Below are 72,089 nucleotides of genomic sequence, written 5' to 3'. Positions count from 1 at the left end.
TGGTAGTCGGCGTGGAGGATGGTCCGCTTTGCAGCTGGCCGTTGTACGGTACTGGGCAGAGCAATTTGTGGCTCGCTAAATGTAGAATACAACCAGTGATAATCTCCTTTACTTGCTGTCACATTGGAGAGACGTTGTGCGCTGATGGAAATTTATCTTTCTGATTGAACAGAAGTGCTTTGCTTCGGCTTGATACAGAAGTGCATTTGTCAGAGATTTAACTGTTTTCTATGTTCCTAACAGCACTGGGCTTCGTTAGCTTTATGTGAATTCGGTATGTCGATGTGCTGACTGCCTTACTAAAAATGGCTCTGAGCACTATGGGACTTAACTTCTGAGGTCATCAGCCCCTAGAACTTAGAACTACTTAAACCTAAGTAACCTAAGGACATCACACACACCCATGCGCGAGGCAGGATTTGAACCTGTGACCGTAGCGATCACGCGCTTCTAGACTGTAGCGCCGAGAACCGCTCGGCCACCACGGACGGCGGCTGCCTTACAAATAGGTATTCTGTTTTCATATGTGTGTCAAAGTTAAAGCATGGTTGTGATTTTCCGTATTACCGGTTTATTTTAAGCGAACCGAGTTTATGGAAAAACACTCTTGTTCAATAACTTGAAATTAGTAATCATTATCCCATTAGCTTATCACAGCAACCGTTCACCAATAGTTTGTTATTGGACGGCTATTGCTAGAGTGTGTTGCCTTTTTTTAAGTGAAGTAACTGCTGAGCTATTTTTGGGCGCCGTGAAATGAAGCCCTGTATATTTTATTTAAAATTGGATGTTAAAGTTTTCTCGTTATGAACTTTTTTTTTATTATAGGTACTGCCATTGTGTTTAACATACCCGAGCTCGGAGCTGGTTGTGGGATTGTGAAATCTTCACTTTTGTTCTTACATACATCCTCCTTTATTGTTTCAGATGACGGCCCCTGTTAACTGAGTGGTCAGCGCGACGGAATGTCATACCTAACGGCCCGGGTTCGATACCCGGCTGGATCGGAACTGAGTGTTGTGTTGTCCTTATCACTTCATCCCCATCGACACGCAAGTCGCCAAAGTGGCGTCAACTCGAAAGACTTGCACCAGCCGAACGGCCTACCCGACGGGAGGCCCTAGCCACACGTCATTTCCACTTCCATTTTTTTCAGATATTTCCTCTACCAGCCTGTAACCAGAGTGTTCATGATAGGACAGGCGTTCGCTTTTATCATAATGCAGCGCACGGGGCTTGTTGTGCCCGTTTGTAACGGCCTTTGTAATTAAAACTGTTTTTTGTCTGCGGCTGTTTTTTGGCGGTAAATTGCTATGGCACCATAGTGCTGAGGTCCTCGGTCCCTAGGCGTAATCTAACTTAAACTAATTTACGTTAAGCACAACACACACATACACATGCCCGAGGGAGGACTCGAACCCCCGACGGGTGAAGCCGCGCGAACCGTGGCTAGTCGCCTCAGACCACATGGCTACCCCGCATGGCTTGCGGCTGTTAATGCAGTGTAAAACATTGTAATACGGTGTTGTGAAATTAAAATTTTAGCCTCTGGGCTTTGATCCCAGGCACTCCCGAGTTTAAATGTAATTTTGTCCTTTATCTTGTGTTCATATTTGTTCTTGCACTGTACTTAATTGTTTCACATTTAATCATATATACAAGGTGAATCGCCTAACACTTGTACCGCAAATATATCGGACATGGAAGGCACTATCGATACGCGGTTTTCTTTGAAATCAGTTGTAGGCAAGGGCACGTATTTGTAGCATTTACTCAGATTTTGAGACGACAAGGAAAGTTCAGTTTTTAGAACCAGTTAAAAATTTTTAAATTGAGACGATTCCTATTGGCAGTAAAATCCTAAAATCAGCGTAAATGAGAACGACAGTGCAGTTTGTTACAGGAGGCTAGTGAATCTAGTTTACGAGATATTGTATTGTGCACATAGTAAAGAGCGTCAGCTGTTTGTTGCGTCCTATTGATTAAATGTTAGGTACACCTATGTCTAACTGACACTCGTTTTATCTACAATATCGAACAAGAGCTGCTGTGTTTACAATGTTAAAACTACGATAACTCGTAAACTACTTGCACTAGATCCTGCCTGGTTGTGGTACTGTCAATAGGCATTGTTTCATGGAAATATTTGTACTTTTTAAAATAATTACACTTCTAAACCTAATATCACGCTATGTATACGTTGCTTAGGCGGGCCCCTGCTTCGCATTCCAGCTATGGAATCCGCGTATCAATGGCGCCTTCCATCATCGATAGTTTTGCGGTGAAAACTTTATGTGATTCACCTTATGAAGGATAGGGACAGATTAATATTATTCAGAAATCCCAGTACAAGGAAGTATGCTTGGAAAAAGGCTGGAGATACAATAAGATACCACCTACATTACGTCACGGTGAAGCAATACTCCGAAAACAAATAATGTCACATTAGCAGTAATATACGCATGAGCATCTAAGATTTCCTTCTCCTTTAATGGCACATACAAATTCTTTGTGGATGGGACTATGGGTAAGATATATTAATAGTCTAACTTAAGCAGTTAGTGTTTTATACTTACGGAGTCTTCTGTGAGCGTGTAATTCTTGTTCTCCTTCCAACAGGAAGTAATTGTCACTGCTTACTGCTTCAATGGGTAACTGCAACGCTAAGGAATTATGGAAGAGTATTTAATTACTTAGCTGTCAGTGTCACGTTGACGCACAATGGAACTTACGATATTAAAAGAGATGGCACTTGCACAACTGTGCTGGTGATACATCAGTGACACAGGCTTCTTGCGTCTGTAATTAGTTAAATGAGAACGTCTCATAACAACCTCGAAGAAAAATTCCACACAGTAACGAGTTGACTAGCACAAATTTAATTGGTCAGAGAGTGGCATATGTCTTGAAATTAACGTCTAAGATGTTTGTTATTATTTACTGTAGAGTAAGTCATGTAGTGGTAGACAGGAAAACTATTAAACTTGTTAGGTATCAGTCATGAACATTTTCTTTGAACCGCTGAAACGTGACAATTTGTACCTTCGGTAGGGCTTATTATCAGTGGCATATTCAGTGAAGAGAAAGTAAGGACTGCTTACACAGCATTAAGTGGAAACAATATCCAGATAATACAAACAATAAAATTTGAAAACATTCCTTACACTGATCGACATATGTGAGTTGTATTTAAATAAAAATGAAAGTGCGCGATTCTACACGCTTAGGTATATATATACAGGGTGGTTCATTGATAGTGACCGGGCCAAATATCTCACGAAATAAACATCAAACGAAAATACTACAAAGACCGAAACTCGTCTAGCTTGAAGGGGGAAACCAGATGGCGCTATGGTTGGCCCGCTAGATGACGCTGCCATAGGTCAAACGGATATCAACTGCGTATTGTTTTCTTTTTTTTTTAAATAGGAACCACCATTTTTATTCCATATTCGTGTAGTACTTAAGGACATATGAATGTTTTAGCTGGAACACTTTTTTCGCTTTGTGATTGATGGCGCTGTAATAGTCACAAACGTATAAGTACGTGGTATCACGTAACATTCCGCCAGCGCGGACGGTATTTGCTTCGTGATACATTTCCCGTGTTAAAATGCACCGTTTACCAATTGCGGAAAAGGTCGATATCGTGTTGATGCATGGCTGTTGTGATCAAAATTCCCAACGGGCGTGTGCTATGTATGCTGTTCGGTATCCTGGACGACATCATCCAAGTGTGCGGACCGTTCGCCGGATAGTTATGTTATTTAAGGAAACAGGAAGTGTTCAGCCACATGTGAAACGTTAACCACGACCTGCAAGAAATGATGATGAACAGGTAGGTGTTTTAGCTGCTGTCGCGGCTAATCCTCACATCAGTAGCAGACAAATTGCGCGAGAATCGGTGTTGAGAATGCTACATCAACATTTCTTGCACCTCTACCATATTTCTGTGCACCAGGAATTACATGGCGACGACTTAGAACGTCGTGTGCAGTTCTGCCACTGGGCACAAGAGACATTACGGGACGATGACAGACTTTTTGCAAGCTTCCTATTTAGCGACGAAGCGTCATTTTCCAACAGCGATAACGTAAACCGGCATAATATGCACTATTGGGCAACGGAAAATCCACGATGGCTGCGACAAGCGGAACATCAGCGACCTTGGCGGGCTAATGTATGGCGCGGAATTATGGAAGGAAGGATAATTGGCCCCTATTTTATCGATGGCAATTAAATGGTGCCATGTGTGCTGATTTCCTACGTAATGTTCTATCGATGTTACTACAAGATGCTTCACTGCATGACAGAATGGCGATGTACTTCCAACATGATGGATGTCTGGCACATAGATCGTGTGCGGTTGAAGCGGTATTGAATAGCATATTTCATGACAGGTGGATTGGTCGTCGAAGCACCATACCATGGCCCGCATGTTCACCGGATCCGACGTCCCCGGATTTCTTTCTGTGGGGAAAGTTGAAGGATATTTGCCATCGTGATCCACCGATAACGCCTGACAACATGCGTAAGCGCATTGTCAACGCATGTGGGAACATTACGGAAGGCGAACTACTCGCTGTTGAGAGGAATGTCGTTACACGTGTTGCCAAATGCATTAAGGTTGGCGGACATCATTTTGAGCGTTTATTGCATTTAGGAACAAGGTTTTAAATTGTAAGACATTTCCAGTGGCAGATGTGGACTCTGATCACAATCTATTGGTTATGAGCTGTAGATTAAAACTGAAGAAACTGCAAAAAGGCGGGAATTTAAGGAGATGGGACCTGGAGAAACTGAAAGAACCGGAGGTTGTACAGAGTTTCTGGGAGAGCGTAAGGGAAAAATTGACAGGAATGAGGGAAAGAAATACAGTAGAAGAAGAACGGGTAGCTTTGAGGGATGAAGTGGTGAAGGCAGCAGAGGATCAAGTAGGTAAAAGGACGAGAGCTAGTAGAAATCCTTGAGTAACAGATGAAATATTGAATTTAATTGATGAAAGGAGAAAATATAAAAATGCAGTAAATGAAGCAGGCAAAAAGGAACACAAACATCTCAAAATGGCTAAGCTAGCATGGCTAGAGGACAAATGTAAGGATGTAGAGGCTTATCTCACTAGGGGTAAGATAGATACTGCCTACAGGAAAATTAAAGAGACCTTTGGAGAAAAGAGAACCACTTGTATGAATATCAAGAGCTCAGATGGAAACCCAGTTCTAAGCAAAGAAGGGAAAGCAGAAAGGTGGAAGGAGTGTATAGAGGGTCTATACAAGGGCGATGTTCTTGAGGACAATATTATGGAAATGATGTAGATGAAAATGAAGTGGGAGATATGATACTGCGTGAAGAGTTTGACAGAGCACTGAAAGACCTGAGTCGCAACAAAGCTCCGGGAGTAGACAACATTCCATTAGAACTACTGACAGCCTTGGGAGAGCCAGTCCTGACAAAACTCTACCATCTGGTGAGCAAGATGTATGAGACAGGCGAAATACCTTCAGACTTCAAGAAGAATATAATAATTCCAATCCCAAAGAAAGCAGGTGTTGACAGATGTGAAAATTACCGAACTATCAGTTTAATAAGTCACAGCTGCAAGATGCTAACACGAATTCTTTACAGACGAATGGAAAAACTAGTAGAAGCCGACCTCGGGGAAGATCAGTATGGATTCCGTAGAAATACTGGGACACGTGAGGCAATACTGACCCTATGACTTATCTTAGAAGCTAGATTAAGGAAAGGCAAACCTACATTCCTAGCCTTTGTAGACTTAGAGAGAGCTTTTGATATTGTTGACTGGAATACTCTCTTTCAAATTCTGAAGGTGGCAGGGGTAAAATACATGGAGCGAAAAGCTATTTAGAATGTGTACAGGAACCAGATGGAAGTTATAAGAGTCGAGGGACATCAAAGGGAAGCAGTGGTTGGGAAGGGAGTGAGACATGGTTGTAGCCTCTCCCCGATGTTGTTCAATCTGTATATTGAGCAAGCAGTAAAGGAAACAAAAGAAAAATTCGGAGTAGGTATTAAAATCCATGGAGAAGAAATAAAAACTTTAAGGTTCGCCGATGACATTGTAACTCTGTGAGAGACAGCAAAGGACTTGGAAGGGCAGTTGAACGGAATGGATAGAGTCTTGAAAGGAGGATATAAGATGAACATCAACAAAAGCAAAACAAGGATAATGGAATGTAGTCGAATTAAGTCGGGTGATGCTGAGGGAATTAGATTAGGGAATGAGACAGTTGTAGTAGTAAAGGAGTTTTGCTATTTGGGGAGCAAAATAACTGATGAATGTCGGAGTAGAGAGGATATAAAATGTAGACTGGCAATGGTAAGGAAAGCTTTTCTGAAGAAGAGAAATTTGTTAATATCGAGTATAGGTTTAAGTGTCAGGAAGTCGTTTCTGAAAGTATTTGTATGGAGTGTAGCCACGTATGGAAGTGAAACATGGACGATAAATAGTTTAGACAAGAAGAGAATAGAAGCTTTCGAAATGTGGTGCTACAGAAGAATGCTGAAGATTAGATGGGTAGATCACATAACTAATGAGGAAGTATTGAATAGGATTGGGGAGAAGAGAAGTTTGTGGCACAACGTGACTAGAAGAAGGGATCGGTTGGTAGGACATGTTCTGGGGCATCAAGGGATCACCAGTTTAGTATTGGAGGGCAGCGTCGAGGGTAAAAATCGTAGAGGCAGACCAAGAGATGAATACACTAAGCAGATTCAGAAGGATGTAGGTTGCAGTAGGTTGTGGGAGATGAAGAAACTTGCACTGGATAGAGGAGCATGGAGAGCTGCATCAAACCAGTCTCAGGACTGAAGACCACAACAACAACAACATTGCATTAATGTGGTATTTACAGGTAATCATGCTGCAACAGCATGCGTTCTCAGAAATGATAATTTCACAAAGGTATATGTATCACATTGGAACAACCGAAATAAAATGTTCAAACAAACCTGAGTTCTGTATTTTAATTTAAAAAAATCTACCTGTTACTAACTGTTGTCTAAAATTGTGAGCCATATGTTTGTGACCATTACAGCGCCATCTGTGTCACAAGGCGAAATAAGTGGTCCAACTAAAACATTCATATTTCTTTACGTACTACATGAATATGTAATAAATAATAGGGGTTCCTATTTAAAAAACGCAGTTGATATCCGTTTGACCTATGGCAGCGCCATCTAGCGGGCCAACCATAGCGCCATCTGGTGTCCCCCTTCAAGCTAGACAAGTTTCGTTCTTTGTAGTTTTTTCGTTTCATGCTTATTCCGTAGGATATTTGGACCGGTCACGATCAATGGACCAACCTGCGTATACGAAGGACTAACCATAATGGTGATAGATAGTTGTATGTTATCTCAACAATTTTAACGTTTTAAACAAACATCACATTGGTATGCTCATGTTGGCGGGAAGATAAGCAACCAGGCCTGTTGAGCGGGTATCTTACCGCTGAGCGGCGAAATTGTGGAAATCCAAGCAGGGGGGGAGTCACAGTGAATATTAGACTCTGCTGCACAACTTTCGCGTCCATAGTTTCCATAAGGCGAAGTACAAAATACATGTCTTTAGATCTACAAATGAATTGTGTACCATAATCATAAACATAGCATACAGCATTTCACTACACAATTTTGTAAGAGCCAAGCGTGGCTGTCAGCATTCCCTTATATGAGTAATATGAACAAACGCAACTGTATTAAACCCACGTATGTTCTCAGTGAATATGACGAAGAGCTTGAACATGATTTTGTACATTCTCCTGTGTTTACAGGAATTTAATGACTTGACTGCTTCTGTTTCAAACTCATTCATTAAAAAAAATAAAGGAGAGAAGTGAATAGAAATTTGTCTCGGCTGTTCTGGATTGAAGCAATTGATGCGTCCTCAGTACTTTGCTTACAGCTCTTAGTCGAGTCCATGAAATAATTTCAAGAATCATGAATATTCACACAGTTACAGTCTGAGGGACATTTGAATAGTTGGCAGTCTAGAGACTTTGGAATTGCAGTGTTCGTTCTGCGTTACCGCTCAGTGACGGAATTCATTGCTACTGCAAGATATGTCATAGATCAAAGAGTGCATAATGCTTCCCCTCAGCCGGCCGAAGTGGCCGTGCGGTTAAAGGCGCTGCAGTCCGGAACCGCAAGACCGCTACGGTCGCAGGTTCGAATCCCGCCTCGGGCATGGATGTTTGTGATGTCCTTAGGTGAGTTAGGTTTAACTAGTTCTAAGTTCTAGGGGACTAATGACCTCAGCAGTTGAGTCCCATAGTGCTCAGAGCCATTTGAACCATTTTTTTTGCTTCCCTTCATTTCAGGTCACCGATAAGAACCTCCCCACTGTCTGAGGAAGTAGAGAAACGACTGCCGAAAGCGCCTGCGACACAGTAGGGTTCAGTGTCTCTTTTGGTGAAAACCATATATAATAGTCACTTTTTCAAGAATATAGTAAATCCAGATGAATTCGACGAAGAAAAATAGCCTATTACTCACGGATCTTAAATCTCGAAACCAGGTCTCAGTGTAGATGCAGTTCTATGCACTTTTGTAGATAGTTTCCATCTCACTGACACTTTATCTGATATTTTAAACACCAGAGCATATGGCACTGGATAATGTGCTACAAAACTGATGATGTCTGAGAATCTTTGGAAACAAAACATAATGGACATGCAGTGCCAAAATGTTGATGAATCGTTAACTGAATATCCAAGGAAAAATAAATTCTGTCGAAGGAAGTATGGAAGAATTAAACGTAAATTTTACACACTCGTGTACCAATTATAGAGACTTTCTGTTATCCTTTGAATTTATACATGTAAGCTTCTTTGATCATTACAGGTAACGTTACCCTTGACATGCATCACAATCACTAGAGACATATGGGTTTTTGTTTTCTCCTGTTCAAGATGATTTGTTGAATTTTATTGTGAAATTTGCTTGATACTCATCACTCATGCGAACAACAGCTTGTCCTTTTCTCATTTGATATCTTGCGAACAGTGGATGAAGGACGAGAGGCAGATTCCTTATTCTTAGATTCCCGAGAAACTTTTGACAAATCACCGCACTACAGACTGTTGACGAAGGTACGAGCATACGGAAAGAAATCACATATATATAGGTGCCACGAAGAACACATAAGTAACAGAACCCAGTATGTCGTCCTCGATAGCGAGAGTTCGTCAGAGACAATGGTATCGCCAGGAGTGCCATAGGGAAGTGTAACAAAACTGCTTTTATTCGCTATATACATAACGATCTAGCGGACACTGTGAGCAGCAGCCTCCGGCTCTTCGATGATAATGTTGATGTCTACGGGAAATTGTCGTCGTGGAGTGACTGTAGGAGGATACAAGATGACCTAGACAAAATTATCAGTGTTGTGAATGACAGCTAGCTTTAAACGTAGAAAAATAAAAGTATAGCGTGTTGTTGTTGTCGTCTTCAGTCCTGAGACTGGTTTGATGCAGCTCTCCATGCTACTCTATCCTGTGCAAGCTTCTTTATCTCCTAGTACCTACTGCAACCTACATCCTTCTGAATCTGCTTAGTTTACTCATCTCTTGGTCTCCCTCTACGATTTTTACCCTCCACGCTGCCCTCCAGTACTAAATTGGTGATCCCTTGATGCCTCAGAACATGTCCTACCAACCGATCCCTTCTTCTAGTCAAGTTGTGCCACAAACTCCTCCACAATTCATTCAATACCTCCTCATTAGTTATGTGATCTACCCATCTAATCTTCAGCATTCTTCTGTAGCACGACATTTCGAAAACTTCTATTCTCGTCTTCTCCAAACTATTTATCGTCCATGTTTCACTTCCATACATGGCTACACTCCATACAAATACTTTCAGAAACGACTTCCTTACACTTAAATCTGTACTCGATGTTAACAAATTTCTGTTCTTCAGAAACGCTTTCCTTGCCATTGCCAGTTTACATTATATGTCCTCTCTACTTCGGCCATCATCAGTTACTTTGCTCCCCAAATAGCAAAACTCCTTTACCACCTTTCAGGATCATTCCTGAAATAGTTATTTTACCCGTGGATAAAGGAAATGCAACTGTACTGCTTCCATTATCAGAGTACAATCACAAAATATACGACCTACTCGAGGACCCAGCAATCGGAAAACTGAAGGGAGACCCGACCAACAGGGTGAAAAAGAAAACTGTTGAGCTTCTACGCCAGTGCCTGGCGAAGGAAATCGTCAAGAAGCTCCGACCTCGAGCTGCTGCAGCCCCAAGGCTCTGTGGGTTACCAGAAAAAGGAAGTTCCTTTGCGCCATATCGTCAGCAACATAGGCGCTCCAGCGTATCAGCTAGTCAAATATTTTACGGTGGAATTAGGCCCTCACGTCGGGAAATGTCAGGAATTCTGTACATTTCATTCAACGGCTGCGGGAGCTGCGCCTCCGTAAGCAGGACCCCATGGTGAGCTTCGATGTGGTCTCACTTTTCACCAGAGTGCCGCTGAACGACTGTCTTGATTAGGGAGAAAATCAACCCGACAATGACTAATCTTTTCCATTTTGTCCTCACATCAACATTCTTTCTCTTCGATGGAAACTATCACGAACAATCGGATGGTGTTGCCATGGGGTGTCCCCTGTCACCGGTAGTAGCAAACTTGTTTATGGAGGACTTCGAAGAGAAAGCACTGTAAATTGCAGCACTGAAGCCTATGTGCTTCTACAGATATGATGATGCCACATTTGTGATATGGCCACATGGAAGAGAAAAACTTCAAGAGCTTCTCCAACATCTGAATTCTCTGCATCCTAACATCAAATTCACCATGGAGGTGGAAGAGAATGGTGAACTCCCGTTTCTGGACGTCCTAGTCAAGTGCAAAGAGGATGGCACCTTGGGACACAGTGTATACAGGAAAGAAACCCACACTGATCTGTATCTTCACGCAACCAGCTGCCATCATCCTTCACAGCGTTAGGGTGTACTGCAAACACTGGTATACAGGGCTCGCGCAATATCGGATGAAGAAAGCCTACAAGGGGAACTTAACCACCTTAAGGACGTTTTCAAGAAGAACGGATATAACGACAGTCAAATTCGACGTGCTTTCAGGCAGAATGCACAAGCCCAGCAGAGAGAGGAGGACGAGAAGACAATGGCGTACCTGCCTTATGCAGGCAAAGTATCCAACAAAATCGGCAGAATTCTGGCTCGGTGTAACATCAAATGTGTCTTCCGCCCACCTCCGAAAACACCTGCCCTGCTACGTACAGTAAAAGATGACCTGAGGCTCCGCAAACCGGGTGTTTACCGTATTCTGTGTAAATGCGGTAAGGCATACATCGGGTAAACTGTACGGACAATCGAAGAAAGATGCCAGGAACACAGAAAGCACACTGAACAGAAGCATCCTACAAAATCTGCGGTTACGGAACATTACATGGATGATGGAGATACTATGGAGTACGCGAAAACGGAAGTTTTACGGCAGGCCTCGTCTTTTTGAAACTGTGTTATGAAGGAGGCGATTGAAATACGTGTAGCTGACGGGCTGATCAACAGAGACGCTGGGTTCAACCTCAGCAAAGCCTGGGACCCAGCACTCAGCCAATTAAAAGCACAGCGCCGACCCAAAGCGACTTCCGCGCCCGACGAAGGCCACAGGAAATCTGATGGTCCACGGTTTGCATCCAGCAGCCCTCCCCTCCCCGCCATCCCTCCACGCAGGGCCGCGTGCGGCATGACGCGGGGGAAAGGGAGGGGAGTTATTACAATATAAAGGGGAGGAGATTCAGCGGAGACGCTCAGTCTGTAGGTATTACCTGAAGATGACGGCAAGGAACGCTGTCGAAATATTGTGGTTTGAAAACGACTGCACCCGGCTGAAGACCTGAGAACAGTACAAACAGGAATGTAGTCTTCCGCCCTTACTGTTGAATCTATTAATAGAAAAGGTAATGATGAAAATAAAAGAACGGTTCAAGTGTGGGATTCAAATCCAGGTGGAAGGATATCAATGATAAGATTCAATGATGATATTGCTGTTCTCAGTGAATGTGAAGAATTGCAGAATATGTAGAATGGAATGAACAATCGAATGAGTACAGAATATGGATCGAGAGTAAATCGAAGAAATAAAGAAGTTATGAGAAGTACCTGATATGAGAAAAGCGAGTAACTTGGGGATCATGAAGTAGCCATAGTTAAGGACTTCTTCTATACAGCAAACAAATTAGCCCATGATGGACGGAGGAAGCAAGACATTAGAAGCTAACTAGCACTGGCAGAATTGGCATTCCTGGCGACGAAGGTTTACTACTGCCAAGTATAGATTTTACTAATACTTGCAAGATTGTATATTTGTAACACAGAATTGTATGGCAGTGAAACGTAGACTGTGGGTATGCAATGAATATATTCAGAATAACGGATTATTGATTGTGTAGTAACAATGGAAAAATGAAATAACAGATATACCCGGATCAGAATAACATAGTGATGGACGTCTCGCTGTTTACAGGGTTGCTACCATAGCAACAGCCGATCAGAGAAAGCGCTTGGCTGCGCCTCCTGCTCTGTTCACCGCTGTCGAATCTCTGCTACAGCAGGTAGCGGCTACTGTTGCCGCTTGTAGACGGCGCTCACGGCCGGTAACATAAACAGCTGTGGCCCGTTTCTTCGTGTGCTTGTTTGTCTGTGCAGCGAATTTATTTTGAGCTACAGAATGTCTTAAGCTTCTAGTGGAAGTTCGCAAAACGGTGTGGTTGCCAAAGGCAAGTTCAGCTATCTGCCCATATTTTTCGTGGGTGCTCGTTGCGGGAAAACTTCTAGAAGGAGAGAAATAATGATGGGACCCATATCACTTGGCTAGAACGTAGTCCAAAAAACTGTAGATACTTTGAAGATAATAAAACACTGTCGTTGAACTCTGTAAGGAGAAAAACTGAGGACACTCGGTAAAAAGAGAAGAACAGAGCCACGGCTAACAAATTGGGATGTTTTCGAGCAAGATGCTATTCGTCGCCACAAACTGGGTATATGGGTATCACGAGAAAATTGCACATCCAACTATTTACAAAAAGAGGAAACAGTTCGTTACCCTTCGCGAGGCAGAGTTATTCAGTGGCAGCAAGACTTCTTTGTTAATGGGTATCAGAGGCCTCGGTTTTCGGTAGAAAAGAACTGACAAAAATTTATAGTAGAGAAAAGTGACTTCGCAGCGTGGCACTGTCGGTTTGAAGACATTGTGTGGCTGAATAAACTTAGTCATTCCGTTATGAAAGACGGAACACATGATAGCATACGTGGAAGTTCTGCTGTTCTCGTGGGAATAGGCATAAGAGTTATCGTCTTGGATGCTGGAACTGCATCTGGTTTCGTACCTAACTGTTTCCATCATTACAAATCGAGGAAAACAAGCGGCTACCACGAAGAGATGAACCACGACAGTGTTATGAAGTGGTTCGAGGGGAAACTACTGTAAAACTTAAATCAGCCGTCTGTCATTGTAATGGATAACCCCCAAACTACTGAGTTATTAAAGATGCAACTCTGACGATGGTAACGAAACAGGCCGACATTGTTGAACGGTTGAAACGTCACTGCCACTTCAACGCCATCGAAATTATATAGGCACTGGTTAAACGTTACTTGGCAACAAATAAGGGAAGTTTTAATGAGGCAAATATCTGAAGACTCTTAGAAGGAGCAGCGGCACAAATAGAGCCAGAGAAGTGGAGTAGTGTGTACGCCTCACAGGAAAGGTTCTTAAGGAATCATGGAAAAGTGAAGTGACTGTTGAAGGTTATACGGAAAACATTGTTGTATCCCTAGAAATTCCTGTGACTCTTCTTCAGACCAGAACTGAGAAAACGACAGTGTTGAGCAAGAAAGTGATTCTCAGCTGAGTGGCATTTACCCATTGTCATAATACGTCTTTATTTTTGAGTTCGTGTTTCATATTTCTGAGTGAATGGTGTGCACTGCCATTGCACAGGATCCCATTTCATTATTAAGGACTGCTCCTCAGCAAAGGTATGACACTACACACACTCATTACAGTGATTGGTAAATACTCAAACAGATTATATTATTTTAATGTTGTTAGTTACGTAATAGGAACACGGTATCATTTTATACACTGGAGTTCGTTTGTTAAGCCACAAGGATATTATGTTCCTGTAAAGTGAACTTAATACTGCACTTCAAAATGCGGCATAAGAAGGTAGTCCAATAAGGAACCTTACAGCTGTTGCTGCTACAGCCATACTGAGTCCGCACGGACCGGCGAACCGACAACATTGTCACCTTCCACGCTCAACTGTGCTTCACTGTTAACCATTTTGTTATTCAGATCCGGGTATAGAATACTATCCATGAGTACAATGAGGTTTGCGCTCTTCAAAAATATTAAATTTAATGTAAAGACATTTCTTCATAGAAATCTAGCCAAGTAGATTAAGATAAAATGAAAGAAGTAGCTGTAAGTCGGTTGAATAAAATAACGTATATGGAACGTATTACAAACACACATTAAGTAACAGCCGATATAACGTTAGTCAGACCGCAAGAGTAAGATAATGTGGGTCAATCGGAAACTGTCGGTTTGGTGTGCAGTACTTCATAATGCGGCGCACCTGAAGTGCAACGGCCGCCGTGAAACACGTGGAATAGCAGCGGGCAACTGCTTTCTCACTCACCACAACGGACCACAACGGAAAGGCAGGCAACAGCGGCTACGCCACACGTTACACGGTCACATGCGGCAGTGCCAGGCAGATTGGCTACCATAGTTTCGCCTGGCAGCAGACTCGGCGTCAGATATCTGAGCTAGGTGATCACAGCAGTGCACTTATTTTGTGTTTATAATGTCAGTGTTTTCGTCAGCCAGAGGTCATTATGAAAACAACAGTAGGCCATGGTGATTCAGTGGATTGGAGGAAGGCAGGTGGCAAATACAGCAAGTTGGCGGAAGTCAATATGTGTCGGACCCCATTTTGGCGGGTGTAGTGCAGCGACTTGACGTGGCTTGGGCTCAACAAGTTGCTGAAAGTCTCCTGCGGAAATATTGAGCCACGCTGCCTCTATAGCCATCCATAAATGCGAAATTATTGCCGGCACAGGATTTTGTGCACCAACTGACCTCTCGATTGTGTCTCATAAATGTTCAGTGGGATTCACGTCGGGCGGTGTCATTCGCTCGAGTTGTCCAGGATGTTATTCAAACAAATCGAGAATAGCTGTGGCCCGGTCACATGGCGCATTGTCATCCAGAAAAATTCCATCGTTGAGTGGGAACATAAAGTCCATAAATGGTTGCAAATGGTCTCCAAGCGTTCGAACAGTACCATTTCCAGTCAGTGGTCGATTCAGTTGGGCTAGAGGATCCAGTCCATTCCATATCAACATGGCCCACACCATTTTGAAGCTTCCACCAGCTAGCATAGTGTCGTGTTCAAAATTTGAGTCCATGGCTCCTAGGGATCTGCGCCACACTCAAACGCCATCATCAGTTCTTACCGACTGAAATCGGGACTCATCTGACCGGGCCACGGTTTTCCAATCGTCTAAGTTCCAACCAATATGGTCCCGAGTGCAGGAGAAGCACTACAGACGATGTTGTGGTGTTAGCAAAGGCACTCGCGTCGGTCGTCTGCTGCCGTAGAGCATTAACGCCAAATTTCGGCGCACTGTCTTAATAGCTACGTTCGTCGCACGTCGTACACTGATTTCATCGACTATTTTGTGTACTGTTGCTTGTCTGTTGGTACTGACAACTCTACGCAAACACCAATACCTCTTGGTCGTTAAGTGAAGGCCGTCTGCCATTGCGTTGTCCGTGGTGAGAGTTAATGCCTGAAATTTATTTTTCTCGGCACACTCTTGACACTGCGCTGTGAAATTTCCGAAATGGCACGTCCCATGCATCTATCTCCACCATTCCGCATTGTAAGTCTGTCAATACCCGTCGTACGGCTATAATCATGTCGGAAATTTTTTAACATGAATCACCTGAATATAAATAACAGCTCTGTGAAAGCACTGTCCTTTTATACCTCGTGTACATGACATTACAGCCATCTGCATGTCTGCGTATTGCTATTCTGTGACCTATGTGACCTCAGTATATAGGCCGTTGCTAAGCGAACAAGTTTCATTTAATGAAATGATGAATTTAACGATGCGAGGAAGAAAAATAGCGACAGGGCACTTGCAGATCAATTGCAGCAGTGAAATATGGAATCTAAATGGTAAGTTTGACGAATAATGTGGGAATATGAAAGCTAGTTTTGATGCTGAAATCGCAGAGATTGTGGGAAAAACTGGATAGTTTGAACATAAAAGTGTATGGAACGAAAATCTTATTATAAGATTTGGTGCAAATGGAATAGTAATCAGCATAAAAAATTTATTTCGCACTATCTCCAATGCAGGAACGGAGTAACACACTCCCAGAGTGATGTTCCTAAGGTTGCGATTAAGGATTTTCCTCCTGATACACAAAAATTCAGTCACGCTATAACGAGATAAAATCTTATGCGGAAAAGATCTCAAGCTCAGGTGACGAATTTCGACGAATAATGGAGGAGACAAAGCAGTGATGTTGTAAAACGCCCCACTACGTAAGGTAATTTACAACTATGCTGTCCGACAGTTAGTATTGATTTTCTCTACAGTTCCGAGTTGATGTGTAAGATAACAAGTACCACCCTAAAAGACTTCTTTGTTTCCTGCATAGATACTTTCATCATTGGGATGAGTAACGAGATCATTCACAAATTTGTTACATTAGATAATATTAGATCACTTTTTATTGATCCAAATCAGATTGTGGAACTTCTTTATTTTCCGCCGGACTAAGGTGCCGTCTGAACATTGTGAAGGAGAAATGAGGACAAGTTCCGGTGTGCTATTGCCTGTTACTGACTTTGGTGTTGGATGTATGTGTTCTTTTTTTTGTTCTGCTTTTCGGATCATACTGCTTAAGCAAATTGAGTTAGCTGTCCGGAGGTTGCGTAACACGGCGTGGTGCACAGCCGGAGAGTAGGAGCCTGTGGGCGTCTGGCGCTGATGGAGGAGGCTAGAATACCGCCGATGCTCCAGAGCGGGCCCGTTTTGTACACAGTATACACTCGGAAGTTGTCTCGGAGACATTCTATTCATTTAGATGTTTTAAAAGAAAACTAAAAGAAGGTTGTGGTTATGTACAGTCTTTTTTTATGATTCAGATATCGTTTACTGTTACTCCCGTTCTACAGTAAGTAGTTATGCATGTTCGAATCTGTGCCTTTTGATGGAAATGTACTGCATTATCGGTGAGTCAGGGAGTGAACTAATGACCTTTTTACGAAGCTGTGAAGGGAGACGGGAAATTATGAAGGTCATCCTCTTTTGTAGCTCAGTCATCTATTTCATAGAAAAACAGAAGCTAATGGTGTGAAATTACGTGAGAGATGATGGCTCCCCCCAAAACAGCGAAGTTTAAGCATGACGTTTTGAAGTGATGTAAACTCTCTCGACCATTCGCAAGAGCTCTTGTGACATAGAGAGAGAGCGAGAGAGAGAGAGAGAGAGAGAGAGAAAGAAAGAGAGAGATAAAGAGAGAGAGACAAGTTTGATGGTAAATGGGTTGCAAAGAGTTTTCATGTGTTTCGCCGCCCTCCCGTGCATTACAGATGTACTTTTTCTCCCTCCCATGCAGTAACACGAACCAATACCAATGATGAATGACAGCCGTACAATGACATCTTAGCCGTACAACAATGACTGACACGTCACACACGTTGCCCATTTCCGTGACAGGACTGAGCCCCAACGTGTCACAAGCAATTTGAGGATCCAGCACAGGCGTAGGCGAATCAGCACTCATCCTATTTTGTATGATTTGATGTGTTTTGGCAGTCATTTTCTAACAAATTCAGCAGACATCCAAAGCAAATTCGTTTCCGCAACTAATTCATATGCACGAATTTTGCAGTGAGGAACTTAGCCAAATAAATCATTTGTGTTGATACTCACCAAAATTTCCTATTTGAAGAGACAATTGTCTGGACAGCTGCCGTGGAGATTGTTTCAGAACCACAGAGACATAGTTATAATCTAAGATTCAGTATAGAATCTAGATGAGGTAGTGGTTCACAGTCTGTAACTACGTACCAAAGGACAAGACAGGCCACGTTGGGCATATAATGGCAGTAATAATTGGGGAAGAAATCAAAATTTATTTGATGGCGTGTCAGTAATTTTCAGACAGGCCACTACAACCAAAAGAGTGAAATCCACCGTCTTGAAGAGCAGAGATCGCGTCAGTTTCTGGCGATGATGATGATGATGCTAATATTTGATTTGTGGGGTGCTAAACCACGCGATATTCAGCGCCCATACAAAGTTCCAATCTTTACACATTCCATACTCACCATTGTAATGAATGATGATGAAATGATGTGGATAACACAAACACCCAGTCCCCGAGCGGAGAAAATCCCCCACCCGGCCGGGAATCGAACCCGGGGTGTGTTTGGGGGCAACCCAGTCAGGGTTGCTGTCCAGCGAGCGCAGCAAGGTACAGATTCCCTGCTGTTTTGGTGTGGAATTATTTGGGGCCGCTGTACGCTGCTGGTGGTCATGGAAGGCGACGTAACGGCTGTACGATACGTGAATTCCATTCTCCGTCCGCTAATGCAACCATATTGGCAGCATATTGGCGAGGCATTCGTCTTCATGGGCAACAATTCGGGCCCCCATCGTACACATCTTGTGAATGCCTGGGATAGATTGAAAAGGGTTGTTTATGGACGACGTGACCCACCAACCATTCAACAAACTTCAAACAACATACAGAGTTTACAAGAGTCGCTCCTGTAGAATCTGTCAGGCATTGGGCTTTAAATGAACAGATATTACTGCAGAAAAATTTCACGGATGCAAGCTCTATACAGTTTGAACAATTTGCACAGCTTTCCTATGTCAGACAATGTTGCTGCAATGATCAACTTGCTGCACATTGTAAAACTGCAAAAGCTTTGTTAGGGCTATGTTTGTTAAACTGAGTCCTAACTTAGCATCTCCTCCTACTACCAACAGCTCCCTCAGCATCTACTTTGCCAAATACAAAGTTAAGCTACAATCTGCTAAATCTGATCACACTGTCCCAGTCTGTCCGAACCAAACCCCCGTTCACCACATTTCCCTCCATTCAGCTGCCACCACTGAAGAAATAATTAAGTTCATGAAAATCTCCTCCAAAACATCCATCCATTCCAACGTCGACACCCCTTGCTGCCCACTTCATCTTTCATCCCAACTCCCAGGCTACCTACTCCCACAACAAGGTCCACTTCATCTTCAGCCGCCTCGACACACTTGTCTAAGCTTCTCCCAGTCCTCAGTTACACAAAAGAATCTTACCCCTTATAATTGTGCTATGACACTACAAAACCCTGTACTAGTTCAACAGCTCCCTTCCCACATTTAAATACCTTTACATCCGTACCCTATTGCAACACAACATCCATTCGTTTATACTTAATGAAACATTCCTTCAAACCTATCATCTGAAGCTCTCATTATATCCTCCACCACCCAGAAAACCCCCTCGTCATGGCAGAGGTGGCGTTGCAATTGGCCGCCACAAGAACATTCCTTTTCAGGCAAAATCCTTATACAATACACCCACACTTTATCCTTATCCACTTCTCCCAAACCCTAACTTTTAACCGTGCCACCATGAATATCTGACCTGATCACCCTATCCTCTATGACATCCTCATCCATACAGTCCATGACTTTTCTAGCTATACTATAGCCACTGACCTCGGCATCTATAGAAGATGCCCCAAAGAACTGCAGTGGTGGCATCAGTCATCGACACCCAGTGAGGTGACGTTGTTCCCATTCCATGCCACACCTATGCTGAAATCAACATCACCCCTGATGTCATCTTAGCATCTCCCAACATTCTTGGACGTCTCAGTGCAGAATTCTTTGATCCGATTGATGGTGGCCATCTACTTGTACTCCTAACCATCTCCTACATACAACCTCGCTCTCGCCCATTCCATCCCAATCTTTGTCTAAGAGTTATCCAAGACTCTTTCTGCACAAACTGGGGTACCTAGTGGAAATCTACAGAAATCGAGATTGGAAGCTACACCCTGATGGTCTAACGACCTAACAATATCCCCTGTATACCCTAATTGTCCCCCCCACCACCCTAGTGGCCTACTCCTCTTCTGAGAATTCCATCATATGTGCCACTTCTCCTTGGTGACTTGTCACTGAGATACACTCACATGCTACTGGCAGGTACAGAGACACATTAGAAATTTGTTAAATGCTTAAAAGACGCAGGGTATGGTGCCAGACGTCCACCAGACCCAACACTACACTCACTACTGACTCTTCCAAGTTCTCGAAACCATTGCATCGACTCACTGGCAATGACCCCATAGCTCCCTACTCGCTTCTTCACAACAAACATCTCTTACCTGACACCCTGATAAAATCGAACCATTCTGCATCCTATTGGTCCAACATCTTCTCCGTCTCTGATGGCTCTGAGCACTATGGGACTGAACATGTGAGGTCATCTAGAACTTAGAACTAATTAAACCTAACTAACCTAAGTACATCACACACATCCATGCCCGAGGCAGGATTCGAACCTGCGACCGTAGCGGTCACGTGGTTCCAGACTGAAGCGCCTAGAACCGCTCTGCCACCAATGGCTGGCTCCGTCTCTGATGACCCTAATTTTGATTACTCACTTTTCTGTACTATCTACTAACGTACACCCCTGGCTCCTAGCTATCAGTACTTGGACGATATACCATAAACAGAATTAAATACCCCACTGAAAGCACACGACATAAAACAAGTACTCCACAAAAAGTGCAACATTTCCACCAATCATGACTGCATTACTTATCCACACGTTGTAAAATACGCTCTCTACTTCGTAGTCACCCTTGCAATGCTTTACACCCCTACCCTCTCCATAGGTTACTACCCTTACCAATGGAAAATCTCCAAAATCCTATTTATCCCGGAACAACACAAACCTCCTACTGACACCTTCACGTACCAATCCATCTGACTCAATTTAGTGTTTAGCATAGTCCTTCAATCCATCCCCTCCCATTGCATTCATCAACAGCTTAACCAGCACCAACTCCTACCTCTTAACCTGCGTAGTTTCTGTAAATATTTGTCCTCTGATGACCAGCTCCTTCACCTTACTTATCTCCTGTTGCACGAGCTGAACTCCAATAAATCAGCTTGGAAAAGCCTACGATCGTATATACGGTCTTTTCTTCATGATTCCGATTGGTTTTCTGTGGCCCACCACGAATTCCTTTCCTGTACCAAATGTTTCATCACAGAGTAACACTTGTACATACGTCCTGAAGTATTTGCTATAAGTATTCCAATCTTTGTCTTCCCCTACAGTTAGCTGTAGTACCATGAAAGTTATTCCCTGATGTCTTAATACATATCCTATCATCCTGTCGCTTTTTCTTGGCAGTGTGCTCCATATATTTGCCTCTGTGACGATTCTGCAGAGAACGTCCTCATTCCTTTTCACTCGCCTAATTTTCAGCACTCTTGTGTGGCATCACATGTCAAATGCTTCAATTCTCTTCTGTTCCTGTTTCCCAAAAGTCCATATCTCACCACCATACAATGATGAGCTCCAAACGTACATTTTTAGACATTTGTTCCTCAAAATAAGTCCTATGTTTGACACTCTTGGTCAGGAATGCCTTCTTTGCCTGTGCTAGTCTGCTTGTTATGTCCTCCTTGCTCCGTCCGTAACAGGTTATTTTTCTGCACAGGTAGCAAAATTCCTTTACTTCATTTACTTCGTGATGACCAATCCTGATGTTAAGTTTCTCGCTGTTCTCATTTCTACTAGTCCTCAATGCTTTCGCCTTTCTTCGATTCACTCTCTGTCCTTATTCTATACTCATTACACTGTTTCATCAGCAGATCCTTTCATTCCTCTCCACTTTATAACAATTTCATCAGTGAATCATGTCACTGAAATTCTCTCACCTTCAATTTTACTTTCATTCTTGTACCTTTCTTTTATTTCCGTCATTTCTTCTTCTTTGTATAAATTTAACAACAGCGGCGAAAGACTGCATTCCTATGCAACACAATTTTTCATTCTAGCACTCTGTTCTTGGCCTTCCATTTTTATTGTTCGCTCTAGGTTCCTCTTACATACTGTATATTACCTGACTCTCCCTACAGCTTACCTCTGTCTTTCTCAGAATTTCGAAGGTCTTACATCATTTGACAATGTGGACTACTTCTTAAACGTCAAAAAATCCTGTGAAAGTGCCTTGATTATTCTTCAGCCTTGCTTGCATTATCAGACGCAACGTCAGAATTGTCTCTCTGCTGACTTGGCCTTCACTTAAGCCAAACTGATCATCGTCTAAAACTTTACAAATATTTTTTTCTGTTCTTCTGTATATTAATCTTGTCAGCTACTTGGATACATGAGCTCTTATTCTGATTGTGCAATCATTCTCGCAGTCTTCGGCTCTTGCAATATCTGGGATTGTGTGGATAACATTTTTCCAAAGTAAGATGGTATATCGCCAGTCTCACACCGTCTACACACGAACATGAATAGTCGTTTCGTTGCCACTTCCCCAAAATATTTTAGAAATTGTGATTGAATGTTATCTCTCCATTCCACCTTATTCGATCTTAAGTCTTCCAAAGCTCTTTTAAACTCTTATTCTATTACTGGATCACTATGTCTTCTATATCGACTCTTGCTTTTTCTTCTATCACGTTACCAGGCAAGTCTTCCCCTTCATAGACGCCTTCAGTGTACTCATTCCACCTATCTGCTCTCTCCTCTGCATTTTATCTCTACCTTACACTCCAGGAATCACAACGATCCCTCCAAATCAACTTCAATCAGTTTACCTCCTGGCTGCTCAAGATCGACTCCTCCAAACCGCATTCATTGGTTACAGGACGAACCATCCGCACTCTTAACGCTAATATCCTTGCTTTTAATTTCACCGAAGGTTGTTTTGACTTATCTATACGCTGAGTTAGTCTTTCAGACAATCATTTCTTTTTCGATTTCTCCACATTTGTCATGCAGCTATTTCGCCTTAGCATCCTTGCAATTCTTGATTATTTCTTTCCTAAGTGATTTGTGTTTCAGTATTCCAAAAGTTCCCTGAACATTTTGTACTTCCTTCTTGTATCGATCAACTGAAGTATTTCTCCTGTTACCCATGGTTTCTTCGTACCTCTGTTTTTCTTTCCATCTTCTGTGATTTCCCTTTTTAGAGATTTCCATTTCTCATCAACTGAACTGCCTACTGAACTATTTCTTATCGCTTTATGTGTAGCTTCAGAGTATTTCAAGCGTATCTCTTTATTCCTTCGTAATTCTGTGACCTAGCTCTTTGCCTATTCATTCTTCCTGATAAATCTCTTAAACTTCAGCCATCTCTTCATCACCATTAAATTATGATCTGAATCCATACCTGCTCTTGGGCATGCCTTACAATCCAGTATTTGATTTCGGAAACTCTGCCTAACCATGATGTATTCTACCTTAAATCTTGCTGTCCTTTTCCAAGTATACCTCCGACTCTTATGGTTCTTGCACAGCCTATTCGATATTATTATTTGAAATTAATTTCAGAACTGAATTAGTCTTCCTCCTCTCTCATTTCTAATGCCAAGCCCCTATTCTCCGTAAGCCTTTAGCCTATCTCTTCCCATTCTCCCGCTTTGCAGTTCCTCGTGGCTATTAGATTTTCATCTCCCTTTACATACTGCATTACCCGTTCAGTATCCTCAACCACTTTCGGTATCTTTTCATCTTTGGCTTGAGTCGTCAGATGTATACCTGAACTACAGTTATCAGTATTGGTTTGCTGTCGATTCTGCTGAGAACAATCGTTTTCACTAAACTGCTCACAGTAACTCACTCTCTGCCGTACCTCCGTATTCATAACCAATCCTAGTCATGTTATACCGTTTACTGCTGCTGTTAATACTATTCTATAGTCTCTGACCAGAATTCCTTGTCTTCTTCCCATTTCACTTCACTGACCCCCACCTTATCTAAACTGAGCCTCGGCATTCCTCTTTTCAGAATATCTAGTTTCCTTATGAAGCTGAAACTTCTGTCATTCTACGCCCCGACTCTAGAACGTCATTCTTTCGTTGGCTATTCATCTTTTTCTCACCTTGTATCCGTTTCAAACTCTAGACATATACACTTCCAGTTAACTATGTCTGACTTATCCATCCTTCCTATCTACTCGCCCATCCTATGTCACTATCAGAGCAACAGACGAAGCACATCTACATTGAATTTGGTATGGAGTACACAGGCAGCACGCAGGCTTGAAGTATTACACTGACAGACAACGCCTATTAGTTCCAGTCATTCCACCACGAAGGAGGTACGCGGTTCGTCTTGTCTGTAGTTCAATCAGGCCTAGACGGTCAATACTGCTGATCGATCACGTCAGCGTTGTTACTTTGCGCCAGGAAGGACGCTCAAGAAAGAAGCGTCCAGGCGTTTCGGAGAGAACAAAAGCGATGATGTTCGCACATGGAGGAGATACAAAGAGACAGGAACTGTCGATGACATGCCTCGCTCAGGCCGCCCAAGGGCTACTACTGCAGTGGATGACCGGTACCTGCGGATTATATCTCGGAGGAACCCTGACAGCAACGCCACCATGTTGAATAATGATTTTTGTGCAGCCACAGGACGTCGTGTTATGACTCAAACTGTGTGCAATAGGCTGCATGATGCGCAACTTCACTCCATAAGTCCATGGGGTGATCCATCTTTGCAACCACGACACCATGCAGCTTTGTACATATTGGCCCAACAACATGCCGAATGCAGCGCTCAGGATTGGCATCACGTTCCTTTCACCAATGAGTGTCGCAATATGCCTTCACCGAGACAATCGTCGGAGGCATGTTTGGAGACAACCCGGTCAGGCAAACGCTTTAGGTACACTGCCCAGCGAGTGCAGCAAGGTGGAAGTTCCCTGCCCTGTCGTTACGTGGTGGCATTATGTGGGGCCGATGTACGCTGCTGCCGGCCGGGGTGGCCGAGCGGTTCTAGGCGCTACAGTCTGGAACCGCGCGACCGCTACGGTCGCAGATTCGAATCCTGCCTCAGGCATGGATATGTGTGCTGTCCTTAGGTTAGTTAGGTTTCAGTAGTTCTAAGTTCTAGGGGACTGATGACCTCAGAAGTTAAGTCCCATAGTGCTCTGAGCCATTTGAACCATTATTTGTACGCTGCTGGTGGTCCTGGAAGGCGCCATAACGGCTGTACGGTATGAGAATGCCATCCTCCGACACATAGCGTGACCATATCGGCAGTATATTGGCGGGGCATTCGTCTTCATGGACGACGATTTGCGCCCCCATCGTGCACACGTTTTGAATGACTTCCTTCACGATACCGATATTGCTCGACTAGACTGGCCAGCATGTTATATAGACATGAACGCTGTCGAACCAGCCTGGGATGGATTTAGAAGGGCTGTTTATAGACGACGTGACCCACAAAAGACTCTGGGATCTACTCAGAATCGCCGTTGAGGAGTGGGACAATCTGGGTCAACAGTGCCCTGATGAACTTGTGGATAGTATGCCACGACGAATACAGGCATGCATCAATGTAAGAGGGCGTGCTGCTGGGTATTAGTGGTACCAGTGAGTACAGCAATCTGGACCACCACATCTTGATGATCTCGCTGTGTGTTGGTACAACATGCAATGTGCGGCTTTCAAGAGCAATGAAAACTGAGGAAATGATGTTTATGTTGATCTCTATTCCAATTTTTGGTTCCAGAACTCTCAGAACCAAGGTGATTCAAAACATTTTTTGATGTGTGTACATGTTAAGAATAAACAATGACGCATCGCGGAAGACTTACCCGTAAAAGAGGAAACCGGCAGATATTATGTACATGTACAGACACACAAATCTTTACAATTCCAGAAAAAGAGGACTGTTTATCCCAGAGAAAGAGAGCCACAAATTTAGAAGATAGAAAAGTGTTGTGAATCTCTGATCCTTTTGCTGGCAGCTATTCGGCTTGATATTAGTTGACAGAGTCGTTAACCATAAGGAGCAACAAACAAAACGGGGCGTAGAATATTGTAGACATGGCAACAATATAATCGGATAACAAGAAATGGGACATGCTATGAAAAGAAATGGTTCTCAGAACATCACTCCTTGTTATCGGGCTGTAAGGAGGGCGACATTCAGGTGGTATCTCACCATAGCCTGGGGTGCTCCAGACATGTAACTACGGGCCAAGAATGTGCCTTGAGACACCCCAGATGGTGTTGGGAGAGCAACCTGACTGTCGCCCGCCATACAGCCCGACAACCAGCAGTGCTGTCCTGGAGTGCCACTTCTTTTCATATCAGGACCCCTTTGATAGTCAGCTGCGGCACCCTCTGAGCACAGTGGTACGTCGACGATATTCTACACCCCGTTTTGTTCCCTATGATGACAAACCATCCTGGGCCTGCACTGAGCGTGATAATGCCCAACCGGATAACAAGAATTTTTACTGCTAGTCTTCGTGCCTGCTCAACCCTACTTTGGCCAATAAGGTCGCCAGATCTCTCCCCAACTGAGAGCGTTTGGAACAAAGTCACGAATGCCCTCAAACCAAGTTGGGATTTTGATGATCCAGCTCTCCAGCTAAGTAGAATGCTGCACGACAGATATCTGCCAAAAGTACTCGATCAACCAGTGCCAGTCAAGCCGAATAAATGCCTGCATGAGGGCCAGAGGTGGACCAACGCGTTGTTGAGTCCCTCAATTTGTCAACCTCGTTCTGTCGAATATGTCATCCAATTATTCTAAAATTGTAATCATTTGTATGTCTGTACAGGTACACCAAATCTACTGATTTCCATCCCATCCAACCCATAACGCTTCTGTGGCGTTAGTTGCGAATATGTCATCCAATTATTCTAAAATTGTAATCATTTGTATGTCTGTACAGGTACACCAAATCTACTGATTTCCATCCCATCCAACCCATAACACTTCTGTGGCGTTAGTTGCGTGGGACGGCTGAGTTGCAGCATGCTGTTGGATATGATCGTCCTCGACTCAGTGGTACCATGTTGCTTCAACTGAGTTGAACTGATTTATCAGGAACTGATGATCCACAGTCTTGATGGACCGCTATCCTGCCGCTTTCGAATTCAGACACCTACTGGCAATCGTTTCTCATCCTTGTACAAGGCATAAAATGATGTTCTAAAACTAAATGCACTCAGTTGTGATTTTTTAACGAGAAACCCGGCTGAGTATTGGCGGTGTTATTCACACATGCTTTATGCAGTTGTGCTGAAATGGTAGTGATTTGCATTTACAAACGTTTCAGTTTAACTCCCATTGCACACCACCTTCATGGTGTCGAAGTTTTAATTACCCAATAGAGAATGAGACGTTTCATACAAAACTTCACTCGAAAAGTGAACGTTTTTAATGTCAAATTAAGTACATCGTTAGAAAGTATGGATACGTCTTTGAACATATAAGGGGTGGTGGAAAAGGATGTGAAGTACGTTCATTACAAATAATCCAAAAATGTAAAATGAAAAGATCAAATCATAACTTTGAGAATAGAGGTGTCTGCAGTATCTGAAATGAATCTGAGTGGGTGGATACTGTAGGTCGTCACGGAGGAGATGAAGTCAGAGACGACCCTCAGATCGAAATTGAACACCCCCAGTACCTTGCTCGTGGAACGACAAGAGGTCACTTGCAGCGCCCGCGTACGCACCTCTGGATATGTTGTGCCGACCCATGTCTGCCCTCTCAGTAGTAGCTGGGAACACAGGCTCGCTGTTTGCCCTGTCTGTGACGATACCAAGTGCGTAGGTACCAATAACAACGCCAGAATGCTTAAGCATATCATCAGCATGAACAAAACCCACCATGCACATAGCATAACCAATGCATTTCTCACTTGGTGGAAAGTAGTAAATCGTTTCCATTGTACGGAACAATGTATTTGCCTGGGTCAGTATAAGAAATTCTCGTGAACAGATGTTACCGCTACTGATACCACATACACAGTGATGTTTACGCTATAGTTACTGATCCCACTGGGAATGGCGCGAAATTAGAGCCTCTGACTACCCTATGTGATGTAGCACTTGGGGCTGAGCATCCATCTCGTTTCATTTGTCCACGATGAATGTCACTCTGCTCGCCTAATATGTTGACTCAGATCAAATTTAGCAATGACAAGCTGTAACCAGCTGTAGACATGGAAATCTCACAACTGCCATTATACTAATTCTAAGAGGGTTCAAGGCAAAAAACCTTGGTAATATGTTACCTATGCCAATATCTACACCTAATATGACACTGAAGAACAACCAATAAATCTCGAGTAATGAGAAAAGCTGAAATCTCACAAATTTTTCTCGTGCAGTTGTTACATTCGTACACTGTTCGCCAAAGATCAGTCAGTCGACACTAACAAAGAAATACTTTATAATTTAGTTCTATCAAATCACAGTTATCTATACCAACGATGGAAATATTTCATTTAAAACCTCAAAGGTATATTTCAACTGTAAACAAACAAATTTTTAAAAATGTAGTTTTTTATGTAAATAAAAGTAAAAAAATTCATTCCATAGTATTTCAAGACTTACAGAACTACTGTAAAGAAAAACGTGGATCGAGTTATTATGATTTAGAAAATGAATTCAAAGGAAAAGTTACTCAAATATAACTAGACAAGATCTCTTGCAATTATTGATTATTTCAATAACAAGGAAAAGGATGACAAGGAAGTAAGATAAATATATAAAAGGACCTCAAATGCTCTTTAACAACAGAAATTTAATGAAAATTTTCTAAACTTAATAAAGAATATTTATTAGGTTCCATTGTAAATGTTGCAGTAAATATTAATAACAATGATAATGAACTGAATAAAAATCTATAAAGGTTCTTTATAAAACCTGTAAAGTGAAAAATTTAAAAAAACTATTCTAAATATAATAAACAAAAGCTACTCGATCTCAGGAAAAGCTTATTGAAAGATCTGAGGGTACATTAATAACAACTGTAATTGAAAAACTCAAAGTGTGAATAAAAATCAAGAAATTAAACAAAAATCTTATGATGATAATTTTTTTAAATGACTTAATGAATGAACAGGATAGCTTCTTTCTTCTTGTAGACAAAAGTAAACGGCTTGTCTGGCACCAAAGTACCACAGAGAACCTTACCTAGTAGACCTGCACTCTCCGCTATACTCCACATCTACCAAGCCAAGATGTTTGCATCGGGGAAAGCTTCCAAGCCACCATAACATTATTAAACCTCACAAACGACTTCTAATCAAGCTGCGGGTCTATGGGGTATCGTCTCAGTTATGTGACTGGATTCGTGATTTCCTGTCAGGAAGGTCGCAGTTCGTAGTAATAGATGGCAAATCATCGAGTAAAACTGAAGTGATATCAGGTGTTCCCCAGGGAAGCGTCATTGGACCTCTGCTGTTCCTGATCTATATAAATGACCTGGGTGACAATCTGAGCAGTTGTCTTAGGTTGTTTGCAGATGATGCTGTAATTTACCATCTAGTAAGGTCATGTGAAGACCAGTATCAGTTGAAAAGCGATTTAAAAAAGATTGCTGTATGGTGTGGCAGGTGGCAATCGACGCTAAATAACGAAAAGTGTGAAGTGATCCACATGAGTTCCAAAAGAAATCCGTTAGAATTCGATTACTCGATAAATAGTACAATTCTCAAGGCTGTCAATTCAACTAAATACCTGGGTGTTAAAATTACGAACAACTTCAGTTGGAAAGACCACATAGATAATATTGTGGGGAAGGCGAGCCAAAGGTTGCGTTTCATTGGCAGGACACTTAGAAGATGCAACAAGTCCACTAAAGAGACAGCTTACACTACACTCGTTCATCCTCTGTTAGAATATTGCTGCACGGTGTGGGATCCTTACCAGGTGGGACTGACAGAGGATATCGAAAGAGTGCAAAAATGGCAGCTCGTTTTGTATTATCACGCAATAGGGGAGAGAATGTGGCAGACATGATATGCGAGTTGGGATGGAAGTCATTAAAGCAAAGACGCTTTTCGTCGCGGCGAGATCTATTTACGAAATTTCAGTCGCCAACTTTCTCTTTCGAATGCGAAAATATTTTGTTGATCCCAACCTACATAGGTAGGAATGATCATCAAAATAAAATAAGAGAAATCAGAGGTCGAACAGAAAGGTTTAGGTGTTCGTTTTTCCCACGCGCTGTTCGGGAGTGGAATGGTAGAGAGATAGTATGATTGTGGTTCGATGATCCCTCTGCCAAGCACTTAAATGTGAACTGCAGAGTTGTCATGTAGATGTAGATGTAGATGTAGATGAAGAAATTTTTAATTGGAACCAAGATGAAGTAATCAGTAAATTAAAGAATATTTTAATACACAAAAGAGCAATTAAAGTTAATATGAAGCTATATTCCTGTTTTAGAGACAAGGTGAAATACAAGAGTTTAATTTTCAAATAAGTATTGAAATTTTATTAATAGCAACTAATTTAGAAGATTATTATTGAAGATCAATGAATAAACTACTAACTGAAATTGATGAATTAAAAAGGAAACATTTGGTTGTTTTTTATTTTCTATCATTAATTTGAAACTAAGTGCTAATAGACACAGTAAGACTCCAGTTCTTCTTATTATACTCCAAATCAAATTAAAGACAAGAAGCTGTAGATAATGTTACAAATACCGATCAAAAATGTTTCCCTCAATCAAGAAAATCATCTTTACATCCAGCTAATCGTTGTAGGGAAAGAAACAGTAAATACAAAAACCTTGGAGCAGAATTAGATGAAATTTTTGAATACAAAAGAAGTCATTATTCTGTTCAGTTAAGAGATATTACAAAATTTGAAAACAACTAAAATATTTCCGTTAATGTTTACATTTATGATTGAAACTTTATTGTATATCTACTTTGCCACATAGCAAAAAGAAAACCATTTGAGTTTCCTTTTATTCAAAAAGAAAATAATTCTCACTATTGTTGGATAAAACGTTTATCTAGATTAATCAGTTCCTAATCAACGAAAACTTGACATAAAATTTATCCTTATTATAGGTGTTTAATATATTTTTAATCACAAGAAAAATTAGAAAATCACCAAAAATATTGCAAGGAACATAAAAAAGTAAAATTAAATGTGCCTTTAAAATCTCAAAAAATTAAATGTAAAATTTCAATCATTCATTAGGATACCTTTTGTAGTTTATGCCGATTTTGAATGTCTTTTAAAAGAAGCTAATACTTTTCAACCAAATCATGAGAACACTTATATCAATAAATATAAAAACATATACCGTTTTGATTTAGTTATTTTGTCAACTATTTTAATGGTAATTATAAACCACCTGTAGCATATGATGGTGCAGAGTCTGGAAAAAAATATAAAAATCTTAAAACATGAATGTCGAGAAATTGCAGAAATATGTAAACGAAAGGTATTAATGAAAATGAGTAAAGAAGACAGAATAAACGTTAAACATTGTGAAACTTGTTTTATTTGTGATGAAACATATACTGAAGTGCAAACAAAGTAAGAGATCAGTGTCATTTAACGGAAATATAACAAGGAAATGCCCATCTTAATTATAGAAATGCTTTCTTTACTGCAATTTGTTTTCATAATTTAACCAACTAAGGTGTTCATTTGTTTATCAAAGAATTGGCATAGATTATCAAGATATTGACTTTATTCCAAACAATGAATAAATATATTTCTTTTGTTAAAACAGTGAAGGATTGATGTAGTTTGTAGTTCTTCGATAGTTTTTAATGTATGACCTCAAGTGTTGATATGTCATATTCAAATCTTACAACTGAACCATTTAAAGAAACGTCATAATATTTCAAATGTGGACATATGAGATGTTGTGACTAAAACAGGTATTTATCCTGATGACTATATGGATTGTGAAGAAAAATTAAAAGAAACAAAATTACCTATTAAAGAAAGTGTTTATTCAAGTCCATTTAGTGGGAAAAGCAGACACCAGATTCAGATTTATCAGAAGACTCAAGATAATGTAAGTCATCAATGAAATAAGTTTCTTATAAGGCGCTTGTTCCCCTGATTTATGAGTATTCTTCATCTATGTGGGATCCCTGTCAGGTAAGACTGATAGAGAAGATCTAGAAGATACAACAAAGAGTGGTGCATTTCATCATGGGATCGTTTAGCTGGAAAGGCAACGTTATGGAGATGCTAAACAAACTGTTCTGGCAGGCGTTACTAGTGAGATGTTGTGCATCATGGAGTGATTGTTTCTGAAATTTTGGAACAGCATTTATCAGGAGCAGTTATATAACATGTAACTTCCCCTCACATATATCTCGCAAATTGACCACGAGGAGAAAATGTGAGAAATTAGAGCCAATACAGATGCTTACCCACAATCATTCTTCTCACGCACTATTCGTAAGTGGAACATTGTTGGAGCAATCAGATAGTGGTAGCAGAAGTACCCTCCGCCACACACTATTACCTGGCTTGCGGAGTATGATGTAGATGTAGACTTAATAAATCTAATATTTCTTATGAAGAATATAATTATGTGGAATTAGTTTTAAAATAATGTACCATCAAAAATTTACAAAGTAAATGATTTTATATTAAAACTGATGTTTTACGATTGGCAGACATTTTTTAATATTTTACAGACACACGTATTAAACCTTATAAATGTGACCCAGCTTAGGAGTTTACTGCACCTGGTTTAAAATAATTAAAATTGAACTAGATTTACTATCCAAATTCCATATGATTTTATTTACTGAAAATGGATTTCTAGGAGGCAGTATTAAAAGATATGCCAAATCATATAATAAATATATGCAAAATTTGGAACCAGAGAAACAGTCACATACTGCACATTTGGATGCAAAGACTGAAACAGTTGGCAATGTCTCAATTTTTACTAATAAAAAAATTTGAGATGTTACATACAGAAAATTTTAATACTGATAAAATACAGGATTATAAATTTGGATTTATTTTAGAAGAAAAATTACGTGATTTACACAAGTATTTGCCATTTCCTCCCAAAGGAGGAAATAAACTATTAACAATGTTAAATAAGAAAGAAAACCATGTTTCAAATTCCAGAAATCTTAACTGGTGTCTAAGTCTTGGATTAAAGTAAACAAAAGGCAATAGACCTCATTACTTGAACAAACAGATTGGTTGGAAAAATACAGTGTCCACTGAAACCACCCTGATTTCAAGGACGCTGGAGAGAAAAACCACAGTGGATACAACAACGAAAAATGCAGCATTTCAAAGCATTTCAAGGAATTTATATTCGTGTGTCAGAAGTGCCAAGTATCGTCGCCATTGTGTAGCGTGGTCGAATGAAGAGAAAATGGCGACTCCAGAGCAGCACACGAAAGCTGTAGTGTGGTTTGCAGAAACAGGATCGCCGATTACGATGCAAAGAAATTATCGTCATGTGTATGAATGTGATCCACTTGATGTGAAAACAGTTAAGGAATGGCATAGGAAGTATCTGGCAACAGGAAGTTGCGCATTACGAAATATCAGAAGAGACAGTGGAGGACATCTGACAAACGTTTCTCAGAAGCCCATGTTAGTCAGTTCGTCAAGCACCTAGGCAACTTGATGTACCTCGATCAACACGACTTCTTGTAGGTCACCAGAGTCTTCGTATGTGTGCTTAAAAAGTGCGAATTCTACATCTGGCGTCAAACGACAAGCCATGCTGGCAACAAATTGCTGTGGATATGCTGCAGCATATTGATATGGATGCCAGCTTCCTGGAAAGATGTTTATTCTGCGATGGAGCAACCTTACATCCATCAGGAAGGGTTGATAGGCATAATGTTCATATTTGGGGTTCGTAAAATCCGTATATTCTCATGGAACATGTGTGTAATAACCCTAAACTAAATGTCTGGTGTGGGCTAATGCATGACAGGATTTTTGGACCGTTCTTATTTGTGGAACAAACGGTGAATGGGTCAGTGTATATGAACATTTTGAGCATTTTGTATACCCTTAGATACAAGATTTTCAACCCAACATCACTTTTCAACAAGATGGTGCTCGCAAGATCCTGGATATGAAATATCCCAATCATTGGATCAGATGCGGGGGACACATTGCCTGGCCACTACATTCACGTTGCATTACACCACTTCATTTCTTCATGTGGGAATTCGTGAAGGACCACGTGTATGCGACCGAAGTGAACGATATTTCTACGTTGCAACATCATATCACTAATGCGATTGCAACAATAACAGAAGAAATGTTACAAAGAGGTTGGCAAGAAATTGAATATAGACTCGTTATTCTTCATGCTACAAATAGTTCACATGTAGAGGTGTATTGATGATAAATAAATAAATTCCTTGAGATGCTCTACAATGTGGTGCATTTTTCGTGGTTGTATTTACTGTGGTTTCTTTTACTGAGTCTTCGAAATCAGGGAGGTGTGAGTGAGTCAGCCTGTATATTGATTTTAACACAGGCATGAGAGAAACATGCAGCGAAATAATTGGAAAAAAATTTTAGACTAATGACTAACTCGGTTTTCGGTAAAATGACGCAAAATATTAGAATCAGACGTAATAGTAAAATAATAATAATAATCCAGAAAAAATATACGAATGTTCTATCGTATTTTGGAAAATGTAGTGGCTTTTCATATAAAAAAAAAATAGTGAAATTCAGTAACCCAGTTTACACTGGAAAGACTGTTTTAGCTACACTCCTGGAAATGGAAAAAAGAACACATTGACACCGGTGTGTCAGACCCACCATACTTGCTCCGGACACTGCGAGAGGGCTGTACAAGCAATGATCACACGCACGGCACAGCGGACACACCAGGAACCGCGGTGTTGGCCGTCGAATGGCGCTAGCTGCGCAGCATTTGTGCACCGCCGCCGTCAGTGTCAGCCAGTTTGCCGTGGCATATGGAGCTCCATCGCAGTCTTTAACACTGGTAGCATGCCGCGACAGCGTGGACGTGAACCGTATGTGCAGTTGACGGACTTTGAGCGAGGGCATATAGTGGGCATGTGGGAGGCCGGGTGGACGTACCGCCGAATTGCTCAACACGTGGGGCGTGAGGTCTCCACAGTACATCGATGTTGTCGCCAGTGGTCGGCGGAAGCTGCACGTGCCCGTCGACCTGGGACCGGACCGCAGCGACGCACGGATGCACGCCAAGACCATAGGATCCTACGCAGTGACGTAGGGGACCGCACCGCCACTTCCCAGCAAATTAGGGACACTGTTGCTCCTGGGGTATCGGCGAGGACCATTCGCAACCGTCTCCATGAAGCTGGGCTACAGTCCCACACACCGTTAGGCCGTCTTCCGCTCACGCCCCAACATCGTGCAGCCCGCCTCCAGTGGTGTCGCGACAGGCGTGAATGGAGGGACGAATGGAGACATGTCGTCTTCAGCGATGAGAGTCGCTTCTGCCTTGGTGCCAATGATGGTCGTATGCGTGTTTGGCGCCGTGCAGGTGAGCGCCACAATCAGGACTGCATACGACCGAGGCACACAGGGCCAACACCCGGCATCATGGTGTGGGGAGCGATCTCCTACACTGGCCGTACACCACTGGTGATCGTCGAGGGGACACTGAATAGTGCATGGTACATCCAAACCGTCATCGAACCCATCGTTCTACCATTCCTAGACCAGCAAGGGAACTTGCTGTTCCAACAGGACAATGCACGTCCGCATGTATCCCGTGCCACCCAACGTGCTCTAGAAGGTGTAAGTCAACTACCCTGGCCAGCAAGATCTCCGGATCTGTCCCCCATTGAGCATGTTTGGGACTGGATGAAGCGTCGTCTCACGCGGTCTGCATGTCCAGCACGAACGCTGGTCCAACTGAGGCGCCAGGTGGAAATGGCATGGCAAGCCGTTCCACAGGACTACATCCAGCATCTCTACGATCGTCTCCATGGGAGAATAGCAGCCTGCATTGCTGCGAAAGGTGGATATACACTGTACTAGTGCCGACATTGTGCATGCTCTGTTGCCTGTGTCTATGTGCCTGTGGTTCTGTCAGTGTGATCATGTGCTGTATCTGACCCCAGGAATGTGTCAATAAAGTTTCCCCTTCCTGGGACAATGAATTCACGTTGTTCTTATTTCAATTTCCAGGAGTGTATTTCAAAAATAAAATGTACTGTTTACATTATAATGTAGTGAAACGCAAATATGGTAAAATATTGATTAATGTCAAATGGATACAGATTCCTTCATTGATTACACAAAAACCGAGCATTTTTATAATGAAATTAAATCAACAAAAAACAAATTTGGTGTAAGTGATTATCTAAAGAATAACGTTTATAAGATTGCACAAGTAAACACGAAAGCTTTAGGGAAAATGATTGATGAAAATGGTGGAAAATTTTGTAACAACACTTCGGTTTATGGTCAAAAATATATGCAAATAAGTAGAAGATCAGGAATATATAAATTCTAAAGGAGTAAAAAAACCACTGTCAAAAATTAAGTTACTTTTGATATTTTTAAAAATTACTTAAACGATGGAATATAAACAATACATGAAAATAAATTTAATTACATCTTTAAACATGAATTATATAGAGTTTATTTTAATAAAATGATCTTAGGTTCCAACAATGATGAAGAGTTTGAATTAAAGATGGACTAAATACTTTATCACAATATCAGTATAAAATTAAATGGATGTGAATAATTAATAAACAAAAAATTAACTATCTTACTTGTTTGCATTTTGATCAGTTTTTAATATTTTTCATAATGTAGTAATTTTTGATACTTCTCAAATATATTTTACCAACACGTTTTTGGCAAAAACATTCAGTCTCTTGATAATAGCAATCTTTATGTTTATGATAGTTGATTGATCATAGTTACATATATATATGACAATATTTAGAAGCATTTTTGTTTTTTTATAACTTTCACATTTAAATGCTTTTAATTCGTTATTAATGTTCTTTTCTGAGATATTTTCTCTCAAAGGTGTTTGTTTCGTTTTACATTATCAATACAACTGTTTTTGTTGGTGAATTCGGTTTTATAATTTTTATTTCTTTCTTAACTTTTCTTTTTAATGTTTACTTAATGACCAAATCACTTTATTTGCACTTTCCACTTGTAATAAAATGATGTAGATCAAAAAATAAAATTTAATACACTTTATTGACATATTGGATTCATTTTAGGTCTTAAAAATAACCAAATTCTATACAAAGGAGTTTAATAGTTATCAATAAAAATAACATTCCAAATTAAAAGGAAGAGACATTATTGAAATACAACCAACCACTTAGATTATATAAATATACAGATGAAAAAGAAATTTTAGAAAATTTAAAACCATCCAATTAGGACAGCTTAACATGTAATGGAAAACAGACCATTTTATCAGCAAACCTGTTTTATAATGTTTAATATCAAAATAAAAAACGAATAAGCCAAACAATTTCATATATTGGTTATTCATGATGTTTCATCAGCAGTTCGAAACAGGTGAATATAAAGTAAGAAATGAAATGAAACATTCCTCAGAAACCAAATAAAATATTTACAAGAAACAAACAAATTGAGTGAAAAATGTATAGAAAATGAATGAAACAGTTCATACTGCATAGATGTATTAAATGAAGAAAAAAAACCAGAGAAATAGTTATGTTATTACCTCAAATGGATCCCTAAGCAAAGGACCAGACTTTTAAGAGCTACTGTTGTTATTTCAGAGTTATATGATGATAATTTTAATTTTGATTACTATGTTAATCGAATACATGCTAAAAAACTTCAAAAACAAATGTATATTATCAGGAATAGACTTTCAAAGTGTGAAAAATTTTTAAGACCTATTAGTGTTACTATGTCTGTATATTTATTTTAAGGCATAAAAGAAAGATTTCATATTGTGTATTATCGAAATTTTCTTAATATTTGGTACCATTACTCATGAGAAATATTGATAGTCAGTCTTCACAACGTTTCTTGGCAAATAAATCTGAACTTCCTTATATGTAATCGAACTTGATGCTAAATTCATAAAGATCTGTATAAAGAGCTACTACACTAAACTGTTTACAGACATCTGATTCAGTTAATTCGAATTTTAAATTCTCAAATAATTGTGACATAAAGTCACTCTCATTAATGCTTATTTTAATATCCAAATGCACTTGACTTCTTTCATGAAACATTAAACATTATAAATAATAATTTACTACTAAACTTATTTAAGTTTTCAGTAACTAACTGCATTTATATTAGAATTGTAAAATTATTTTAGTTTTATTTATCCAGCTGTTGTTTGAATTGTCAGTTACCAACCGTTTAACATATACGTCCTTATCTATTTTTTTCAAAACTTTGTCAACAAGATAAACATACAGATAATTAAGTTTCAACAGATCATTTCACAAATGTTCATAATGGTTAATAAATATTTACATCCATAATACATTTCAATATAACTTTAAAATTACCAGAAACCATTTCAATGTCATCAGATTACCATAAATTATCGATAATATGATATATTATAGGTCTTTTTTTATAATTTTTTCCCATTGGTTTTGTAATTCACCTATAATTTCTTTGCAAGTATTTAACTGTCTTCATCCTATTACCTAAAATTTTTTAACGAAATTACTATTTTAAGTTTTACAATTAGAATAAAGACATTCAATTATTTGTTTTTCATTTTTAGTATTACACTGGGAGGATTGTGTGTTTGAGTAGATTTTTACACTCGAAAGATTACATGTGTTTGTCCATCTACAAAGAAAAAAAATTTAATAAAATAAGATCTGTTATTGTTCTATTCTTCAATCATCATTTAATGTAAAAGTTATTCGGGAAACATGAGTAGTTCACCTCAAACAGGTATAGCTTTAACTGATAGATTTAGAGACAAAGGTATTAAATCTTCCTTTTTCATTTCTAGTGATGGACTCAGTTGGATATGAAATTTCCAATTCGTCATCATTGCGTGTTTTATCTTTATTTTATAATTAGTGGCAGACAAATCATCATCTATATTGCCCTCAAATAAAATAATTCACTTAATTTTGTATTTGCACACAAACTTGTAATTTATTATTCCACCACCCATAAGAAAATCGAATTACAGTGTTTGTTTGTCACAGCATTTTTCTGAAGCTCTCTGAACTGACTTAGGTACAAAGTTAAATCAGCCACTAGAAGTAATGTTTAAAAGCTTTATTTTCCATATCTAGGTTACATGTTTTTCTTCTTATAATTCTTTATCAGCATTTTTCTTGTTTATTACTTAATTTGTTATGGGTGCTGAACCCACAGCAAGTGAGCCAATAGTTGGAACATATGTAAATTCAGCCAGTAGTTATTGTAGATTCCTCTTTCATGTTTTGTTGATCCACAACCATCTTTCTTTCTTATTAGATACTCAATAATTAAATTCACGATGGGAATACGTCATGTAGTGAGTGAAATTCCACCAGTTTGCTATCTTCATTTCTTTTTTACGATCTGTTAAGAAATTATCGATATTATTTAACTGTTCATTATTTAATTTAACTTTAATCGATTTAGTTAGTATTTTGGCACTTGAAAATAATGTATAATCGATACTAAAGTCATTCATTCAGGAAGATTAAAAGTTAATAAGGAATTTTATAAACCTCATCCTTTATCACTGATTATCTTTTTCCATAGATTATTCCTGTAACTGCAGTTAAAATTAATGCTTCACCTATCGAAATATCGTTAGAATGCTTCCTTTCTTCTGCAATTAATTGAAGTTCTTTTTCAGTACGTTTTTACATGCTTTGTCGAATGGATTAATTCCTTTATCACTTCTAGGATATCTTCCTTCTAACCATCTTCCAGGACCATAGTAACTACAACCAGGAATACGTAATTCAAGAGGAAGTTTGTCATTTAATGTACTATCTTGCCCTTTACCATACTTTTCCTATTTACAAACCTTGTGAGGAAGATTATTCAAAAATCTAGTCAAATTAGGAATTCCGTTTGGATTATTACTAATAAAATCACTAAATTTATTTATTAATACCTGTGTCGTTCTAACTTTCTCACTGCAATAATTTTTATTTGCTGTTAGTTCTTCACCATTAATCATAAATATTCTACTGATTAAATCGCTGACATCATTCATTGAAACATAATCGATTGATTTTTATGGTTATTTTTTAATTAAATGCCACCAACTTTTCCATGTACACTTGAATCTAAATTGATGGGTAATTATTTGGGAAAATAAATATTGACAATTTCTTTTATCAAATATTTACATTCATTACCTTTATTTGATTTTATTTTAGTCTGATTATTTTCACTATATACTATGCCTGAATTAAACAATATTTCAGCATAATTTGGTAAATCAATACAACCAAATTTTTCACTCATATAGATAATAGTTATTAATTAAAAGATATGTAAGTAGGCTGTTTAGGTTTTTTTATTGGTAACGCCACCTCTGTATAAAAAAATCACTGGCTGTGCTGTGTGCAGTCTGTGGCTGCTTTGCATTGTTGTAATACTCAACCATTGTAGTGTTAGGCAGCTGGCTGTGAACAGCGCGTAGCGTTGCGCAGTTGGAGGTGAGCCGCCAGCAGTGGTGGATGTGGGGAGAGAGATGGCGGAGTTTTGAAATTTTATCATGAACTGCTATATATATATATATATGATGATATCAAGGTAAATACATTGTTTGTTCTCTATTAATATCTTTCATTTGCTAACTATCCCTATCAGTAGTTAGTGCCTTCCGTAGTTTGAATCTTTTATTTAGCTGGCAGTTGTAGCGCTCGCTGTATTGCAGTAGCTTGAGTAGCGAAGATTTTTGTGAGGTAAGTGATTTGTGAAAGGTATAGTTTAATGTTAGTCAGGGCCATTCTTTTGTAGGGAATTCTGAAAGTCAGATTGCGTTGCGCTAACAAAATATTGTGTGTCAGTTTAAGCACAGTCCTGTATCAAATTTTTCTAAAGGGGACGTTTCATATGTCGACCCTTAGCCTAGGATACCTCACTGGAATCTTCTGATTTTTTCTTGTACTTTGTGTAATTAGTGTAGATTTAGTTTATTGCTAGCGCGTAATTGTAGAGAGAATCTCCTTTGTAGTTGCAGTCTTTCATTGTTGTACAGTAAAACTGGTGTGGCATGCATGTAGATTTGCACCAAGTATTTCGCAGCTGCAATTAACTAGATATTATTTTCAGTGCTATGTTAATGTGTTCCCCTATTTTTGCTTTTCAAATTGTGTTTTACTGTGTTGTCGTGTGAAATATTGTGACAATAATGGCGTGTGAAAAACGTAACACTAGGCTCCAAAGTAAATTGAGAAATGACAGCGAAGGCGAAAGCAGTGTGTTAGCGCCCCGTGTAATGAATTAACTAATATTCAAAGTAGTAATTTGGTAACTGTGCATAGGGAAATGGAGCGGGCGGCAAACAATGGCGTGGACAGTGAAACAATTAGTGAAGAGGGAAGCATTATCGATCGATCGGTCGGCAACAGCTCGCCTCAGGAATCGGGAATGACAGGACACAATTTTGCAAATACTGTAGATTCAGGTTTTGGGTCCTCACCGTTCTCTCAAATAAGTCAAGACACAATTTCTGCTTGTCAAAATGTGAATGTTGCCGGTGCAAATGCACTGCCGAAAAGCATAGAGGAACAGATTCCAGACACTAATACATTATTATTGCAATTAATGCAACAAATGAAACAAAATCAGAGACAAACACAGCAACAGCTAGACACAGTGGAACAAAATCTTAAAAAGTTAGACACAATGGAACAACACCAGAGACAAACACAGCAACAGTTAGACGCAATGGAACAAAATCTTCACACCACGCTTGAACAAACACGTGAAGATTTAACTACTGAGTTACATAACATTGAATCGAAATGTCAAAAGGTCTGTAATGACGTAAAAACACAAATTTGTGAGCATTTCCGACCTATATTTTCGCGGCATGAAAATGCACTACAGAATCACGAAGCAGCCATAAAAGAACTGCAAACTACTGTTCATGAAAATCATGAGACCTTGCAAGCTAAATTTGACTCAGTTGCATCTACCGATTCGGTTACGCAACTTGCAAAAACTCAGGAAAACTTAAAGGACACAGTAGATACTCTGAAACTTGGTTCACAAAAACACACTGAGGAAATAAGTACACTATCGGATAAAGTAGCCGAACTTTCAGATCAGTTCACTAACTTATCTACAAAGGTAGATGATGATCTGAATGACACAACACCTGTAGCCTTCACTGACACTGAAGAGTATGAAGAAATTAGAAAATTCAAACAAAATCAAAATCAAATCAATACACAGTACAAAAGAGAAATCCGCGAAGTACAAGATCAGCTGACACAGGTAATACAAGAATTACGTATTTCAGAGGACACTCGCGCCCCAATACGGGAAGAGGGACATAGAAATACGGAACAACCACAAAATAATAACACAGGACACTTCGGAAATTATGAAAGAAATTGGCAAGACACACCGAATTTTGAGATGGAACCGCCGACACGACGTAACTATGACCGATATGCGACTCGCCGACATCATGATTTTGACTATAAGCTGTTCATTACTACACGTAAATTCGAAACATTGAAGAATTCTGCCAACGACATCCATCCACAAGCGTAGCTCCATCAATTCTCTTATTGTTTTCCTCCCAACTGGTCGTTAGAACACAGATTAGAATTTATGTGTGGCTATTTAGAGAATGAACCAGCTGTAAGAATGCGATCGGTCATTCACGATTTTCACAGTGAAGGAGAATTTTACCATGCCTTCCTCTCAGCATATTGGTCTCAAGCTACACAAGACCGAGTACAACATAGCATCATAATGATGAAACATTTCGAACAATCTGAATTCTCCAGTCTTGTGAAATATTTTGAAGACATGTTGCACAAGAATCAGTACCTGTCAAACCCATACAGCCCCTCAGAACTCATCCGCATGTGCTTAATCAAATCACCTGAACATTTACGACATATTATTTTAGCAGGACGTTGCAAAGACGACATTGAAGCTTTTCAGGGACTGTTACAAGAACTGGAAATTGACACTGACATTCGCGGAACGCGAGAACAGGAGCACAACAATTACAGGTCACATACATCACAGTTTCGTGACGACAGAAACAATAACTGGACACGACAAGGCTATTCTTACAACACAAATCGTGTCCAAAACAGACACCACCCATATGACAACCACTGGCAGAGTAATAATAATTACAGGGAAAGATCGCATTTCCGTAGTAATGAATATGACAGAGACAATCATAGAAACAGACAATATGGTAACCAGAACTATTATTATCAAGGGAGACAGAATACTTTCAGACGCAACAGTTCAGCGTGCTGTTACGATTCAGGGAGAAATTCTCCACCACATGATCGACAAACAAGAAACTGTGTAAACTACCGACATGACGACAGACGATATATTTGTAACGACAGACCTGAATTGCATCAAAGCTGGCGGGATTTAAACAGGGCAGGGCACTTTCGACAACGTGAATTTGTAGAAGTTAGGTCTCCAAATCCCAATAACGACGCGCGCCAACAAAGAGACAGACAATGACACGCACAAGCAGGCAGCCGCGTGCGCCCGCTGGCTCCGAGAAAAATAACATAAGACGCTAACCTTGAGAAAAATTCCAGCACTCTTTACCGACGTATACCGCACGATAATTGCGTTGAAGTTGAAACTCTGCGTACTAGGAAAAGTAAAGGTTTACACCACATTTCACATGTAAAACCGTTTATTGAAACATAATCTGCTTTTAAACTTTGTCTTTGCCATAAAACTTTTCACTTCACGTTTCTAGTATGCTTTGTCAGACTTAAGAAACTGTTAACATGCAACAATGTTTGAAGTGAAATATCCAATCAAGAACCAAGATAACTTATTTAAACAGAAATTACGAATGCATTGTTATTGTGAACAGACGACACAGTGTTATTGTGTGTGTGCATTCTTGCTTCTTTGCTGCACGATTACGTAACGACCATAAGGCTCACATACTTAGAACATTTACCAGTACTGTTAATGAGATTTTAATGCAATGTTTTGGTTTATTTGAAAATACATTCTGAAATTAAAGTGCTTTCTGAGATATACCAGATGACACAGAGGTTAGTTTATGTGACAGCTACACGATTTTATCACGACGTTACTAATGAGTGACAATTTACAATGTTGCTTTTGCGGTGTATCTGTTTTATATCTGCACAGTTTTCTGAATTCTTCTGGAAAGAAAAACATGTTTTAGTAGTAACTCTTGTGGTATAGCAACAATGAGACAGCCTTCTTCGTGGCACAACAATACATTACGTACAGTACTTTCTTCATCACAACAATAAGCGTAATAACTACGATATCTATACACAAAGCATTTCACTTTTGTTTATCATGAGGTAAGTACATTGACTTCTGCAGAACTTAGCTTTCGGAGGACGATAACTACGAGACTTTCACAGAGGTTATCTTACAACATGACGCACAGTTTAGCGCTACAGTAGACGTATTTGAGTGATTAATTTCGCACTTAAAACATTTTTTTTAAGATATTAGAAGTACAATGATACAAGGGTTTTCCGTGATATATTTCATTCCATTGCTGTAATCTGTAACACCTGAGGGTATAATTACATTAATCCTCAGGGGGGTACACACTTACTTTGTGTACCATGTGTTTGGCAAGCACAAGGAGCCATAGCTAATATGGTATTTGCTTATACAACTTTACACTTCGGTACCATATTTCTCTAACACATAAATTACATAGCTATCAGATCATTTAACAAAGAAACAAACATTATTTTACTACATTAGTGACAGATGTTTACGTAATTACACAGTTGGTTAACTTCACACTTATGAAATTGTATTTTGTCTGTACTTAGTGAACTGTTCATATTTTTTCGGACCCATTGTGATATTATGAGACCTTTGAATGATATATTTGGTATGAGATCATGATTTTTAAGGTACGTTTGAGGTAGATGACACTATCGAAATGAGCAGAGAATATTTTTTAGGATGTGAAATTATTGCAGAAAGCTATGACGTTTTTGAGATTTGACTGAGGTGTTATGATGTTATTTTTACGACGACGATGTGTATTATGCTGTTGAGGTATGTTTATGATCAATAAGCTGATGCTATATAAGGAATGTGATTACGTGTTTATATGTATATGAATAATGAATAGAAGTTAGGGACTATGGTTTGTGAAAAAGGTTGTTGGAAACCAAGAATCGTACTTTAAGAGTTATGAAATGTGTGTAAATGCGTGAATGTATCACAATGCCGGCGAAAATTTTTTGGACACTGTTATATTCGTACGATTTTGTTTCTACAGATTTGTAACGCAAATTCTTGACCTATGAAATTTTTATATGAGACTGTCGCTGTAGCGAAAACTGCTGTCGTAAATATTTCGTTAAGAAAGGTAAGTGACCGTGAAGTAATTCGTTGTGAGCAGCCAGGTGTGTCAGACGCCTGGAAAAAAAGCCATTATTGCGAGCCCTTTTCAGCAGCTCAGGTATAAAAAAAAAGGAGGCCATTATCCTCGCTATTGACGTTCCTTTGTAGAGAGCATCGCAAAAACGACACGGTCGAACTTGAAAACATATGTTGACACTGTGGTGCTCTTAATTTATGATATTTACAGAAATGCCTAATGAAATGACGAGAAATATTTTTACATCTGCACACCTGATTATGACAAGCGTCTTTCTACGAGAGTTGAGAGAATGTCTACTAACTTATGAAATGTCACATGACTATTGAATGATATTTTTATGCTTTGGTTTGCGTAATTGCTTATTTCATTTGATATCTAGTTTCTAGCTGCACTGCAGCATTGGTTAAAATAAAATTTTATAGATGTACTAATATAAATATTTTCTGTCTACAGATCGAGTAAATAATAATTTTTTCAAAAAAAATGAGGGAACACAAAAAGACATTTACCTTCACAGGAACTGCAATCATAGTTTTCGGTTTCAAGTACTTGTTAATTTCTTTTGTAGAATAAATTGTGATGCATCACTCTAGTGTTAAGATGTGACATAGGTATTAGACATGGCCATTTTTAGTGTAATACTTTTTCTGCTTGAACTTTGTCATGTTTAGGTATAAGTTATGCTGTTTGCCAGGCATAGCGCTACTGAATTTTAATTTGTGTTACTCTGCTAAGCCAGATTTATATTTCTTGTTTGCTGCACATTGCCTTATATTACTCGTAATATTGCAATTGCTTCGCTAATTTCTAAAATGCTGCTTCCTTTGCAAATCTGCACTTTTTTGTCATTGCTGTTTGCGTTAATTGTTTTATGTGCTGCTGCATTGCCTCGTCCCTTAGTTTAGCATCTGAGCTCAGTAGATTTAAGTTAGCTTAAGAGGGGGTAGACTATATAAGAAACTAGTTGTGATGAATGGAAAGATATGCATTGAAGGTATATGAAAACGTTTTGGGCCAAAATGAGTATTGTACAATGATCCGTAATTATTTTGAAAGAAATATGAACAGAGTAGAGAAAGCAGGTATTGATAGGACTTTTTGGAAATAATGAGGAACGAAGGGAGATCTCCGAGAAGTAAAGAAAGTTTTGTTTGCAAAATACTGCAGTAAAAGAAACCCTGTCCTTTCCTTGTGTTATCCCACTATGTGTTTGTGTACCCATGTGTATTTGGTTTCTTCCTGTCTCTGTGTACTGTTTCATAGAATTTTTTTTCTCTTCTAATACTAAGCTACATTCACTATGATGAGGAATACTGTTATCCTCAAATATAATTTGCATTAATAATATATTATTTTCTTTGTAAAGATGTTTAGACATTATTTATTCTGTTTTGTTTTAATGCTCATGTGTGAAGTTGATGTTTCAAAATTTATTCTGATCTTTATGTATGTACTTATGTCATTATTTTTGTAACACTGATGTATATGTTTATTTCTATTCTGTTGTAAAACCTGTACTACAAATGTTATCTGTATTGTTATGTTCTTTAATGATGTATTTTGTACCATTGTTATTGTATTCTTATGTTATAAAATTGTAATTGACACCAGTTTATCATATTATTAACTTGTAAGTTACATTTCACTGCACACGTTTCTGTTGGTCATAGTATATGGACAATATGTGAGAAATAGGGACTGTTAGTGTTTCCACGTCTGTTAATAATTCAGCAAGGGACTGGATAACAGCATTGCTGGTTTTAAGGACATTTAAAAAAAAATTTTTGTGAGTGCACAAGTGGTGGTTCATGGACTTGCTATATTAGCCGCAAGACTCTTCAATGGTGATAGTGCACCTGCACAGTCACATCAGATGGCTGCTGGCCATCTCTACAAGGACTACAGTGGGTCTACATATTTGATGATCCATCAATACCATTATTTCTACAAGGACTGCAGTGGGTCTGCTCTGTGATGATCTACCTACCAATCTTCTTCAAACCTTCGACTGACTCCGCTGTGGGTTTGCTCTGTTGTGGCCCATTACCTGTCAGCATGTCAAGAGTCAGCACTGTCTTTCCGTTGGAAGGACAACGCTACTTCTTCAAGACTGCATGGAAATCCACTACTTCCGTGTGTATTTTCTTTTACTGCTCAGATTTTGTGAAAAACACGGCAATTTTACTGTGATCAACGATCAGGACTGTCTTTATGGACTGTGAGAAAATTTTAGCTTTTGACCAACATTGTATCAATAAGTGTGTGCATTTGATTTCATTGTTATTGTAATTACGATTATGAAAAATTTTAACAAATATGTATTACCCAGTTCCCAAACCAATTTGTAAAATTTTTTGTGGGGAGCATGGGGGCTATGTAAGTAGGCTGTTTAGGTTTTTTTATTGGTAACGCCACCTCTGTATAAAAAAATCACTGGCTGTGCTGTGTGCAGTCTGTGGCTGCTTTGCATTGTTGTAATACTCAACCATTGTAGTGTTAGGCAGCTGGCTGTGAACAGCGCGTAGCGTTGCGCAGTTGGAGGTGAGCCGCCAGCAGTGGTGGATGTGGGGAGAGAGATGGCGGAGTTTTGAAATTTTATCGTGAACTGCTATATATATATATATATGATGATATCAAGGTAAATACATTGTTTGTTCTCTATTAATATCTTTCATTTGCTAACTATCCCTATCAGTAGTTAGTGCCTTCCGTAGTTTGAATCTTTTATTTAGCTGGCAGTTGTGGCGCTCGCTGTATTGCAGTAGCTTGAGTAGCAAAGATTTTTGTGAGGTAAGTGATTTGTTAAAGGTATAGTTTAATGTTAGTCAGGGCCATTCTTTTGTAGGGAATTCTGAAAGTCAGATTGCGTTGCGCTAACAAAATATTGTGTGTCAGTTTAAGCACAGTCCTGTATCAAATTTTTCTAAAGGGGACATTTCAGATTGAGTAGTCAATTAGTTCCTTCATACATTATTTTTCCAATTATTATCACCATAAAACTGTACTGGTAATCTTCCAATAGATTCCATCACTCATATTTAATTTTTCAGTATTCGATGATTCTTCCTCATTTTTAACTTTTTTGTATGTTTAATTTTATCTTCATAATTTTTCAGCAAATCTTGTTTTCTGATTCTCATTATGTATGTTCAAGAGGTGAGCTGTCATTATGTTTAACTGGTAAATATCGTCAGATTCTTCTGAATAATATTGACATTAAGGAACCATTTGTTTTTCAACTTCTCTGTTTTCTGTAATCACTTTGAACACATTACCACGTAAGCCTTAAATTTCTTGTTTAACTTGTTTCATTCCTTGTTCAATGGCATCAATAACTGGATGGTCATCACTGTTAAATATTTTTGTTTTATGTTTTTTGTTGTATTTCAATTGTTCATACTCTTCCTTTAATTGTTGATTTTTTCTAGCTTTTCTAACATCATCTGGGTCACATTTTGTAAACATTTATTAAGGATAAGGTACCAGTAATCACTTAGATTTTACGTCAATTATTTATGTCCAATGCTTATGTTCAATGTTCACAGTTAACATTCATTTTCAATGTTTATGTTTAACATTATTTTTCAATGTTAAAAAAGTTCTGAATCTTTTATCTGTATTCACATCTCTCTAAAATCGTAAAATTCTAAATGCCCACCGACAAACTCGTGGTAAATATGATCGATCCTTGTATATTGCTATTTTTAAATGTGCCTGAATTAAATAAAAACAATCTATTCCATTGTGTGTACCTCTAGTAATATATTTTCTAAATATATCCTTATTTTCAAGAATGAAATCGTCAAAAATAACAACTGAATTATCTTCACGTTCATCTAATGGAATAATTTCTTCACTATATTCAATAAAAGTAGTGATTCTTTTCTGGATTTTATCTTCGATTTTTTCTCACTTTTGATAAATTGTTGTATTTTGGTGGATATAAACTTTTAAATTAAACATAGAAATTGGTAATTCTACTCCATTCCAACCATCCAGAAGTTATAATCTAATTATCGATCATTAAGAGTGGGTCCTCCTGCTGGACATTGGACTGAATTCGATGAAAGTTAGCCTGTATTTATTTTTCATTTTCCTCTCTACGATTCTTATTTTCAGCTCCTACTCTGTTTCCTTTTATTTATGTATTTGTTGTTAATAATAAATTACTCAACTGAATGGAAAGTCATCTGTTCTGAAGAAAAGATTAACCATTCCAATAAGAGAAAATGTTACTTTAGTTGTTTTTTACTAAACATTCTTAGCATCAAATACTATGTCAAAAAATTATACTTTCACTATGGTGGAGAAAGAATAAAAATTCCTGTCAGTGAGTATTATTTGAAAAACTTGAAGATTTTATTCATTCAAAAAACCTAATGTTGTTATTGACAGCGATGTTAAATTATACATGGATGGAGAAGATAGTACTGGACAAATTTTAGCTTTGGATATTGAAATTATTGGATACAATCAAAAAATGATTGGTAATATTTTACTGAAAATACAATCATTGGAATTAATAAATATATATTTTAATCAGTATGACATAATGTTTGTTAAACATACTGACCATTTTCATAAAGAAATTAATATTGTCTCTTCATTTAAACCAAGTGCTGAATAAGGAGGACCAATATTACATGAACCGAATTATGCTGTTAATATTCCAAACTTTTATACTGTTCAACATTTAGTAATTGCTGTAACAGATGAAAATGATGAATTCATTAAATTCAATAGTTCACCTGTTACAGTTATGTTACCGATAAGTAAAAATTTTTTTCCTTAGTAAGTCATGAACAAATTTCAGACTTACAAGTTTTACTCCGTTCCAGTTCATGATAAAACGAAAAATAATTTTAACATTCCAAACAAGGAAACATTAATTACTATTAATATTGTAGACGTTTGCATTCATCCTAATCATTCATAACATTGTGTGACTTTAAGTGTCATTAGAACCAATCTGTTACAGATTATACATAATGTGACAAAAAATTCAGTAGAAACTAATTGTTAATTGTTTGGTAAAACTGTTGGACATTATCATAATAAAAAAGGAAACAATTTCTTTCTGGAATAGAACATCTGTTTATTTCATCATCAGCTGTTATTCTGTTCACTTAGAATCTGGCCAGTAGGTTAACCATGGATGGACATATTCTTAACAATGGTAATGTAGAAGTAAGACAATGGAGTACCTTATCCATTAAAAATATTTGTCAAATTTTGTTAAGGATTCTAAAGAAACAATAAAGGAAGTTGATTTAACATTACATTTCGCTTGGAGTTCAAATATTAATGATTCTGTTCGTAGATGGGTTGATCGTAATGAAGCTGTAGTTGAAGATGCAACTACACTTCCTAAGGAAGGAAAAATAGTTGTGGAATCGATGGAAATCCGTGTTATAGTCGCACTTCAACGAGAACAAGAAAGACTCAAATATCCGAGAAGTCATTTCCTTGGAGCATAGACCACTGAAATTGCTAGATTACGTGGAAAAAGAAATTTTGAACCAGATATCACACATAATTGTAATTCTGCAAAATTTTATATGCTGCATTCTATTTTTCTTTTCTGAGTGAAACGAAAATATATTTATTTAATTGACTCTTCTCTAGTCGCTCATATTAAACTTCAAAATGTTTATGTAAAGGACGCACAAAATAAAAGTTTATCTCAAGAGTTAAGGAATCTTGATCGATCAGATAACTATCTAACAGATTATTAACGTTTTTGCGATTATATAAGAATAACATAGATGAACAACGATGTAAATTTAAGTCCATACAATTTTATTGAAAATGATCTTATCTGTGTAATAAATATGACTAGATGAATGAGCATTTGGACTGAACAAAGAGCAACAATGTTATTATGCGCCACTATTAACAAAAACATTCTGAAAAATACACTTGGCTAAGTAATTGTGAATAGTAAAAAGAATTTATATTACAGCTCACAACACAGAATATTTGCTGAAAATTTTGAAGCTGGAATATTTGGAATCTTGCTAATGAAATGACTTCTGATTTTAATCATAGTAGGTTTGCAACTTAGGAAACACTAAACTGATTATCAGAGGTAGGCCATAATTTCCATTGAAACATTGGTTGTGTCACAAAACTCATATGCATACTGTCTTACCCTTTGAAAGATGTACTTTCATATTTGAAATGGGAAAGACTGCTTTCACAGAACACATACATCGAAAATCTAATGTATGTGACTATAAATTAAAGATTACGAGCTGAAACATTAACAAGAAGGAGTATTTAGTTTGAAACCAAAGACAAATGTGTCTCACCTTTCATGGAACACTGAGCTACATACAGGGTTTTATGGGTACAAGACAAGAATTTTTTATTGGCGACTGAGGACAGTATTGTGAACAACATAACATCAGTATTCACTTCACCTGCACACTAATGATGACAGCTGTTAGGAGTAGTATGTATTTATGTTTTAAGTACCTCCAAGTACATGTGAGAAGAGAAAGCCATTACACCATATTTTCCCTTGGCCAGAAGGTCTCATGTTGAAGTGTGCTGCAGTTACAACTGTGCAGAAAAAAACAGGTACTAAATTATGTGAAGTGTTTGTGGGCAGACTACTACACACATGCTGAAGTGGGTACAATATCTGACACCAAGTATAGTAGTGGCTCTATCGTTACGAAACGAAACCGGTTTTAAAATCACTACTGACACACATTTACGATTTTCCAACTAGTTTAAATGATGTAGAGCGTCATCAAAGAAATCTGGGCTAATCTGTGTATTGCAGAGCGGTACAGTGGAATATAATTTTCTTATCCAGTTTGTGTATTCACTTCACTTTTTCTATCACGTGAGTGACACGAATTCTGCCTCCGTAGCCAAGTGGTCAACGTGACAGATTCTCATATTGGAGTCTTTCGTTCCATTCCCAGTCCCATCAAGGGTTTTTCCATTTTCATAAGACCGGACCAATCAGGGTGCACTCTCCCACGAAATATCAGCTGAGGAACCACCTCATTAAGAGGTAGGCCTCCAAGGGCAGACCTTTGATGGATTGATGAATCTGATGTGATGAATGAATGAGAATGATCGGGCAGTCGGTCGTCTGTAGAATGATTCTCAGGGCAAAAATCGTGAGGTTCCCTTTCTTTTCGTTTTATATGATTTGGGTAACTTGTAACATACATGATGGCAGTAAATGTATACGCATGTATGCAGCAAGTATACTTCCCATCACACACATAGTGCTTCAGATGATAATGGTACACATGTACAACGTCGAAAGGGATATATTTAGATTTCAAACATAAACGAGACTAAAAGTTTTTCAATAGCATTGGAAACGATTCCATTTGCCAGCTTCCTTACTACTTGATATTGCTTAGCCAGCTTTTGGAAATAGTGATAACACACTAATCCATGTCTACATTAAAACATCTGGAAGAAATAGCTCCATAGAATACAAATTCGTTCAACATATTGAACCTTTCAACAGCAAAAATTTAACAAATTGAATGTACGGCCACACAGGCCCAGCAAAGGTCTTTTCTGTGGCCTGGGAGGTTGGGGGTATGCAGAGGTCTTGAAAGGCAGTCATACAAAGCCTAAAAGTGAATCAGAGGCCAGTATGTGGAGTTGACATCAAGCTACAAGTGTCTATGCTGATCTATCAAGACTATGTGAATTCTACTGTGTTAGCTTTCACAAGTGCCAAGTTGCATGAAAATATTTGAGGAGGACGAGGAATAGCTGACCAAAAATTCTCCCTCTGAACAGCCATCATCCAGCCATAATGATGAGAGTTACAATCCTGTTCATGATGTGTTGATGTCTAATTGTCAAATGCGCAATAGGTTCACTTGAGAACCATCAATAGGTACTTCGTATGTTATCATGATGAACAAATCACCTTTCAAAGTGGTGCCCCAAGCTGTTCTACAAAGATTTGGTGGACAAGCCAATGGGTATTGCTGCAATGATCATGAATTAACTTTCCAAATGTATTCTGACTGAGCCTGATTTTCTGAATGATTTTATTACCATTGGCAAAATGTGAGCATTTGAATATTGCCCAGAGACAAGGTGACATAATTATTATATGTATGTTTCTGGCACAGGGAGCACATTTTTAAAGTTTCCTTTTTAAAACCATGATTTTAATTTTACTGTATACCCCATTTAAACAATTTTCCCATAACTATGATGAAATCTCCATTTAATTAAAAAATGTATAAGCTGAACAAAAATTACTCAGTAAAGATTTAATATTCAGCTAACTAAATTTACTCAGTGAAAACTTAACAAATATAGATAAAATCTAAAATTCAATCTCATTCAGTAATTTGAAGTGATTTACCTTTATTTTGTTTGTTAGCTAGATGTATAATATTTCATACAACAATTTCCTCCATTTTTTTCATATCCTGAAAACTTTTCACTATAACAATGTGGAAGAGTAAATTTAAATTTATCATCCGAAACTAACAAAAGCTTTTGACCAAAGCTAATTACCTGAATTACAGATTTTGAAATATGGTAATATTTATTTTTTCAATTCTCTTAATTCAGTTAACTCTTAATCATAACCAATAATGTAACTACTGCATCCACAAATAGATTTTCAATGTGATGGTACATGTTCATTTTTTCTGCTGTATTTATATGAAAAAATTTAGGTTTTCAATAATTAAAATGTTTCATATGCGTTTTAATTTTTGTAAATGCGACATTTTCAAGTTTCAAAATTTTCATTTAAATTTCTGTGTTGTTAATTGTAAGTTAAAACGTAATCTTCGAAACTATTTCCTAAAAAATAAAATTAAATTATTCAGTTAAAAGTGCAAAACGTTTCCTATGGAAATATTTTCCAATGGTTTCCGAGTTTCAGAACTCAGACCCTGTGTACATGACACTTCACGAAGACGAAGCTTAGAATTTATTGAACCACTTATTTTTTGGGGTTGGTGTCAAGTACACAAGTGAGGATAGTAAATGTTTTGTCCAATGCCCAGCTCTCTCCACCTTTGGCGACTTACGACTCCATCAGATCAATGGCCACTACCCTTTCATCAATGTACTCATCCAGAGTTTGACAGAGAACACAGGTTGACAGTTTGTAATTATAGCTGGTAATCGAGATACCAAGTGGATTCTAATTTACTTATTTTTATCTGTGTATTTTACATATAAAATAAATCATTTTCATCACAATATTACAGTTATTTGATGAGACGAATTGTAAACAAAACGTAAATATCAATGACAATATCAAAATTAATGTCAGTATAGAATACCATACTTTTGAAATGAAGTATGTCACGACATTAATATAAGTGGAGCTTACACCAGAACCATCTGTTGGTCTGTATTCAAACAACATGTGAATAAGATGGAGGTAAGTGTGAGATAGATAAGAGGTGCAGCCAGCAAGAATGTGGGTTTGACAACAAGGAGTGTGTGTGATCATTCTATCAGCCTCAACGCTTCATACAGAGAGGAGTTATGCAACAGCTTTCGCCTGTGGGCATCCAGAAGCTGTTTAAGACATCGAATTTTTTTATGTTCCAAACAAATTTCAACCGATTTTAAAAATTCAAAGTGCTAAAGTAATCTACATAAAAACAACTATCCAGAAAAAATACAATGAATAAAATCAGAATACATTTCATTAGTAAGATAATAAATTTTCCAGTTTCAAAATTTTCAGCTAATATTCTGTGTTGTGACCTGTAAGAAATATTCTTTTTACCATTAAGAATGACATAGCGAAGTGCAATATTAAGAATTTGTCAAAGGTGGCGCAGAATTTCATTGTTGCTTTTTGTTCAGTCCAAATGCTCATTCATCTAGTCATATTTATTACATAGATAAGATCATTTTCAATAAAATTGAATGGACCTGCATTTACATCGTTATTTAACTGTGTTATTATTTTAAAATCGCAAAAACGTTAATAAGCTGTTAGATAGTTACTTGGTCGATCAAGACTCCATAACTCCTGAGAAAAAAATTGATTTTGTGTGTCCTTTACATAAATATTTTGTAGTTTAACATGATCGACTGCAGAAGAGTCAATTAAAACAACAAAAATATTCATTTGAGTCTGTATCCCACCACTCAGCATGAGAAACGATGGAGTGACTACAAACGTATATCTCTTATTTCCGGAATAAACATTATTATATTATCGCCAATACTCGATGAATACTGAAAGCAAGAGGGAGGAAAAATATATATCACATAGCTAACACCATCAAAATCCACATGAACGTTAAAAGATATGACGGACCTCTTGTCCTGACAGGCAGTTATAGTACTTTATGCTTGTATATAAAAAATAGAAACTTCCTAATATACTAGCATATTTGCCCATTTCCATTAATTTTCCATTGGCAGGTGTGGAACATACCATACGGGATCATCAAAAAGTTTCCATTCGGAGGTCAAACTTGTTCCCGTGTGGTATGTTCCACACCTGCCAAATCAAACTTAATGGAAATGGGCAAATGTGCTACTATATTACGAAGTTTCTGTTATTTTATAAAGCAGCATGAAGGTTCTATAACTGCATATCAGGACGAGAGGTCCATGATATCTTGTAATGTGCATGTGGATTTTGATGGTGTTAGCTATGTAATATATATATTTCCTCCCTGTTGCTTTCAGTCTTCATCAAGTATTGGCAAAAACATAACGATGTTTATTCTGGAAGTAAGAGATACACAACTGTAGTCACTCTGAGTGGTGGAATATTGACATAAAATTAACTTTAAATGAGGTGACAGCTACACTTTATAACAATAACCTACATAAATTGTCATTATATTATTCTGATGTTAATTGTGTTTCCTAACAAAATCAAACATCTGTGCAATGCAATATGATGTTCTGCCTAAAACGTAAAGTATAGACTACCATTCCTTGTTTACACTCAAAATTAAAAGTAAAGTGTTACATATCAACAATATATATTTTCCCTATGTGTTTTCGTCATAACATTGCTGACCTTAACGACCACTGATTACGATCATGTGATTTTTCAGTGCGCCCAAATTAATACGCAAAATGATGCAAGCAGTTCATAAATTAGTCAGATCTCAAGACACTGTATATTGTATGGAGATGTACATTAAAAAGTAATATGACAAATAATCTTTTTCAATTGGGCAACATAAGCAGTGGACAGTGTCAATTATTCCAAGAAAGAACTACATTCCAAACTTAAAGACCATAAAACAGTCACCAGAAAATCTTTCAGTGAATCTCAAAAGGCCTGATTGTTGATGATTTTTTTCGTGTTGGAGTCTCTTCACTAAAATTAACAATTTCGCTATCACGATTATGAGTGCAACATAGTTTCTTATTTGTTATGCTAGAGCAGATATATTTGAATTCTGTCTCAACAGCATCTATGGATTCACTCACTACTGAAAAAGCTGCTTTCTGGATAGTAAAAGTATGTACGAGGATAGGTATATTCTACATATCTCTTAACAGTTTTCGGGTGTTTATGTTGCAGGCTGCCATGATTAGAAAAGGTGTATTTCCACTAAATTTTAAGAAGCTTAGTTACATATACTAATACTTAAAAATAGTCAGTGTAACTAAATTAAGCATTAAGATTAAACGCATAGGAGCGTAATTATTTGAATGACTATTATTAGCAGGTGTGAAGGATTCTTAGCGGTGGTCCAGTAAGACTTCTACTAAAGTTTCAACTATTCTCTGTCTTTTAAGATGTGAGCACTTATAGAAGAAACTAGTTTGAACGAATATGAGGGCTTATAAATAAGAACTGAAACCTGACTTTAATGGTGTTTGCCAATGTGGAAAACCTGTGATGTTTATGTTTTAACTTATGATTTGTTACTATTTGTGGTGGCTGTACTAGAGAGAAGTAACTTGCATTTCGAAAACCCATTATTGTAGCATAATTTACGAGGTACTCAGCTGCTTCGATATCCTGTGTTAAGTGCGGCAAGTGGCTATAACGAACAGTTTTGTTTTGGCAGCAGAACTGCAGAGTCAAGATGCTCGATGGTGTGTGTGTGTGTGTGTGTGTGTGTGTGTGTGTGTGTGTGTGTGAGAGAGAGAGAGAGAGAGAGAGAGAGAGAGAGAGAGATTGAAATGTCATTGCTTAGGTAATTGTTACTAAATTCTCAAGCTGCAGAACTATTTATTTTGAAGTAACATTTACTATTACATGGGGAACCTTAAATGTTTAACTGTAATATTTCTTGTTGTTAAGTAGGACATCAGCTTAACGTTATTTTGCATCCCTGGCAATTCAACAGGAATGAGGAGCGTAATGTAATCATTACTTAATCCTATACCTGTAGGATGTTTTATCTCTGAAGATACTACACGGGCCGGCCGGAGTGGCCGTGCGGTTCTAGGCGCTACAGTCTGGAACCCAGCGACCGGTACGGTTGCAGGTTCGAATCCTGGCTCGGGCATGGATGTGTGTGATGTCCTTAGGTTATTTAGGTTTAATTAGTTCTAAGTTCTAGCGACTGATGACCTCAGAAGTTAAGTCGCATAGTGTTCAGAGCCATTTGAACCATTTTGATACTACACGGAAGTAATAAATTTCATGGGATACCTCCTCATATCCTGTCGGACTTCCTTTTGTCCGTCGTTCTGCAGCGACTCGACGTTACGGATTCAACAAGTCGTTGGAAGTCCCCTGCAGAAATAATGAGCCATGTTCCCTCTTGGGCCAACCGTTATTGCGAAAGTGTTGCCAGAACCTCTCGATTGTTTCCCATAAATGTAATGTGGGGTTTTCACGTCATATGATCTGTGTGGCCAATTCTTTCATTCGAATTGTCCCGATTGTTCTTGAAACGTGTCACAAACAATTGTGGCCGTGAGACATGTCACACTGTCAGCCTTAAAAATTCCACTGTTGTTTGTCAATATGCAGTCGATGAATGGCAGCAAATGGTTTCTAAGAACTTGAACATAATCGTTTCCAGCCAATGATCACTTCAATTACGTCAGAAGACCCAGTCCACTCCATGTAAACACTGCCCACACCATTGTGGAGCCACCACCAGATGCACAGTGCCTTGTTGACCACATGGGTCCATGGCTTCGTAGGATCTGCTCTGCATTTGAAACCTACCATCAGCAGTTTCCAACTCATCTCCTAATTCCACAGTTTGCCAGACATCTGGTGTCCTATGGATGTGGTCACGAGCCCAGGAGAGGCGCTGCAGGCGATCTCATGCTGTTAGTAAAAGCGCCCATCTTTCACAGCATTTTCCTAATGGATACGTTTATCGTACCTAGCACATTGACTTATGCGGTTATTTCACGTAGTGTTGCTTCTCTGTTAGGACTGACAACTCTACACAAAAGCCGCTGTTCTTGGTCGTTAAATGAAGACTATCGACCATTTCGTTAGTTTGGCGAGAGTAATGCGTGTTATTTAGTATTGCCGGCACTCTGTTGTCAATGTGAATATCGGAATATAGAATTCCGTAACGATTTCCGAAATGGAATATTCCATGCGCCTAGCGCCAACTAACATTCCGCGTTCAAGGTCTGTTAAATAGCGTCTTGCTGCCATAATCACGACCGAAACCTTTTCTAACTAATCACCTGAGTACAATTGGCAGCTCCACCAATGTAATGCCCTAAAGTGTTTGCCTCACGCGGAAGGGATAGCGTCGTTTGATGGTTGACTAACAGTGGGTGGCCGCAGACGATTCACAAGCACCTGAGACCAATGAATGAAGGCTTACTGCCATTCATGTTACAACCAGTTCCCCTTGTTGTCGGCCTACAGCCTTCTTGACAACTCAGGAGCGCAGATAGACACTTACAGGAATTCTCAGCAGTTATCACAAGAAAATCAGACGTAGTGGCCTTAGGGAATCTGCAGCCACGGTGGGAAGTCCCACAACATGAAGCAGTATGAGAGCAATACACTCCAGTCACTGCAAGACCTGAAACTTTGGGTCCCTGTACGAAGACTGGTGGGTTTGGGTGAGATTGCAATTGAGACCTCTAATGAAATCGGTAAGACATAATGGGGAAAAACAGCAAAACGACCGAGCAGGGGCTATGGAGGGACTGATAATCAATCATTATTAATGACAGAAGTCACTGTGCCTTCAATGGGTGTTAGCTGGAGACCATGGAGTATCAGTCAATCAGGTGAGTAATCATTTGAAGAGCATTGAAAACTGAAAGGCAACTTTTTCGTTCTGTGGATTGATCAGGGGTCATACTAAGCGGTTTTTATGCTCTATCCAAAAGAAATTCTAATTTTGCCTTCTGGTGGCATGTCAGTCTATTGTTGACACAGTTTTCAGGGTTATAGTCGGATCCCTGCACTAATTCCGATGTCTCCTAATTTTGCACCCCATGAAGGGTGGTCTATTTCGTGTGTGGTATTTGAATCTTTAACCATCTAACTGGTTTTTCCTTGAGTCACGTGAGCCTGCAAATATTCTGTTGACGCCGCTCCTGAGACGCATATCAGTACAGACAATAGACGCCATTCCGTGGATAACAAGAGTGTGTCAGCTGGCAGGTGGCTGCTGTGTGGAAAGGGAAGAGGAGTAATTAACTGAGCTGTCGAGAGCGTCACCTCAGGAACGCAGGACACGAAATATGAAGATTTCTGGCTGTCATCTAGTTGCCACACGACGTCAAAGCAGATTGACAAGTTGTGCCAACATCGCATGTTTCCCACACCCACTTCTTACACTAAGACAAGTGGTGAATTGGTGTGGTTAATTCCGTTCCATCTATCTGTTTTATTATCGCGGTGTTTCTATGACCAGTCAAATCTGCCCTGAGCTTACATTTCTATTGTTGATTTTCGGATGACAGAAATAAAATCAGTTTATCACATTTGATTTAATTTCGTACGTATCTGTTGCGTGCAGGGGCGACCTTATTTATTCATCAGTTTCCACTAACACCACACTTTTGGAGCCCAACATGGAGCGACATCATTTGCATTTCATTCCTCATTCACTTTATATCACTAAATTCTTAATGCCAAGTATGGGGCCATGGCTTATCAGTTCCGAGATTCAACAATGTATAGATCTACGTATAAAACTGCGTCTACATGACTTGTCTGCAATTCGAAGTTATGTGTTTGACAGAGGGTTCATAGAACTACTTTGATACTACTTCTCTACCTTTCGACTCTTGAATAACATGGGTGGAAAATGAAACCCAAATCTTTTCATGGGACTTCCGATTTCTCTTATTTTATTACGATGAACATTCTTCACTATGTATGTGGTAGTCAATTAAATGGTTCGATAACAGTGGGAAAGAGTTGCTGATTGAAAGTCTGGGAAAAGATTTCGCGACAATGCGAAATGAGCTGAACCTGTTTAAGCATTTTCGATATGTTCCATATGTCCTATACGGTACAGAGCTCATACCACACAATAATACTTTAGAAGTACACAAATAAGGATAGTGCAGGCAGTCTCTTTGATAGATTCATTGCACCTTCTAAATATTATGCGAATAAAACGAAATCCTTGGTTCCCTGTCTCCACAGCATTTTCGATGTCAGGGTCCCAGTTTACGTTGTTTATAATTGTAAATCCAATGCTTTTAGGTGAATCCACAACGTTTAAATTTGTGTTATTAATCTTGTAACCCAAATTTAATGGAGGACCTCAGAATTTTTATCCCTTAAGGTCATTTACCACTTTCTGCACAGTGCAGATGTCTTGCTAAAGTATTATAGAATTCGTTCCGATATTCTGACGACTTCACCAGAATCTAAATGATACCACCATCAGACGGCCACTGTGGTCTAGCGGTTCCAGGCGCTTTAGTCTGGAACCGCGGGGCTGCTGCGGTCACAGGTTCGAATCCTGCCTCGGAAATGGATGTGTGTGGTTTCCTTGGGTTAGTTTTAAGTAGTTCTAAGTCTATGGGACTGATGACCTCAGATGTTAAGTCCCATACTGCTAAGAGTAATTTGAACCATTTGATACCACTGTCTGCAAACGATCTAAAACTCCTGCTAAAATTATGTCCTAAATCTTTCATGTAAATTAAGAGCACTTGAGAGCTTACACCACTTTCATGTCACTGCAGTTTCACGAAATGACTTTGTGTCATTTACTTCTAACTGAGACCATTGTGACAGGACATCAAGCATCCACACAGCTGATGACGATACTCCAAAGGCATGCAGTTTGAGTGGAAGCTGCTCGTGAGTTTTGTGTAAAAAGCCTTCAGGAAATGTAAAATTATGAAATCAACTTCAGATCTTCCGCCGATAGCACTCATTATTTAGCACGAATTGTGTTTCAAAAAGAACCATGCTTTCTGAATCCGTGGTGTCACGTGACTAGAGATTATTTTAAGATTTTTCATTAATAAATGTTCCACAACCGTACCGAAAAGCGATGTTGATGATTTGGAGCTCTTTCTCTTTCATTATGTGACCCATACCACTTCCAAGCTATTAGGTACAGTTCCTTCGCGTAACCAGCTGTTGTATATGATTGATAAAATTGAGCATACCTGCCTCAGCATACTCCGAATAAATAGCAGTTGATATACAGTTTTGATAAGAAGTCTTGCCTTTATTAAATATTGAAGTTGCTTATCGAGGATACCAAATTACTCACGCTATTAGCTACTTCCGATTCGAACACAGGTGTGTCTACTGCATCCTCTTTTGTAAAGGAATGTCGGAAAACCGTGATTAGCAATTCTACTTTAGTAACACTATCGTCGGCAACATCGTCATTGCATTACCAACTTAAGATCTTGATTTAGTCTTGCCCTGGAATAAATTACATACAAAACGTATGTAGATTTTCTGCCAGATTTCTAGACAGTGTTTCGTTGCTGAAACTGTGCGATGTCTAGATCTCGGAAGACAAGATGGCGCAGATGGAACTTGGCGGATTATTTCAACTACCTGAAGAGGCTACACAAAAAATATTCAGCAATAATAGTAGTATGTAAGTGGTATCGAGAATAATATCAGGTGGCGGATGTGTTTCCTTGCCTGTCTGGGCGCACCATTTCAAACTATCAGAAATAAAAAACATTAAGGCAAACATAATACGTTGACATTACTTTTGACTGCTTCTGGATGTATAAGAAACAGCTCCCCAATTTAAACTTCTTACACTTTTATATCACAACATTATGGCAAATGACCTATAAGCAATATTGGCCTCTGTGTGTCTAGTTTTGAAGTCCACCCCTTGGTGATCTCTCATAATCCCAATTAACACACCGATGTAAAGTAAGTTTTATTAAATTTAAATTATATACTAAGCCCTGATGCGATGCAACAGGGCCAAACTTAGCTCAGAGTGACCAATACGTGATGTCAGTGCAAAAAGTGAAAAAAAAAAGGTTTGGAGGAATTGTGTCTCAGTTGTATCTTGTTCCTGTCCCTCCTAGGATGTCATGAAAAAGTTATCTACTGTTACCTTAACATATTTTGATTTTCTTTCCTTGTTCGAATGTCTACATTTATCCCAAAAAGTCCGATTTCCAACCTTTCCTGATGTAAAATCCTTCTGGATGTAAAGAGGTTAGACTTTTCAGGGTGGTTTTCTTATTTTTCACCTCTGAAGTTACTTTCAGTCAAGGGCCAACTGTATTGTTACTGTTATATAAAAATTGATTTGAGTTTTGGACAAAAGTGAGCTGTTGCAGAAGTGTTTGTATGGGTACACACAAAACCAATACAACTGTTTCAGCTGCTGTTTAAGGAATTGTCTACTACAATTTGAGTTAGGAGGTACGCAAACATGGATAATATGGGTCAGTCTTGCTGTTGTCACTTAGGGGGCGTTAGGCGTATAGTTACTGACACTGGAGTCATTGATACTTGAATATGTACCAACTTAAATATGTTAGTTGTATTTCCTCACTCAACCTGAGGGCCAAAAGGTGAGGCAAAAGGTGCTGTAGGTGGTCACTACAGAGATGAAAGAAGCGACGAGGCTCAGCCGCACAGTGAGCATGCCCAACAAGTTGGCCACAGGGCGTCCAGAGGACACCTGCCGCTCCAGCAGCCGCAGCTCGCGGTGGGCGGCGCCGCCCACACGCCGCACTTCCAGCAGCAGCTCCCAACACAGCTTCTGAGAGTGGATAGCTTCCGTCTCCACACAGTGGGCAGGCACTACAAACAGCGTGAGGTGAACTAGGCTAAGAAGTATACTCAAATTCCCTTGCCACATACTTATATTACTTGTACCTATGAACGATAGTTTTGTGCCAAGTAAGTAAATCTGAAGGGTGGAAAACAGTGAAACTGATATGAAATATAACACTAGAAAAAGCTCATGGGCAGAGGCAACCAACTCGGACAATTTGCAGAGTTTTGCATGCAGTTTTGCGAGAGATCGCACATAGCCTGGTACACTCCATAGCATTCTAGGATGCCGTTGTAGATTCCCTCTGTACACAGACTGTTCCTTCACAGAAACGTTGCCAAAATACGAAGCGTCATTTCTCATATCGCGAATGCAAACGTTAAGAAGTGATAGTCTGTATCTGATCACAAACTGTAAATTTGCAAATCTCAAAAGCGATAAAATGGTAGCAAGAAAACTGCCCACAGTAAGCGCTACACACAGGTTATAGTCCTGCTCTTTACTAATTGTGAACATTGGTGTGTAGAATGAACAACAGTAAAAAAATAATAGAACCAATTGTAGCTTTACTATCTTCCCCTCACATGTGTTCACAGGACCGATATGAGTCATCAGAGCTTTGTCACATGATGCTATTAGCTTAATAATTGCCTCGTATTTTTCTGTATTGTTCCAAACATCTTGCACTATTGAAACGAGGGTCATTGCGAACATACTCACTATGGCGAAAACAAAGATGACGTTTGCTACAGAGAATGTAGGTAACGGTCTGCAACAGAAACGCACGATAACATATGCACAAATCATATGTGATATGCTGGCGAAGGTTACTGTAACCAGATCCGATTTTAATTTCTTCAATGATCCAGTTTTTATATCAACTGTAAAAGGCATCAGACCAAACAACTTGCACGTGAAGTGGAATGGCTTGGTGGCCAATAAAAGTTTCTCAGTATTATCTGGCAGCAACATGGCACATTCGTTCACTGACATCACCTGAAAAAGGAAGAAGAACAAAAACTTAAATGCACAGTACTAATTTTTCACAATAATATTTATTTCATAATCAGCAACGAACTGGCTTACAACTTTCTAGGCAATCCTCAGAGAAACTAAACAGGTGGGTGGCACAACATTAGCGACAGTTTATAGCAGTACAAAGACTTTTTCTCCAAATTCGAAACACAAGCGCAATGAATTTCACAAGTAACCATTGAAGAAACATATTTTATGTACTTTATACTGAAATATTTAAAGTATAAGAATGTACAGATCGAAAATGATTCCAATTGAGAATTGGCATAGATTACTATGTTATTTAACCAAAACAACTAACGAATGGGATGGATACGCAAGAAAAAGGGGTTCAGGGAAGTCTAAGGAGTCAGTAGAAGGTCAGAGAAGAATAACAAATAATTTTCAGCAGATATATTACCTGAAGTTAGGAAAAATATTTACCGGCTGCTGTTACTTAGAACTTATATTGTCTGTCACAGATGGTAACAAATGTACACAGTCGGCTCTTGATTGCCTAATATATAAGCCACAATATTATCTATCTTACAAAATTCTTGCTAACTTTTTCAAATTCCACCTCTGTATGTACAGATAAGTTATCATTAAAAAGTAATTTATAGCTCACAATAGCTTTTCTCCTACAAAAATGTGTTAATATTTTTCATTTCTTAGTTTCGCCTATGAGCGCAACAATAAGGTACTACAAAGGTGTATTCATTCTGCGTGTAGGCCCACTTTTAATGAGGCAGCATGACTGGTTAGTTGTCAACTGATGCACTAGCGTTTTCATGACCACTGTAACATTGTAGACGTATATTTCTCCAGATAGTGATTTAGATGTTCTAAACTTAATTGAAATATCCGCAAGTGTTCCCAAGTGCCAATAATGCTGCACCTTCCCCCACCCACATTTAATGTATAACGGAGTTTTACCCCCACAGAAGAGTATTCGAATTACGAGAATTGTCAGTAAAAATCAAAATACAAGGAGGTGAGATATAATTATGCTAAGAAACCATGATGTTTAATTGTTGTCTGAAGCTACAGGCACTGGTATACGGCACGTCACGTTCACCTGACGTATCTAAAATTATAATCGTATGAATTGGACACACAAATAATGATATAGGTAACATGAAGGTAATGAAGCTGTGGATTCGCAAAGTAAACTACTCCAATTGATCGAAGAAAGAACAGAAGCGAGTAGTGCAGCATTATTCACAAAGATATGTAATCATTCGGGAGTAAATTTTAGTTAAAGGGAAATGCCTGCAAATAAAAAAGTCACTATACAGAAAAGTAAACGGTTTCCTAAGGATAGATTCAGCACACATAAAAGTAAAAATAACTTCTAATGAACTTAAAAGGTAAGATGTCAACATCAACAGTGTTAAGGGAACATCAGTGTGTACCCAAACGAAAGTGAGGATTTGTGGAAAAACTACAGGGAAACCACAGGGAAGGAACTGATTGCTATGTGGATACAAGAAAATAAAATAGCTACGCATTTGGAAGGCATGAGTGATCCATCATTAATATTTGAGTTTGAAAGACCTTTTCAAGACCTGCGATCAAACAGATAAAATGACATGATTCACACTCGTTCGGAATTTCTAACGTCACTGCAGGAATTAGCAGCCAAATGACTTCCTAAAGTAGTGTGTGAAATCTGCAGGCAAACCGTCGCACTTTCGGAAGAATATCAGCCACACAGTGCCTAAGTCAGCAAGGGTAAGTAAGTGCGAGAAGGAACGGACAGATGAGTCATCAGACTTGCTGACCAGAAGAGTCGAAAACAATTTTGTGGATCTGCTACACAGTGGAAGCAAAACTACGCCACGGCAAAGTGGTGCAAGACTTTCGGAATTCCCAAAAATAAGTATAACATATAGGGAATGGCAGGTGACGACGAATCAGAGTGGAAGATCAAGAAATAAGTGCCTGAGACAGGGACGCAATCAACTTCCCCATTGGTCAAGCTTCAGGGCAGAAAATCAATTAACAAACGAAAGGAAGTTTAAGGACATGGATTAAAATTTGGGACAAAGAGAGTCAGTAACATTTGCTGCTGACATAGCTCCGATCCGTAACAGAAATTTCGTATGTGATGAACTGTCTGTTGACTACCCAATTTCAACTGGAAGTAAATCAGAGAGAGATGAAGGTATTAAGGAGCAGCAGAAATGAGATTAGGGGTAATCGTAATACCAAAAATTGGTTATATGGTGTAGATTATGTGAAAGCTTTCTCTTAAGCCAAGTACACTAGTACAAAACATTTCTTAATTTGACGAACAAATTTCTACAAACGTTTATGGTGAGCATAGCACCTTATGAAGGTGTATCATGGACTGAAGGGAAACAAGATAAGAAGGAAATGGAAACATTTGAAAGGGGGTGTACTGATGGACGCTGTAAATTGGATACACTGGTATCATAAAAATTTAGATGGTTCCTCACATAACCGAGAAAGCGAGCAATATTTAGCCAAACAAATTAGAAGAGATGATTGGACGTGTGTTTAGGCAACACAGAATATCCTCCATGTTACTATGGAATGAAATTCAAGGGGAATGAATGATAAGTATACACAGTTAATAAGTGATTGAGTGGTCACACAAGGTGCAGAAGTGACACTGAGATGAGCTGGTTGTGACAAGTGGGGAGGTGAAGTTTCTCAGCCAGAGTGCCGATGACCTAAGAAAAAAAATACTGAAATTGTAATACTTTTGTCGAAAATAATGGGACCTCCACAACAACTGTTTCATAACACTTTCCGACCTAGAGTCCATGTAAGTCGATTCTTGCTTAATGTCCCCATCATTAAATATTTCTTCATTCAGTGAATTCCTATGAAACTCAGATATTTAATGGTCGCTTCCAGAAATGAGGAAAACAACTGTAATGATAATTTATTAATGTTATGAAAGGGAATAAACAGAAGAGTAAAATTAGCCTTGAGTGCTTTTGATAAACGGAACCGAGCTTTCAAAACGAAGATTCCAGTGTGAGCAAAACAATCAGTCTGCGTTACCAGTTTCGACTCACAGAAGTATGACATGGAATTAGCTTGTGGAAAGCATTCAAGACTGAGAGCTGCTTCGCTAGAATATATATCTGACGCGTAATGCGAATTGCTACGAGAGAGAAGAAAGGCAAATGTAATGAAGAGAAGCAGAGACTTAATGCCTGAAGTAATAAAATTAAGTCTGTATCTCTGGAACGTAAGGGCAGACTAGTGGATAGCTATTGGACTGAAGTTCTTGTTGCATCCAAAGATGTTGGTAAAAAGCGGGACGAAGAACTAATGGTCTGTGTATAGCTCCCATTAGGAAATACGGAAGAGCAACATGTAAGAGTACTCCTGAAGATTATATTCCATGAAGGCTCAGAAACAGGAATTAAGTCAACAGTGAATTTTAAATTGCTGGTCGTGGCGGTGATGTTTATTTTAATATGTGATAGATACTAGTCATTATGCAACTCAAAATACACTGTCATATGAAGTCTGCTTTGATACTCCAAGTGTGACAGACAGTTTCACGAGCGACCAAGAAACTCCATAGGCTCGCCAGGTAGAACGGATTACAATGTCAGCTAGCTTGAGTCATCAGGGAAACACAGCTTGGTCCGAAGCGATTGCTCTCCTCCCGACAGCAATCTATAGTCAGTGTGTGACATCAGCAGCGTCACCCAGGTGGAAGCCGTCTTACGTCGTCTCGAGGTGGATGGTGAAGTCTGTACCTGTGCAGTTCTTACGTTGTCGATCTAACGGTGTAAAGGCAGACTTTATAAGCGGTATTGTATCCTATATTAATTTAGTAATACGACTACACGATAATAGTTCACGTTTTGCTTTTCCACTCAGAAGAATTAATTTCACACCATTGTGACTAACTAAACCCAGGGTGGAGACATTGTTTTAGCCCAACTGCCACGTGTCTCCACTTTTCATGTATAACACTATTGATGACATCCGATTTGAGGCTGTGGAAGTGAATCCACGATCAAATTTTATAAATCGTTAGTCTGACAGCTTAAGATCGTACATTAATGTAAAATATTTTGAGTACAAATTATAGTTTATAAATGTGACTGCAGAACATGAACTGCATAAAAGTATAAAATGGTAAGAGTACTTCATGTCAGTGTGAATGACTACAAAACGACCGCTTGTGAATAAGTTTGAATTCGATTCTATTTTGACCAAATCATGAAGGCTTGGACAGATAAAATATCTCATATGTATGAAAAACAACAGTAAAACCTAATAACTTAGATAGTGCCATACAGTCGCTTTCACCATTTCAGTATGAGGTCATACACATAAAAAAATACCTGCTTTCACGCTCGCTCAAAGCGAATTGAACGCAAAACGTGACGCAGTCACGTGCGACATGTAAGCAAACGATACCAAATGCAGTGTATATACACGTCACAAAAAGAGAAGAAGGATAGAGAACCTACCAGGAGCAAACCTGGATCTCGCTAGCACCATTGATGGTTAACAGCAGACAGCATAAACTATGTGAGTGAAAGTTAAGCTGCTACTTTAAAAAAAAGGACTTGAAAAATTTTCCTTATGTGCAGACTGTGGCTATGGTTTCTTTTGTACAGTTGCCTGTAAGTTCTTGTACATGTTTGTTACTTCGATTGTGACCTACGGGTTAGATTAAAGGCTTCTATTTAAGCGATTGAAACTGGATCAGTAGTTAAAAAATGTGGGTTCTAGCTGAGTTACCGTTTTCTAGCTCACTCACTCGTTTCTCTCGCTCGTTCACTAGAAAGTGACAGCTTACCTAGGGCCTTGACTTTTTTATCAACTAAAAAATATTTTTCAGGTCTAATTCACTCAATTTCATTTAAGTTACCTAGAAAAATTAATGAAAATGGATATTTTTCTTGTATCACGTTGACCAATTTTCATAGTAATTACTTTTTCCATGCTAAACTTGAACTTTAAGAAAATAAATAAAATGAATTGTGGTGAATATAAGAAACCTACTCCGTGATCAGTCATTAGCTTTTTATGAACTGGCGATTGTAAATGCTTTTTAAGAGAAGGCATATCTACAGTTCTACCACATTCACAAGGAACTTTAGTTTTCAGGTAATATTTTTTACATTCTTCACAAGTACAACAATATTCATCTTTTCGATATTTATCTTTATAAAATTCTTTAATATTCTATTTCACTAGACAGTCATCACTCTGCTTAGGCTGTTTCGTATTGTCCATTTATAGATTATAAAATTTATTTGGGAAAAAGTTCATTCTCAAAAACTGCAAAACAAACACTTTTTTGGGCTGCACTGACCCTATGTACAGATTGCTGCCCTTCGATCTCACAAAATATTAACCTATTTTGAAAAAAACTTAATCTACATAATCAGAGCTATTCAAAAATGAGAATTGTATATTATTTCCTAATTGTCATAATAAATTTTTCTGTTTTTATTTCGAGATCATTTCTGAAAATACATCAAAATGAAATGCAAACACGATTTTAAGATTTCATTAACTTTTTCTAATGTTTTATTCATTTCTAGTAAAAAATTTCCAGTTAGTAGTGTATGCTGTGGATCGTAAATTAATGTTTTCTTACCATACAATGTTACCTACACTAAGGTATGTGCAGGAATTTTTTCAATGAAAGCTGCACAAAGTTTCATAGTTGTTTTCTGTGAACTTACAATGTTCTTTTTACGATTCATGTTAATCACATATGTATGATAGTTCACTGTGAAATTATATGGAGCTATTTCAGTGTCTGATTCGAATAGTGTAACTCATTTAAAACTGAGAAAGGCATTGTATGATTTGAAAAAATTGTTTGGAGGATTAACACTCCACATTTCCTGTGGGAAAATTTTTATTCCTCCATTTTTCCAGTATGTAGTCTGTAGATTAACGTGATCATATAATGAAGAGTCAAGAAAGTGATTATTTTTAAGATCTGTCTAAAATTAAACAAATACGAAATATGGAATAACAAATTCCGCCGAGTTTTTGTAGTTTGTGATATCAAGTTCGAAATTCTTCTAACCACTCAATTCTGCAACCTCTACAGTTGGTAGTTTATAAAAAGATATTGAAGTATTGGAATTTCTCAGAATATTTTCTTGTTGTTCTAACTCGAAAGTTGGTTCATGTTTCATAATTGGTACACGATTTTCCATCAATTTATTACAATGTTTCCTTCCTTGGGGAATGTATCTTTAATTTTAACTCCAGCACCATTACAGTCAGGCCATCTAAGAATTGCATGTGCAGAACTAGAAGACCTAGTAAAAATTACTGTTAAATCTCCTTCTCACTTTTTATATTTCCATTATTAATAATATGTCCTTTCAAGCTTATTTTACCAGTAACAGATGAAGTCTAACATAACACAGCTGTTGATGAAAAAATGGATGTTCTATTCTAGATAAAATTTTATTTCCTTTCTTTATGGCCACAAAATCAAACAGGTTGCTACTTAATACTCAATTAATTTGTATTATCTTTTTTTTAAATTTTGTATAATCTGATTCTGATCCATCTAGATTTGCTATGTTCACATATAATTGTGCACAGTTTGGATGAAGCCATCCATAACCAATATTTATTTCAATATCTGTTTATGGAATTAGTAAAATTGTTAACTCTGGATTTCATTCATGATTTATAGATGAGAAAATTAACTAATCATTTTTAAAACAACTGTTACACATGCACCATTATAGTCAACCAAATTGTCATTTTCTTCACTTATTGTAATTTTTAAATCTTCAATAGGATCAAAAATAGCAATATCTACATGGTAATTTGGTTCATAAATTATTGGTCTTCGAAACTCAGCATTAGGTTTAAATTAAGCAAAAATATTAGTTTCTCTATGAAAATGATCATTATGTTTATCAACATTCCATCAGCCAAATTAAAATTTATATTGATTAAATCGAATAAAATAATTTTAGGAACTTGTTTAGCAACAGTCTTTTTATTAGCTTCAGTAATTTGGTTATTAAATCCTAGAATACTTGCAGCATTTTCTTTTTTATATCTTTATACAACTTAACGTGACTCTCAATAGCCATTGTATTTCAAATTTCATCAGCTGTGATATAAATAGGACTTTTTGAATGAATTTTCTTTCTAAATTTCTTAAACTGTACTGACGTATAGCAATTTCAGTAGTTTCTCCACCACAATTCAGTTTATTATTTTTCGATGCAATATTTGAAGTTAAAGAAGTTGAATAAAAGCTAACTAATTAAACATTTTTATAAGTGTCTCTTATTGGAACACTTAATCTTTTTTAAAGAATAGTTTA

This window comes from Schistocerca nitens, chromosome 5 (genome assembly GCF_023898315.1).
Source record: "Schistocerca nitens isolate TAMUIC-IGC-003100 chromosome 5, iqSchNite1.1, whole genome shotgun sequence".
Lineage (NCBI taxonomy): Eukaryota > Metazoa > Arthropoda > Insecta > Orthoptera > Acrididae > Schistocerca > Schistocerca nitens.
This window is presented reverse-complemented; position numbering follows the sequence as displayed.